The sequence below is a fragment of the Oncorhynchus nerka genome, linkage group LG12 (assembly GCF_034236695.1).
Source record: "Oncorhynchus nerka isolate Pitt River linkage group LG12, Oner_Uvic_2.0, whole genome shotgun sequence".
NCBI lineage: Eukaryota > Metazoa > Chordata > Actinopteri > Salmoniformes > Salmonidae > Oncorhynchus > Oncorhynchus nerka.
Window position 1 is genome coordinate 3,019,210 of NC_088407.1, and position 72,089 is coordinate 3,091,298.

At 41.4% G+C, this 72,089-nt stretch overlaps 1 protein-coding gene across 4 annotated transcripts; it reads right to left on the bottom strand.

Annotated features, from left to right (window-relative positions):
* Nucleotides 1-17,844: 17,844 nt before the first annotated feature.
* LOC135574209 (high affinity immunoglobulin gamma Fc receptor I-like) lies at nucleotides 17,845-57,709 on the bottom strand. Of its 4 annotated transcripts, XM_065025138.1 has the most exons (7): nucleotides 57,626-57,709; nucleotides 50,912-50,956; nucleotides 30,830-31,090; nucleotides 30,079-30,321; nucleotides 28,719-28,907; nucleotides 25,546-25,587; nucleotides 17,845-18,462 (listed from the first exon to the last, which is right to left on the bottom strand). In XM_065025138.1, exons 1-6 carry the CDS (start codon nucleotides 57,648-57,650, stop codon nucleotides 25,583-25,585), a joined length of 768 nt encoding a protein of 255 aa, XP_064881210.1. In that variant the 5' UTR covers nucleotides 57,651-57,709; the 3' UTR covers nucleotides 17,845-18,462; nucleotides 25,546-25,582. The 4 variants fall into 4 exon arrangements, with proteins under 4 accessions (XP_064881210.1, XP_064881209.1, XP_064881208.1 ...); XM_065025137.1 differs by lacking the exon at nucleotides 25,546-25,587; XM_065025136.1 differs by lacking the exons at nucleotides 17,845-18,462; nucleotides 25,546-25,587 and adding an exon at nucleotides 26,168-26,743 and having other exon boundaries at nucleotides 28,719-28,901.
* Between the last annotated feature and the right edge of the window lie 14,380 nt (nucleotides 57,710-72,089).

Genomic DNA, 72,089 nt, shown 5'->3' on the forward strand with positions numbered 1-72,089 from the left:
AAGGGTGCTTAGCCCCCTCAAGCCAGTGTCTCCACACCTTTCCGAGCCTTAACCATGGCCAACAACTCCCTATCCCCCACATCATAACTCCACTCCGCTGGCCCGAGCTTCTTCGGAAAAAAAGCACAGGGGCAGAACTTCGGTGGTGTTCCCCGAGCGCTGGGAGAGCACAGCTCCAGCCTCGGATGTGTCCACCTCAACTATGAACGCCAAAGAAGGGTCCGGATGCGCCAACACGTCGGTGAACAGCGCCTTCAAACGATGGAAAGCTCCGTCCGCCTCTGCGGGAGTCGGCCAATTACGCACAGCCTTGGCACGGTCACCTTCCATTACCAACCCAGAGCTGGAAATGCGATAAACCAGGAAGGAAACGGCTCGTTTGGAAAATTCACATTTCTCTGCCTTCATGTACAGGTCATGCTCCAGCAGTCGCCCAAGAACCGTGTGCACCAGAGACACTCGGCGCGTGTAGATCTCGTCAATATACACCACTACACCGTAAAGGTCTCTGAGAATCTCATCAACGATGGATTAAAAGATGGCTGGAGCATTCTTTAACCCGTACGGCATGACGAGGTACTCGTAATGGCCAGATGTGGTACTAAACGCGGTTTTCCACTCATCTCCCTCAAGAATACGCACCAGATTGATTATACGCGCTCCTGATTGATTATAGGCGATTAATTATACGCGGTCCAGTTTCGTGAAAAATCACTCCCCGTGAAATGATTCCACCGCCGTAGTGATGAGAGGTAGTGGATAACTAAACCCCACTGTGATGGAATTTAGACCTCGATAATCAATACACAGACGCAAACCACCCTCCTTTTCTTCACGAAAAGAAACTCGAGGAGACGGGTGACATGAAGGGCCGAATGTACCCCTGTCCCAGAGCTTCCGTGACATATGTCTCCATAGCCACTGTCTCCTCCTGGGACAACGGATACTCGTGACTCCTGGGGAGTGGAGCGTTTACCTGGATGTTTATCACGCTGTCGATGGGGTGGTAATAGGGTCGCCTTCTTCTTACTGAAGGCTATAGCCAAATCGGCATACTCAGCAGGAATGCGCTCGGTGGAAACCTGGTCTGAACTCTCCACCGTTGTCGCACTGATGGAAACTCCTAAACACCTGCCTGAACACTCATCAGACCACCCCTGGAGAGCTCCCTGTCTCCACAAAATTTTAGGATTGTGAATAGCCAGTCAGGGAATCCCCAGTACCACCGGAAACGCAGGTGAATCGATAAGGAACAGACTAATCCGCTCCTTATAATTTCCCTGCGTAATCATCTCCAGAGGAATCGTCATCTCTGACCCTAAGGGTCGACTATCTAAGGAGTGCACGGGGAAGGGGGGGGGGGTGTACCTTAACTAACGGAATCCTCAACTTCTGGGCGAGTCCGCGATCTATAGAATTCCCTGCTGCGCCCGAATCGACTAGCGCCTTATGCTGGAGAGAGGGGAAAAACTTAAGGAAACAGATGAACAAAAACATGTGTCCAACAGGAAGCTCTGGGAGAGTGTGGTGCTGACTCGCCTGGGGTGACCGAGGAGTGTTCCGCCTGCCCTCTCGACTTCCAGATGGACTCCTCCAGCACCGACCAGAAGTGTGCCCTCTCCGGCCACAATGGGTACAGGAGGAGCCTCCTCCTCCGGTCTCCCTAGACACAGCTCCTCCTAGCTCCATCGGGATGGGAGCGGGGCGAGGGGACAGGAGGTGGAACTGACAGGACCCTTTCAGATCAGAACGTCCGCGAGCAGCCAGCAGATGGTCTAGCCGGATAGACATGTCGATCAGCTCATCCAAGCTGAGCGTAGTGTCCCGATACGCCAGCTCCCTGCGGACGTCCTCTCTTAGGCTACACCTGTAATGGGCCCTGTCGTTCCATCCAGCTCCAGTGGCCAAAGTCCAGAATTCCAACGCAAAGTCCTGAGCGCTCCTCGTCCCCTGCCGGAGATGGAACAACCTCTCACCCGCCGCTCGGCCCTCCGGAGGATGAACACAGCCCAGAAACGGCGGGTGAACTCCAGGTAGTGGCCCCTCACTGAGTCGGGCCCGTTCCAGACGGCATTGGTCCACTCCAGGGCCCTACCCTTTCAGGCAGGAGACGAGGACACTCACGCTCTCCTCGTCCGGGAGAGCAGGCCGAACGGTGGCCAGGTAGAGATCTAGTTGTAGCAAAAATCCTGGCACCCCATCGCCGCTCCATCGTACTCCCTTGGAGGTGTGATGCACAGAGCACCGGATCCCGCTGGAGAAGGTGGTAGAGTTGCTGGTGGGAGGCCACTCCTCTCCCAACGGTCCATCCTCTCTATCATTTGATCCATTGCTGATCCGATGCGATGGAGGATGGACGTATGATGAAGGACTCTCTCCTCCATCGTGGGGAGAGGGGTGGTCACTGCTCCTGCTGACTCCATCTGGTGGTGCGGGCTTCTGTAACGGCGGGTGAGTGATGGGTGAGGAGTCAAACGCAGAGAGCAAAGTAAACGGGAAAAAGCACTTTAACCTGTTGCTTCTACTCGGGACGCTTGCGTCCCAACTAGAGCTCTGGAAATGCAAATGCGCTACGCTAAATGCTAATAGTATTAGTTAAAACTCAAAAGTTCATTAAAATACACATCCAGGGTATCGAATTAAAGCTACACTCGTTGTGAATCCAGGCAACAAGTCAGATTTTTAAAATGCTTTTCGGCGAAAGCATGAGAAGCTATTATCTGATAGCATGCAACACCCCAAAAGACCCACAGGGGACGTAAACAAAATAATTAGCATTTCGGCGTTACACAAACCGCACAATAAAATAGAAAACATTCATTACCTTTCACCATCTTCTTTGTTGGCACTCCTAGATGTCCCATAAACACTATTTGGGTCTTTATTTCGATTAAATCGGTCCATATAAAGCCTAGATATCGTTATATGTAGACTGTGTGATAAACGAAAAAAACATCGTTTCAAAACGTAACGTCATTTTTTAAAATTCAAAAAGTCGACGATAAACTTTCACAAAACACTTCGAAATACGTTTGTAATGCAACTTTAGGTATTAGTAAACGTTAATAAGCGATAAAATTCATCAGGAGGCGATGTAAAGATCATTAGCTGTCCGTCTGGAAAAATGTCAGGCTAGAAACTCAACGAAAATATCCGGTCCTAGACCGGATTAGATACGGTGTCCTGTATGTGTTTGACCAAGAAAAAACTCGAAGGGAAATGACAAGACTCTAGACACCCTGTGGAAGCTGTAGGTACTGCAACCTCAGTCAATTAATTGTGGTTCACCTTTATCAATGGGATCAAGTAGCGCATGGATATATTTTCCCATTTTCAGTGATCAGTTTTTCCTGTGCTTTTCGATGTAAATGCCGTTCTGGTAAAGCCACAGCAGTGATTTAACCAGTTTTTTAAACGTCTGAGTGTTTTCTATCCACACAGACTAAGCAAATGCATATACTATATTCCTGGCATGAGTAGCAGGGCGCTGAAATGTTGCGCGATTTTTAACAGAATGTTCAAAAAAGTAGAGGGTCGACTGAAGAGGTTAACAGTTGATGTTGGGGCAGTCGAGTTACTATCTCCCAACTTAACCTCTAAAAATACACAGATATCTCTTATAATCGATAACAGTCCATTATTAATGATTACCTCATCAGTCTCATTCTGAATGTCGCATTAAATAAAATCAAATCAAATTGTATTTGTCACATACACATGGTTAGCAGATGTTAATGCGAGAATAGCGAAATGTGTGTGCTTCTAGTTCCGTCAATGCAGTAATAACCAACGAGTAATCTAACCTAACAATTCCACAACAACTACTTATGCACAGTGTAAAGGAATGAAAGAATATGTACACAAAAATATATGAATGAGTGATGGTACAGAATGGCATAGGCAAGATGCTGTAGATGTATCGAGTACAGTATATACATATGAGATGAGTAATTAAAAAAATATGTATATTTCACCTTTATTTAACCAGGTAGGCTAGTTGAGAACAAGTTCTCATTTGCAACTGCGACCTGGCCAAGATAAAGCATAGCAGTGTGAACAGACAACACAGAGTTACACATGGAGTAAACAATTAACAAGTCAATAATATAGTAGAAAAAAGGGAGTCTATATACAATGTGTGCAAAAGGCATGAGGAGGTAGGCGAATAATAATTACAATTTTGCAGATTAACACTGGAGTGATAAATGATCAGATGGTCATGTACAGGTAGAGATATTGGTGTGCAAAAGAGCATAAAATAAAATAAATAAAAACAGTATGGGGATGAGGTAGGTAAAAATGGGTGGGCTATTTACCGATAGACTATGTACAGCGGCAGCGGTCGGTTAGCTGCTCAGATAGCAGATGTTTGAAGTTGGTGAGGGAGATAAAAGTCTCCAACTTCAGCGATTTTTGCAATTCGTTCCAGTCACAGGCAGCAGAGAACTGGAACGAAAGGCGGCCAAATGAGGTGTTGGCTTTAGGGATGATCAGTGAGATACACCTGCTGGAGCGCGTGTTACGGGTGGGTGTTGCCATCGTGACCAGTGAACTGAGATAAGGCGGAGCTTTACCTAGCATGGACTTGTAGATGACCTGGAGCCAGTGGGTCTGGCGACGAATATGTAGCGAGGGCCAGCCGACTAGAGCATACAGGTCGCAGTGGTGGGTGGAATAATGTGCTTTAGTGACAAAACGGATGGCACTGTGATAAACTGCATCCAGTTTGCTGAGTAGAGTGTTGGAAGCAATTTTGTAGATGACATCGCCGAAGTCGAGGATCGGTAGGATAGTCAGTTTTACTAGGGTAAGTTTGGCGGCGTGAGTGAAGGAGGCTTTGTTGCGGAATAGAAAGCAGACTCTTGATTTGATTTTCGATTGTAGATGTTTGATATGAGTCTGGAAGGAGAGTTTACAGTCTAGCCAGATACCTAGGTACTTATAGATGTCCACATATTCAAGGTCGGAACCATCCAGGGTGGTGATGCTGGTCAGGCGTGCGGGTGCAGGCAGCGAACGGTTGAAAAGCATGCATTTGGTTTTACTAGCGTTGAAGAGCAGTTGGAGGCCACGGAAGGAGTGTTGTATGGCATTGAAGCTCGTTTGGAGGTTAGATAGCACAGTGTCCAAGGACGGGCCGGAAGTATATAGAATTGTGTCGTCTGCGTAGAGGTGGATCAGGGAATCGCCCGCAGCAAGAGCAACATCATTGATATATACAGAGAAAAGAGTCGGCCCGAGAATTGAACCCTGTGGCACCCCCATAGAGACTGCCAGAGGACTGGACAGCATACCCTCCGATTTGACACACTGAACTCTGTCTGCAAAGTAATTGGTGAACCAGGCAAGGCAGTCATCCGAAAAACCGAGGCTACTGAGTCTGCCGATAAGAATATGGTCGAAAGCCTTGGCAAGGTCAATGAAGACGGCTGCACAGTACAGTCTTTTATCGATGGCGGATATGATATCGTTTTAGTACCTTGAGCGTGGCTGAGGTGCACCCGTGACCGGCTCGGAAACCAGATTGCACAGCGGAGAAGGTACGGTGGGATTCGAGATGGTCAGTGACCTGTTTGTTGACTTGGCTTTCAAAGACCTTAGATAGGCAGGGCAGGATGGATATAGGTCTGTAACAGTTTGGGTCCAGGGTGTCTCCCCTTTGAAGAGGGGGATGACTGCGGCAGCTTTCCAATCCTTGGGGATCTCAGACGATATGAAAGAGAGGTTGAACAGGCTGGTAATAGGGGTTGCGACAATGGCGGCGGATAGTTTCAGAAATAGAGGGTCCAGATTGTCAAGCCCAGCTGATTTGTACGGGTCCAGGTTTTGCAGCTCTTTCAGAACATCTGCTATCTGGATTTGGGTAAAGGAGAACCTGGAGAGACTTGGGCGAGTAGCTGCGGAGCTGTTGGCTGAGGTTGGAGTAGCCAGGCGGAAGGCATGGCCAGCCGTTGAGAAATGCTTGTTGAAGTTTTCGATAATCATGGATTTATCGGTGATGACCATGTTACCTAGCCTCAGTGCAGTGGGCAGCTGGGAGGAGGTGCTCTTGTTCACCATGGACTTCACAGTGTCCCAGAACTTTTTGGAGTTGGAGCTACAGGATGCAAACTTCTGCCTGAAGAAGCTGGCCTTAGCTTTCCTGACTGACTGCGTGTATTGGTTCCTGACTTCCCTGAACAGTTGCATATCGCAGGGACTATTCGAATTTATTGCAGTCCGCCACAGGATGTTTTTGTGCTGGTCGAGGGCAGTCAGGTCTGGAGTGAACCAAGAGCTATATCTGTTCTTAGTTCTGCATTTTTTGAACGGAGCATGTAGAACGGAGCATGTAGACATTATATGAAGTGGCATTGTTTAAAGTGGCTAGTGATACATTTTTTACATTATTACAGTTGCTGTAGTTGAGTCAGTATGTTGGCAGCAGCCGCTCAACGTTACTGGTGGCTGTTTAACAGTCTGATGGCCTTGAGATAGAAGCTGTTTTTCAGTCTCTCGGTCCCTGATTTGATGCCCCTGTACTGACCTCGCCTTCTGGATGATAGCGGGGTGAACAGGCAGTGGCTCGGGTGGTTGTTGTCCTTGATGATCTTTATGGCCTTCCTGTGACATCGGGTGCTGTAGGTGTCATGGAGGGCACCTCTGGAAAGCCTTACGGTTGTGGGCGGAGCAGTTGACGTACCAGCCCGACAGGATGCTCTCGATTGTGCATCTGTAAATGTTTGTGATTGCTTTTTGGTGACAAGCCAAATTTCTTCAACCTCCTGAGGTTGAAGAGGCGCTGCTGCGCCTTCTTCACCATGCTGTCTGTGTGGGTGGACCAATTCAATTCAGTGATGTGTACACCGAGGAACTTAACTTACTACCCTCTCCACTACTGTCCCATCGATGTGGATAGTGGGGTGCTCCCTCTGCTGTTTCCTGAAGTCTACAATCATCTCGTCTATTTTGTTGACATTGAGTGTGAGGTTATTTTCCTGACACCAAACTCCCAGGACCCTCACCTCCTCCCTGTTGGCCGTCTCATCATTGTTGGTAATCAAGCCTACCACTGTAGTGTCGTCTGCAAACTTGATGAGTTGGAGGCGTGCGTGGCCGCGCAGTCGTGGGTGAACAGGGAGTACAGGAGAGGGCTCAGAACGCACCCTTGTGGGGCCCCAGTGTTGAGGATCAGCGGGGTGGAGATGTTGTTACCTACCCTCACCACCTGGGGGCGACCCGTCAGGAAGTCCAGTACCCAGTTGCACAGGGCGTGGTCGAGACCCAGGGTCTCAAGCTTGATGATGAGTTTGGAGGGTACTATGGTGTTAAATGCTGAGCTGTAGTCGATGAACAGCATTCTCACATAGGTATTCCTCTTGTCCAGATGGGTTAGGGCAGTGTGCAGTGTGGTTGCGATTGCGTCGTCTGTGGACCTTTTGGGGCGGTAAGCAAATTGGAGTGGATCTAGGGTGTCAGTTAGGGTGGAGGTAATATGGTCCTTGACTAGTCTCTCAAAACACTTCACTTCATGATGACATACCTTAAGGGAACATTTTGACATTTGCTGTATGGTTAGTGAGAAAGTCCATATTGCAAATGTACGGTCCCTTACTAGACGTCCGAAAACGTTTGTAAAATTTGCGGTCGGCGTCGGGCCGTGCGGTAGGGCCGGACCTACCGGGAAGTCATCAAACGAACTTTCTCGGACATTCGGTTTCCGTTTCATAAAATAATCAAATTTTGGTCATTTTTCCGCTGTCCCGGAAAATCCCACAAGAGGGCATAAGCAATCATATTGCAATTGTACAAAACATCACGAATCACGACGGGGCCTTATCTCCAAACGGAAAATGTTTGAAGCCGAAACTTGGTGAGCGTAGGTTTGGCATAATGGGCAGTTGGCCCCGAACAAGATGGCGTCTAGGCCTCAACGGTTTTTGAGTTATGGCCATTTCTCTGGGATTAAAGGTCCAAAATGAAAATAGAGAAATTATTTTTCCACTTCACGTCAAAGTCAAGGAGCCTCCGGTGTCAATAAAAAAAGAACCAGCCATTTATCTATCGTCATTTAAGAGAAATCGTACAATGACAAATTGGTGATGTTCAAAGATAGTTTTTTTTTTCAATAGTTACAGATCCAGTTGCAGGGTGTTCATACGAATCTTTTAAAGTGTGCTGCGGAGCTCTGCGAGATTTCTGTGATTTTCTACGATTTTCTGAAATAACACACACTCACTAAACCCTCCGTAAATAACTCAGACTTAAAACTCAGGATTCTGTAAAGGCATACCCCAATCAGGATATGAGTTTACTTATAGCTTCCTGTGCCAACCGGAAGTGTCTTTAATTGGGTCACACTATCTGTAGGGTGAAGGGTTAAAAATCACATCTCTCCAAAATGTCAATTAGGACAATTCAACCACAGGAATGTTCCTAAGGTCCTCCCGATCTTTGCAAGCCTAACCTTGACCGTGTGGCATTAACCCTTAACCGTAAAACAGGGTTTTTTGATCTCACAGATTACAATGACTTCTCTCCCCATAGGAATACATTACCTGCAGCCCTAATTTCAACCTCAGGCCTATGTGGGTTATGAATGCCTTATGAACCTGTCTTCGATAACAGTCCATCAGGCCACTATGAGGTCTACCTGTGTCGATTCTAAGCTTCCTGGACCAACCGGAAGTGGTTAAAATCACCCTAAAAGTGTATACCCATACCCTGCCTGCAGTTTGATAGACATAGTGCATTCAACCCTGTGTAAATCAGTCAGTTCTTAACGTAAAGACTTAACTCAGGATTCTGTAAAAGCATACCCCAATGAGAATGTGTGTTGGCCAACCGGAAGTGCCATAATTGGTGTCTCAGGGGCTGTTTCGAAGGGTTAAAAAAGTCAAATCTTTCTAAAACTTCATATGTGTGATTAGGCAACCCCCATGAACTGTAAATCAGTCATTTTTCCCATAAAATTTCAAAGGAAAACTAAATCACACACACACACAGCTTGGAAGGAGGGACCCATTGGGGTGCGTAGAGACATATACTGCCTGCATTAGTTAACCTGGTTGGAACTTTTAAAGAACCGTCAGACCTAGAGTTCCGAAACTTTAGAAACCTGTTCTAGACCTCAGGTCGATAGTGCGTGGTGAGTTAGGTGGCTCTAGAAGTTTCTCGGACCGAGAAACAGCCTCGTACATTTGCATTGACTTAAATTTTTCAATTTTTGCATCACGAAAATGACGACATTTAGAATTGTCCTAGAGTCGCAAGACTAGGTGCATTACGACCGCCTTGGCCCATATAGACGGACCCCAACGTTTCTGTCCGATAGCTCATTCAAGGACCCTGTAGCAAGTCATGGAAAAAAGTGGATTTTCAGCACCAATTAGGGTCTTGCTCAGGCACCAAATGACCTATCGAGCCGAAACTAGGGATTCGGGGTCGCCTCAGCTAGTCCTACACATGACATCTGAACTGGACCCACAGCTGGAACGTAACTACGTGTTTTACGTTTTTTTAATGGTTTGAACTGAAGGCGTTGTGAAAAAGTGGGTTTGGTGTCAGTTTGTATCAGTTTGGTGTCAGAATGATATCTAATTGACTGATGGACGGTGACTTGCTGGTGACTCTTGTCCATTTGCAATATGTTTAAACAGTGAGGTACCATCACCAAAGTGACATTCTGAAATCAACCCTAACGAGCGATTGAGATGAACCAGAATCACTGCCCAGCCATCCGGAGTTCATCTGGCCAGTCAATTTCACATTCCTGCAGGATTTTTATAGCATGACAAATTCGTGATGGTACATGCCCATTGAACCATATTGCAAATGCACAGTGACTTTGCAAAAGTGAGAAAACATAAACAAATGGACATAATGAAATCAACACAACGAGCGATGGAGAAGACCCACTATCAATGCCAGGCCATCCTGTGTTCATCAGGCCAGTCAATGTTGCATTTCTGCAGGATTTTTGAGCATGCCAAATTCGTGATGGTAAATGCCCATTGAAACATATTGCAAATGCACGTGATTATGATATGATTCAACAGTGAAAAATCATCACCAAATGGACATGATGAAGTCAACACAACGAGCATTGGAAAGGAGCAACTATCACTGCCAGGCCATCCTGTGTTCATCAGGCCAGTCAATTTCGCATTCCTGCAGGATTTTTATAGCATGACAAATTCACGTGCATCACAATGTCCTTTGCAGTTGTAGAGCTTCTCTGGTCTTGGAGTGTTAGAATAGATATTTCAGACGTACCAACAGTTGTATCAGAGGGGACTGTCTTTCTTTCCCTCTAGTGTCTTTAGTCGAAGTTCTAGGATTATTTTTTCATGCTGCAAATGTTCTGGTCTGGTCTTTCATAGGATCAAACCATTTCATAACATTCAGCTCAAGCTGTCTGTCACGCTGGTCTGTAGAGCCTAAACCTTTCATGACGTCCGGCTTCACCGTCCGCACGGCCTCACGCTCTCTGGTTTAATTTATAATTATTGGCGACTCCTTTTAAGCACTCTGGTCAGAAATTCAGTTCCATCACATCGACACAATGTCTGTGCTCATGTGGGCATGGTTACTGACTGGATAAAAGTTTATATGACAAACAATTATCTAAATTAGAAGGCTATAATCACATTGCTGTCTTCACAAACCTACTTAATACTTAATCATATATTTTATACAACATTTAGATTATACAACATTTAGATGCAAACCGCACATGTGTACATGTAGAATGTGTACACCCTGAGAGAAACAGTTATTTAGTTACCATCCTTAATGACATCACAAAATAAAAAACACTTTGACATGATTCACTTTAGATCTCCACCAACCATTCCAAACATTTGGATTTGAAAGAATAATGTTCCAATGTCTTTTGATGTTAGAATTTTAGGCAAGAGTCTCTCTCTAACAGATATTTACTTTCTGTACTGCAGAGAGGAAAAGTTAGAAATAATTTACGACCGGCTGTTAAGTCATGAAACTTGCCCAACTCCTCTTCCTTTCTTCCGTGGGGATCTCACTATCTTCAAACCTTTGCCAATGGGTCATTTGATCCTCACGAAGGAGAGAGAGTCATGACAGATGTGTCTATTACTTGAACTCTGTGAAGCATTTCTTTGGGCTGCAATTTTTGAGGCTGGTAACTCTAATGAACGTATCCTCGGCAGCAGAGGTAACTCTGGGACTTCCTTTCCTGTGGTGATCTTCATGAGAGCCAGTTTCATCATATATATATAATATCTTCCAGATTACGAAGTTATAATTTTCCTCAGATATTTTAATATATGATCAATTAGTCTTTTAAATAAATAATTATTCTTTACCTCACGTTAGTCTCTTCCCAAATGTCGTAAATTGTTGGTTATCTGCACGAACCCAGCCTTTACTATGAATTATCCACACATCAATTGTCTTAATCATTTATTTACTAACTAACTAAATAATCACAGAAATGCAACGGACAAACATTAGATATGGTTACAAGGAAATGATAGGGAGGTTCCCTAGTGGGCTATATATAATAATATATATTTACACTCAGTGTGTCATCAGAGATCTCTGTTGGAATCGTCAGTCTTTGTTGGAAAGTTCATCCGCTCATCTCTCCATCTGCTTCCAAGAAGTCTTTTGTGGTTAGAATGGATACTTCAGAGTCCCATTCATAAATGTTCTTATAGAATATATGTTTTGTCAGTTGTCAGTCCTCGCATCGGAGGTCGACATAGTTACGGTGTAATGGTATAGAATTCCTAGCTGCAGACTAGTAATTAGTATCGAAGATTTGCTCTTATTCTGTTGGTATCGATAGTGTCAGAGTTTAACTTCTTGGCGCACCCATCCCGTTGATCATCCCGTTCATCAACATCCGCTGAATAGCAGAGCACCAAATTCAAATTAAATTACTAAAAATATTTTTTTCATGAAATCACAAGGGCAATATAGCAAAACACAGCTTGTTGTTAATCCACCTGGGGTGTCAGATTTAAAAAGCTTTACAGCGAAAGCAAACCAAGCATTTATGTGAGGACATCTCTCTCAGCAGACATTACAAACAGCTAGCAGCAAAGTAGATTGGTCATGAAAGTCAGAAAAGCAATAAAATGAATCGCTTACCTTCGATGATCTTTGGATGTTTGCACTCACGAGACTCCCAGTTACACAATAAATGTTCCTTTTGTTCGATAAAGATTATTTTTATATTCAAAAACCTCCATTTGTTTGGCGTGTTATATTTCGTAATCCACAGGCTCGTGCAGGTCACGACAGGCAGACGAAAAATTAGAAATAGTATCCGCAAAGTTCGTAGGAACATGTACATGTTTTTAGAATCAATTCTCAGGTTGGTTTTACAATAAATAATCAATAAAATTTCAACGGGACCGTAGCTTTTTCAATAGGAGAGAGAGAACATGCTGTTGGCGCATGCAAAACTCTGCTGGCACCCAGCCATCCACTGACGCTATGTGATCGTTCTCGCTCATTTTTCAGAATAAAATGCTGAAACGATGTCTAAAAACTGTTCACACCATGTGTTGATATCCCTTTAAATGGAGGGAAGACATGCAATGGAACAGGGAGAACTCAAAATAAGAGGCACTTCCTGGTTGGATTTTCCTCAGGTTTTCGCCTGCAATATCAGTTCTGTTATACTGACAGACAATATTTTGACAGTTTTGGAAACTTTAGAGTGTTTTCTATCCTAATCTGACAAGTATATGCATATTCTAGCTTCTGGGCCTGAAAAATAGGCAGTTTAATTTGGGTACGTTTTTCAGAATCAGAATACTGCCCCTACACTCAACAGGTTAAACTTTGAAGGGAATACTATTCTCTCACATTAATGGTTCAATATCACATTACAATTACACATTACAATTACATAATTTCACAAATTGTTTAATCTTCACTCATTCATTTTATACAATAATTAGATGCAAACCTCATAAAGGAGGCTCCTGTATAAACAGAGTTATGGTAATGTGGCTGTATTGTCTTTCCATGAGGTCACAAACATGAAACAACATGAACCGGTCATAGCTGACTTCTCCACCGACTGTTTACACATTTACACAACACATGGACATTGTTCAGTTCAAGTTCTGTGATGTTGAAGAAGTTCCTTTGTTCTACTGTGAAACTCTCTCTCTATATATATATATATACTGCTTGGACAGGAGGAGAGAGTCTCCTCCAGGAATGTACGACCTGAGATAACATAACCTGGGTGTAGGAGGGAGAGAGAGGTGATGAGAGGGGGAGGGGGGTACTCACTATACTCAAAGAGCATGTTATTTTTTGCATGTTATTTTTGCATTCATATGTGTCACATATGAGTCCCAAGAACATTTGATCATATAACATTAATGTGACTAGCTAGACAGGTGTGAACAGAATGGCAGAAAATACACACATTTTATCAGCGTGAAAGATAAGACTTGTCACCATGTTGCTGCATGATACTTCAATATTAGTTCAATATTAGATATACATTTGGTAAGTATTCAGACCCCTAGACTTTTTCCAACAATACCGCATACTGACAAAGCAAAAACAGGTTTCTAGAAATGTTTGCAAAAACAAAAAACAAATACTGAAATACATTTACATAAGTATTCAGACCCTTTCCTCAGTACTTTGTTGAAGCACCTTTGGCAGCGATTACAGCCTCGAGTCTTCTTGGGTATGACGCTACAAGCTTGGCACACCTGTATTTGGGGAGTTTCTCCATTCTTCTTGCAGATCTTCTCAAGCTCTGTCAGGTTACATGGGGAGCGTCGCTGCACAGCTATTTTCAGGTCTCTCCAGAGATGTTCGATTGGGTTCAAGTCTGGGCTCTGGCTGGGCCACTCAAGGACATTCAGAGACTTGTCCCGAAGCCACTCCTACATTGTCTTGCCTGTGTGCTTAGAGTCGTTGTCCTGTTGGATGGTTAACCTTCGCCCAAGTTTGAGGGCCTGAGCACTCTGGAGCAGGTTTTCATCAAGGATCGCTCTGTTCATCTTCCCTTGATCCTGACTAGTCTCAAAGTCCCTGTCGCTGAAATCATCCCCACAACATGATGCCGCCACCACCATGCTTCACTGTGGGGATGCTGCCACCACCATGCTTCACTGTAGGGATGGTGCCAGGTTTTTTTCAGACATGGACGGTTGGCCTTTAGGCAAAAGAGTTCAATCTTGGTTTCATCAGACCAGAGAATCTTGTTTCTCATGGTCTGAGAAATAAATACAATATAATTATAGGACAAAACACACACCACTACATAAAGAGAGACCTAAGACAACAACATAGCAAGGCATCAACACATGACAACACAGCATGCTAGCAACACAACATGGTAGCAGCTCAAAACATGGTACAAACAATATTTGGGTCAGACAACAGCACAAAGGGCAAGAAGGTAGAGACAACAATACATAACACAAAGCAGCCACAACTGTCAGTAAGAGAGTCCATGATTGAGTCTTTAAATGAAGAGATAAAACTGTCCAGTTTGAGTGTTTGTTGCAGCTCGTTCCAGTCGCTAGCTGCAGTGAAATGAAATGAAAAGACGAGCGACCCAGGGGTGTGTATGCTTTAAGGACCTTAAACAGAATGTGACTGGCAGAACGGGTGTTGTATGTGGAGGATGAGGGCTGCAGTAGATATCTCAGATAGGGGGGAGTGAGGCCTAAGAGGGTTTTATAAATAAGCATCAACCACGGGTCAACAGAGATGAGCAGTTTACAGAGGAGTATGGAGTGCATAGATGTGTCCTATAATGAGCATTGGTGGCAAGTCTGATGGCCGAATGGTAAAGAACATCGAGCCGCTCGAGAGACGATCTATAAATTATATCTCCGTAATCTAGCATGTGTAGGATGTGTCAGGATTTGGCCAGGGTTGTTCCGGTTTTGGCCACTAGATGCCCCCATTGTGCTTTTTGACCCTTTTGTTTTCCCCTTGTTTCCAGTTATTATTTGCACCTGTGCCTCGTTTCCCTTGAATGTATTTAAACCCTTAGTTTTCCTAGGTTCTTTGTTCTGTGTTTGAATGTTAGAAAGAGGTAGTTGTTTGGCCTAAATTATAGGTAAATGACATCGCCGAAATCAAGGATTGGTAGGATGGTCAGTTTTACAAGGGTATGTTTGGCAGCATGAGTGAAGGATGCTTTGTTGCGAAATAAGAAGCCAATTCTAGATTTAACTTTGGATTGGAGATGTTTGATATGGGTCTGGAAGGAGAGTTTACAGTCTAACCAGACACCTAGGTATTTGTAGTTGTCCATATATTCTAAGTCAGAGCCGACCAGAGTAGTGATGTTGGACAGGCGGGTAGGTGCAGGCAGCGATCGGTTGAAGAGCATCCATTTAGTTTTACTTGTATTTAAGAGCAATTGGAGACCACGGAAGGAGAGTTGTATGGCATTGAAGCTTGCCTGGAGGGTTAACTTCTTGCGTCGAGCCATCCCGAATCCGGGATCGTGACTACAGCCTCAAGCTCATTAGCATAACACAACGTTAACTATTCATGAAAATCGCAAATGAAATGAAATAAATATGCTAGCTCTCAAGCTTAGCCTTTTGTTAACAACACTGTCATCTCAGATTTTCAAAAATATGCTTCTCAACCATAGCAAAACTAGCATTTGTGTAACAGTATTGATAGCTAGCATTAGCATTTAGCGTTAGCATTCAGCAAGCAAGGTAAACGTTTAGAATCAATCCTCAAGGTGTTTTTCACATATCTCTTCATGATATATCGTTCCTGGAAGTCTCCTCTCTGTCTCAATCACATGGATGAATGAGAGCAGCTTGGAGATTACGCAGCAATTTCAACAAAGGACACCGGGCGGACACCTGGTAAATGTAGTCTCTTATGGCCAATCTTCCAATGACATGCCTACAAATACGTCACAATGCTGCAGACAACTAGGAGAAACGATAGAAAGGGCAGGCTCATTCCTGGCGCTTTCACAGCCATATAAGGAGACAATGAAAAACAGAGGCTCAAAATCCTGCTCATTTCCTGTTTGAAGTTTCATCTTGGTTTCGCCTGTAGCATCAGTTCTGGGGCACTCACAGATAATATCTTTGCAGTTTTGGAAACGTCAGTGTTTTCTTTCCAAAGCTGTCAATTATATGCATAGTCGAGCATCTTTTTGTGACAAAATATTGCGCTTAAAACGGGCACGTTTTTTTATCCAATAATGAAATAGCTTCCCCATAGGTTGAAGAGGTTAAAGGCAATGCTACCAAATACTATTTGAGTGTATGTAAACTTCTGACCCACTGGGAATGTGATGAATGAAATAAAACTAAAATAAATCTCTATTATTCTGGCATTTCACATTCTTAAAATAAAGTGGTGATCTCAACCGAATCTAAAATATGGAATGTTTACTAGGATTAAATGTCAGGAATTGTGAAAAACTGAGTTTAAATGTACTTGGCTAAGGTGTATGTAAACTTCCGACTTAAACTGTATGTAAATATTTATTTAAAACATTTTTTCAATACATTTGCAAACATTTCTAAAAACCTTTTCCGTTTTGTCATTATGGGGTATTGTGTGTAGGTTGACGAGGAAAAACAGTATTTAATCCATTTTAGTAACGTAACAAAAATGTGGAAAAAGTGAAGGGAATGAATGTACTGTATACTCAAGGCCCTGGGGGCTGTAGGGGGATCCTGGAATGGAGCATTTAGAAGATACTCAAGGCCCTGGGGGCTGTAGGGGGAACCTGGAATGGAATATTTAGAAGATACTCAATGCCCTGGGGGCTGTAGGGGGAACCTGGAATGGAGCATTTAGAAGATACATAAAGGGAAGTGAGTGAAATTAAAAACAGAGTGGTTTTGATGTCATTCAGAACAGATTCATTAAACCTGTTGTGACTCGTTTTAAACAGGATATTTTGTCAGGACAAGATGCTAGAATATGCATATAATTGACAGCTTAGGATAGAAAACTCTAAAGTTTCCAAAACTGTAAAAATATTGTCTGTGAGTATAACAGAACTGATGTTGCAGGTGAAAGCCAGAGAAAAATCCAATCCGGAAGTGCCTTCTGTTTTGAAAGCGCTGCGTTCCAATGAGTCCCTATTGCAGTGAATGGGCTATCAACCAGATTACTCTTTCTCCGTATTCCCCAAGGTGTCTACAGCATTGTGTAGTTTTACACATTTATGTTGAAGAATACCCGTAGGCAGCTACATTGCGCAAGTGGTCACCTGATGTCTCCCAGAATGATTCTCCCGTAAAATACAGAGGTAGCCATTACTCCAATTGGTCCTACTGAAAAACCAATTGTCCCGGTGGATATATTATCGAATAGATAGAGAAACACCTTGAGGATTGATTATATACAATGTTTGCCATGTTTGTCAATATTATGGAGCTAATTTGGAATATTTTTCGCAGTTTTCATGACTGCAATTTCCGGGCTATTTCTCAGCCAAACGTGAAGAACAAACGGAGCTAAAAAAGGAACATTTGCTATCTACCTGAGAGTCTCGTGAGTGAAAACATCAGAAGCTCAAAGGTAAACGATTTAATTTGCTTTTCTGATTTCCGTGACCAAGTTACCTGCTGCTAGCTGGACAAAATGCTATGCTAGGCTATCGATAAACGTACACAAATGCTTGTCTAGCTTTGGCTGTAAAGCATATTTTGAAAATCTGAGATGACAGTGTGATTAACAAAAGGCTAAGCTGTGTCAATATATTTAATTTGTGGTTTTCATGACTAGGAATATTTTCTAGGGATATTTATGTCCGTTGCTTTATGCTAATTAGTGTCAGGCGATGATTACACACCCGCATGCGGGATGGGGAGTCAGAGGTTTTAATAACAGGCTACATGATTGAGGAAAATCACTTATTTATTTCTATTTGCTACAAAGACAAAAGCAATAATCTTACCAGGATGACTCATAGAAAAATAATGGTTTTGCACAAAACAACCACAATGAAACAAAAGCCCTACATTAGTTATGTTTAAACAAAATAACATGAGACCAAAATGGGAAGTAAATAATTGTAATAACTGAATTCTCCTCTCCTGTATGTTTTCTATCTCTGTAACATGTAACGGTATAACATTATACTGAACCTGTAACAATAATGCCTGAACCACAACACCTATCAGTTGATCTGTATAGACATGAGAAGTGAAGGCATTTACAATGTATCAACCATAATGCTATACAGTATATGACCAGTATATGACTGATGTTAAAGGACAGCTGCTGAATGAATAATACAACACACATATTAAAACACATTCCAATCAGAATAATACATGTATCAGTTAATAGATCACATTTGATCAAATGCCACTATTGTTCCAGCAGGTGGAGCTACAATGTAACAACATACAACATTGTGACTCACAGTTCTATATTAGAATTCCATGAGTTCCATTCTGATGGTTGTTATGGTGATCAGGTGATCTCAGCCTCACTCTTCTTCAACACGGTCACCTGTTCAACACAGAAGTAGTTCAGTGTGGCCATGTATTTCCTTATCCAGTACAGAACCACTTAGAAATGTAAATCATATCAGATGATTTACTAGTCAATACTGTGCTACTTAGAATCCTTTCAAATTACTTCCAATAGGGCTCCTGCTTATGTCCAGTTCTACCTTATCAATACCAGGGCTATTTACTCCTTATCAATACCAAGGCAAATGACTAATTATCAATAACAGGGCTATTTACTAATTATGTCCAGCTCTCCCAGGGTAGCCTACTGGTTAGAGCGTTGGACTAGTAACCGAAAGGTTGCAAGTTTGATTCCCCGAGCTGACAATGTACAAATTTGTCATTCTGCCCCTGAACAAGGCAGGTAACCCACTGTTCCTAGACGTCATTGGAAATAAGAATTTGTTCTTAACTGACTTGCCTAGTTAAATAAAGGTTAAATAAAAAAATAGGGCTATTTACTCCTAATGTCCATCTCTCCCATATCAATACCAGGGCTATTTACTCCTTATCAATACCAGGGCCATTTACTCCTTATGTAAAGCACTCCCATATCAATACCAGGGCTATTTACTCCTCTAAAGCACCCCCATATCAATACCTGGGCTATGTACTCCTTATGTAAAGCACTCATATCAATAACAGGGCTATTTACTGCTTATCAATAACAAGGCTATTTACTGCTTATCAATACCAGGGCAATTTACTGCTTATCAATAACAGGGCTATTTCCTCCTCACCAATACCTGGGCTATTAACTCATTATCAATACCAGGGCTTTTTACTCCTTAGCAACACCTGAGATATTTACTCCATATGTCCAGCTCTCCCTTATCAATACCAGGGCTATTTACTCGTTATCAAAACCTGGGCTAATTACTCCTCATCAATACCAGGGCTATTTACTCCTCATCAATACCAGGGCTAATTACTCCTCATCAATAACAGGGCTAATTACTCCTCATCAATAACAGGGCTAATTACTCCTCATCAATAACAGGGCTAATTACTCCTCATCAATAACAGGGTTATTTAGTCATATATCCAGCTCTCCAATGTCAATAGCTGGGCTACTTACTTCTTAACAGTAAGTGGGCTATTTACTCCTCATCAATACCAGGGCTATTTACTAATTATCAATACTAGGTCTATTTACTCGTTATGAATACCAGGGCTTTTTACTCGTCATGTAAAGCACTCCCATTTCTTAACCAGGTCTATTTACTCCTTATGTCTTGCTCTCCCATATCAATACCTGGGCTATTTACTCCTTATGTAAAGCACCCCCAAATCAATACCATGGATATTTACTGCTTATCAATACCAGGGCTATTTTTGCCTTATGCCAAGCTCTCCCATATCAATACCTGGGCTATTTACTGCTTATCAATACTGTCACGAGTGGCGCTCGGCGGTCGTCATCACCGGCCTATTAGCTGCCACTGATTGTCTTTCCTCCCCCTCCTTGTATGTTTATTGGTAGCACCTGTTTAGGTATGATTAGTTTGTCTTTATTAGACAGCCGGCCCGCCTGGTTGTTGTGCGGGATTATTTCAGTGTAACCTTCGGCTCTGTTGTAGAGGTACGTGTTAGTGCCTGGTCGTGACTTTTCCGTTGTACATTTTCATTCCCTGTGTTTGGGGTCGTTACTATTGTGAGTACCCTGTGGTGCGTTGGTGCAATTAAAGACGCACAGCATTGCACTCTCTGTCTCCTGCGTCTGACTCCACACCCACGACACCCGCAGCATTACAGAATCCCGCACCTAAATCTAATTGAATGGAGTCAGCAGGAGCAGCAGCCAACCCTCTCCCATCGATGGAGGAACGGGTTCTCCACCACACCACCGTTCTCCATCGGATCGGATCCGCGATGGATCAAGTAATGGAGAGAATGGACCGATGGGAGAGGAGTGGTCTCCTCTCTCCACCTTCGGCACCCACGGCTCCGGACTCCCCATCACTCGACTCCAGCACCCTCCGTCTGACGCTACCGAGGGCTTATGATGGAGCGGCGTCGGGTTGCCAGGGGTTTCTGCTTCAGCTGGAGCTATACCTGGCCACCGTTAGACCCACTCCCTCAGGAGCGGAGAGGGTGAGTGTCCTCATCTCCTGCCTCACGGGTCGTGCTCTGGAGTGGGCGAACGCAGTCTGGAATGGCCCAGACTCAGCGCGGGAGCACTACCCAGAGTTTTTCCCTCCGCTTCCGTGCCGTGTTTGATCACCCTCTAGACGGCCGAGCGGTGGGAGAATGACTTTTTCATCTCAGGCAGGAGAGGAGGAGCGCCCAGGATTACGCGCTGGAGTTCCGGACCTTGGCAGCCGGATCTGGGTGGAACGACAGGGCCCTTATGGACCACTACAGGTGTAGTCTCCGAGAGGACGTCCGCCGGGAGTTAGCGTGTCGGGACACCACTCTGTCACTGGATCAGCTGATTGACATGTCCATTCGACTGGACAATCTGCTGGCTGCCCGCGGGCGTTCAGAGAGGGTCCTGTGCGTTCCACCACCCAGCCCCTCCGCTCCCATTCCGATGGAGTTGGGAGGGCTGCGCCGAGGGGTACCGGAGGAGGAGGCCTTCCCTGCACCAACTGTGGTCGGAGAGGACACACGTCTGATCGGTGCTGGGGGGGTCCGTCTGGGAGTAGAGATGGCAGGCGGAACGCTTCTCGATCATCCCAGGTGAGTCTGCATCAAACTCACCCAGAACCCCTGTTGGCCACATGTTTGTCTTAACCTTTTTTTCTTCACTTTTTTCCCTCTTCCCAGCATAGGGGCGCTAGTCGATTCAGGCGCAGCTGGGAACTTTATGGATCGCGGACTCGCCCTTAAATTAGGGGTTCCGCTGGTGCCGATAGATTCTCCTTTCCCCGTGCACTCCCTAGATAGCCGGCCATTAGGGTCAGGGATGGTCAGGGAGACCACGGTCCCACTGGACATGGTGACGCAGGGGAATCATAGGGAGCGTATCAGTTTTTTTATTATTGATTCGCCTGCGTTTCCAGTGGTGCTGGGGACTCCCTGGCTGGCCCGGCACAATCCTAAAATTTCGTGGAAACAGGGGTTCTCCAGGGGTGGTCAGAGGAGTGTTCTGGAAGGTGTTTGGGAGTTTCCATCGGTGCTACGTCGGTGGAGAGTCCAGACCAGGGTTCCACGGTGTGCATTCCCCCCGAGTATGCCGATTTGGCAATCGCTTTCAGTAAAGTGAAAGCGACTAAATTACCACCTTATCGACCGGGAAGGGATTGTACGATAGATCTCCAGGTAGACGCTGCGCTTCCCAAGAGTCACGTGTACCCGCTGTCCCAGGAGGAGACGTTGGCAATGGAGACATATGTCACGGAGTCGCTGGGACAGGGGTACATTCGGCCCTCCATTTCACCCGTCTCCTCGAGTTTCTTTTTGTGAGGAAAAGGAGGGAGGTTTGCGTCCGTGTATTGATTATAGAGGTCTAAACGCCATCACAGTGGGGTATAGTTACCCTCTACCTCTCATCGCTACGGCGGTGGAATCATTCCACGGAGCGCAGTTCTTCACAAAACTGGATCTCAGGAGCGCGTATAGTCTGGTGCGTATTCGGAAGGGAGACGAGTGGAAAACCGCATTTAGTACCACATCAGGCCACTATGAGTACCTCGTCATGCCGTATGGGTTAAAAAATGCTCCAGCCGTTTTTCAATCCTTTGTAGACGAGATTCTCAGGGACCTGTGCGGGCAGGGAGTGGTTGTTTATATCGATGACATTCTGATCTACTCGGCCACTTACACCGCGCATGTGTCTCTGGTGCGCAAGGTGCTTGGTAGACTGCTGGAGCATGACCTATACGTCAAGGCTGAGAAATGCGTGTTCTCTAAACGAGCCGTCTCTTTTCTGGGATATCGCATTTCCACCTCGGGGTAGTGATGGAGGGCGACCCCATTAGGGCCGTGCGTAATTGGCCGACTCCAACCACGGTAAAGGAGGTGCAGCGGTTTTTGGGTTTTGCCAACTACTACCGGAGGTTTATCCGGGGTTTTGGCCAGATAGCGGCTCCCATTACCTCACTGCTGAAGGGGGGCCCGGTGCGGTTGCAGTGGTCAGCAGAGGCGAACGGAGCGTTCAACAAGTTGAAGGCGCTGTTCACTGATGCGCCCGTGTTGGCGCATCCGGACCCCTCTCTAGCATTCATAGTGGAGGTGGACGCGTCCGAGGCTGGGGTGGGTGCCGTGCTATCGCAGCGCTCGGGTACGCCACCAAAACTCCGCCCCTGCGCTTTCTTCTCAAGGAAGCTCAGCCCAGCGGAGCGTAACTATGATGTGGGGGACCGGGAGTTGCTAGCGGTGGTTAGAGCTCTGAAGGTGTGGAGACACTGGCTTGAGGGGGCTAAGCACCCTTTTCTCATCTGGACCGACCACCAGAACCTGGAGTATATTCGGGCAGCTAGGAGACTTAACCCACGTCAGGCAAGGTGGGCCATATTCTTCACCCGGTTCCGGTTTACTTTGTCTTATAGACCGGGCTCCCAGAACGTAAAGGCTGACGCACTGTCCCGCCTTTACGACACGGAGGATGGGTCCACCGAACCTGCTCCCATCCTTCCCGCCTCAAAGCTGGTAGCACCAGTGGTATGGGAGGTGGACTCGGATATCGAGCGGGCGTTACGGGCTGAACCCGCTCCTCCTCAGTGTCCAGCGGGGCGAAGGTACGTGCCGCTTGGTGTTCGGGACAAGCTGATTCGGTGGGCTCATGTCCTACCCTCCTCGGGTCACCCTGGGGTGACGAGGACAGTGGGGAGCCTTCAGGGGAGGTATTGGTGGCCTACTTTGGCTAAGGACGTTAAGGGTTATGTCTCCTCCTGTTCAGTGTGCGCTCAGAGTAAGGCTCCTAGGCACCTTCCTAGAGGGAAGTTACAACCCCTCCCCGTTCCACAGCGGCCATGGTCACATCTGTCCATAGATTTCCTGACCGATCTTCCGCCGTCTCAGGGGAACACCACGGTTCTTGTGATTGTGGATTGGTTCTCTAAGTCCTGCCGTCTCCTCCCGTTGCCCGGTATCCCTACAGCCCTACAGACTGCGGAGGCGTTATTCACCCATGTCTTTCGGCACTACGGGGTGCCGGAGGACATCGTTTCTGATCGGGGCCCCCAATTCACGTCTCGGGTATGGAGAGCGTTCATGGAACGCTTGGGGGTCTCTGTCAGCCTGACCTCCGGTTATCACCCGAGAGTAATGGGCAGGTGGAGAGAGTGAACCAGGAGGTGGGTAGGTTTCTGCGGTCGTATTGCCAGGATCGGCCAGGGGAGTGGGCACGCTACATTCCCTGGGCTGAAATGGCTCAGAACTCACTACGCCACTCCTCTACTAACGTGTCCCCTTTTCAGTGTGTGTGGGGTACCAGCCGGTCCTGGCACCATGGCATCCGAGCCAGACCGAGGCTCCTGCGGTGGAGGAATGGGTACAGCGCTCCAAGGAGACCTGGAGGGCCGTCCAGGAATCTCTACAACAAGCGAGTGGACGGCAGAAGAGTAGTGCTGACCGCCACCGCAGTGAGGCCCCGTGTTTGTACCGGGGGACAGGGTCTGGCTCTCGACCCGAAACCTACCTCTCCGCTTGCCCTGCCGGAAGCTGGGTCCGCAGTGTGTAGGGCCCTTTAAAGTCCTGAGGAGGATAAACGAGGTGTGTTATCGATTACAACTCCCTTCCTATTATCGTATTAACCCCTCGTTTCATGTGTCTCTCCTCAGGCCGGTGGTAGCTGGTCCCCTGCAGGACAGTGAGGTGCTGGAGGTCCCTCCCCCCCTCTGGACATCGAGGGGTCCCCGGCGTACACGATCCGGGCCATTCTGGACTCAAGACGCCGGGTGAGGGGCAGCAGTACCTCGTGGACTGGGAGGGGTACGGCCCGGAGGAGAGGTGCTGGGTACCGGTGGGGGACATCTTGGATCCATCCATGTTGAGGGATTTCCATCGCCTCCATCCGGATCGCCCTGCACCTCGTCCTCCGGGGCGACCTCGAGGCCGGTGTCGGCGCTGCGGGAGCCGCGCGTCAGGGGGTACTGTCACGAGTGGCGCTCGGCCGTCGTCATCACCGGCCTATTAGCTGCCACTGATTGTCTTTCCTCCCCTCCTTGTATGTTTATTGGTAGCACCTGTTTAGGTATGATTAGTTTGTCTTTATTAGACAGCCGGCCCGCCTGGTTGTTGTGCGGGATTATTTCAGTGTAACCTTCGGCTCTGTTGTAGAGGTACGTGTTAGTGCCTGGTCGTGACTTTTCCGTTGTACATTTTCATTCCCTGTGTTTGGGGTCATTACTATTGTGAGTACCCTGTGGTGCGTTGGTGCAATTAAAGACGCACAGCATTGCACTCTCTGTCTCCTGCGTCTGACTCCACACCCACGACACCCGCAGCATTACAAATACCAGGGCTATTTAGTGCTTATCAAAACCAGGGCTATTTGCTTATCAAAACCAGGGCTATTTACTGCTTATCAAAACCAGGGCTATTTCCTCCTTGTGTAAATCACCCCCATATAACTACCTGGGCTATTTACTCCTGATGTCCAGCTCTCCCATATCAATACCAGGGCTATTTACTTGTTATCAATACCTGGGCTATTTACTCCGCATCAATATCAGGGCTATTAACTCCTTATGTCCAGCTTTCCCATATAAATACCTGGGCTATTTACTCCTCATCAATACCTGGCCTATTTACTCTTTATCAATCCCCATGATATTTATTCCTGATCACTACCCTATTTACTCCTAAATGCATTTATTCATATCAGTGACATATTGTGGTAGTCGACTCTAATCCATCCTACTTTCTACTTCTACTAAGAGGTAACATAATATAGTACACACTGTGTTCAGAATACCATATTGTGGTATTTGACTCTAAACCATCCTACTTTCTACTTCTACTAAGAGGTAACAAAATATAGTACACACTGTGTTCAGAATACCATATTGTGGTAGTTGACTCTAATCCATCATACTTACTACTTCTACTAAGAGGTAGTATAATATAGTACACACTGTGGACAGAATACCATATTGTGCCCCTGCAGCTGTTGTGTTGTAATGTAAAAACTCACCTAATTGGTCTTGGTGGGTCTTCCTGGGTATCCTGGTTTACCCTAAACAGACAGTTATCATTTACATTACATTACATTACATTTAAGTCATTTAGCAGACGCTCTTATCCAGAGCGACTTACAAATTGGTTATCAACACTTTACAACATGGTTCAGTCAGAGATACAGTTATCAACACTTTACAACATGGTTCAATCAGAGATACAGTTATCAACACTTAAAACATGGTTCAATCAGAGATACAGTTATCAACACTTTACAACATGGTTCAATCAGAGATACAGTTATCAACACTTTACATGGTCTCTGTCTCTTACATGGTTCATGGTTCGGGGCGGCAGGGTAGCCTAGTGGTTAGAGCGTTGGTTAGAGCGTTGGTCTAGTAACCGGAAGGTTGCAAGTTCAAACCCCCGAGCTGACAAGGTACAAATCTGTCGTTCTGCCCCTGAACAGGCAGTTAACCCACTGTTCCTAGGCCGTCATTGAAAATAAGAATTTGTTCTTAACTGACTTGCCTGGTTAAATAAAGGTTAAAAAAAAAAAAAAAAAAAAAAAAAAAAAAAACAACATGGTTCAGTCAGAGATACAGTTATCAATACTTTACAACATGGTCCAATCAGAGATACAGTTATCAACACTTTACAACATGGTTCAATCAGAGATACAGTTATCAATACTTTACAACATGGTTCAATCAGAGATACAGTTATCAACACTTTACAACATGGTTCAATCAGAGATACAGTTATCAACACTTTACAACATGGTTCAATCAGAGATACAGTTATCAACACTTTACAACATGGTTCAATCAGAGCTACAGTTATCCACACTTTAACTTCTCTAGGGTAGGGGGCAGCATTCGGAATTTTTTGATGAAAGGCATGCCCAAATTAAACTGCCTGCTTCTTGGGCCCAGAATATATGATATGCATATAACTGGTATATTTGGATAGAACCCACTATAACGTTTCCAAAACTGTTAAAATAGTGTCTGTGAGTATAACAGAACTGATTTGGCAGGTGAAAACCTGAGAAAAATCCATTCAGGAAGTAGTTTTTTTTATTTTGTTTTGTAGTCCTCTTTGTAGTCCTCTTCAATGCCATTACAGTATCCAGTGACTTAGGACTCAAATTGCAGTTCCTATGCCTTCCACTAGATGTCAACAGTCTTTAGAAATTGTTTCAGGCTTGTATTCTGAAAAAATGAGGAAGTAAGAGCATTCTGAATGAGTGGACCCTAAAGTGTCACAGAGCTTTTTCATGCGCGACCGAGAGTGCCTTTCTTATATTGATGACGTTATAGTCCGGTTGAAATATTATCGATTATTTAGGCTAAAAACAACCTGAGGATTTAATATGCACATCGTTTGACATGTTTCTATGAAATTTATGGATACAATTTGGATTTTTTTGTCTGCCTGTTTGTAATGTTTTGTCTGCTGGGCTATGTTCTCAAATAATCGTAAGGGATACTTTTGCCATAAAGCATTTTTTAAATCTGACACCGTGGTTGGATTCACAAGAAGTTCATCTTTAAACCGATGTAAAATATGTTTTGTTTTCTGATTTTTGTAGTGAGTATTTCTGTATTTGAATCTGGCTGTTGAAGAGGTGGGACGCTAACATACCCTAGAGAGGTTAGATATTAAACTATATTGATAATAAACTATATAGATATTAAACACACTTTTAAACCTCAGTAGCTCACTAACTTTTTTTTACCCTAGAGAGGTCAAACATGGTTCAGTCAGAACAGTTATCAACACTTTAAAAACCTCTTAAGGATCTGATTTTTACCTTCTGATTTTTACCTTCAATTTTCAGACACAGGTTCACACTCTAGAACCTAGTTACTATATTCGAATATAAAAATTGATTTTATGAAACAAAACTATGCTAAATTTGATCTCTGAGGATGACAAATCAGAGCCAGATTACTGAATGGAAGTACATTATTTACCTTCATATGCGAATGTATCAACGTGATACAAGTTTTTTGTTGTTGTGAACTCTCCTCAAACAATAGCATGGTCTTTTTTCACTGTAAATTGGACAGTGCATTTAGATTAACAAGAATTTAAGCTTTCTGCCATTTATTAAATTCCTGGAAATGTTTGCTACAAACCAGGCACAGAAAATATCATATCAACGTTGGACAATGACATTACATTTTCTCAAGAGCTGAGTGCTGTAACACAGCCTACGTTGTAATATGTTAAATGTATATTAAGGAACCATAATCTGCTGGATAATTGATAGGTACAGTAGTTAACTTGTTCAAATGTTTAAATCCTTATAAACCACTAATAATAATAGTTATAGCACTGTTCCTTATCAGTCCAGTATGTCCCTGATTAAATAAAGATTAAATAACATTAAAAAAAGTTCCCTGGTGACAATTTAGCTTTTGCAACGAGACCATAAAATATATTTTAGACAATGGTAGAAGAGGGTGTAGTTCTGCTAACCTTATCACAGGGACTTTGAAGCACTACAGCTGCATGCTGATCTTGGAATAAACTGACAATAGCAAAGATGCCATCTTTGACGACGCCACATAAATGGAATAGGTACTAGCTAGCTTGATAGTCAATGTTTGCTTTAGTTTGCGCGCTAGCTCTGCAAATTCAGCTAGTGTGTGAACCCTGCCAACATAAAAAAAAGAACATTGATATGGCGCGATAGACTGGATTAACCTCACGTCAGTTACGTGCATTGAGTGCCTTTTCAGACAGTAGATACGAACCCTCTATTACCTTTCAGGCAAAAGAACTGGCAGTGGATCAAACCATTGTGAGGCAGAGGGCGGGGGGGTCGCAATCTATTGAAACTTAAAAACGAGCTATTAAGTGTCTATAATCAGCACAAGTGCTTTCATTGTGTATTATTAATATTATTGCAATTACATAGTTATGTTTACAGTGATATATTGGGGGCGACAAATCATATTTTTCCCAGGATGGGGGGGCCGTGTCCCCCCGTTCCCCCTGGGATTTCCACCCATGCTTACAATGTCATGCTAATCACATTAGCGCACGTTAGCTCAACCGTCCCGGTGGAGGGACACAGATCCCGTAGAGGTTTTAAAACATGGTCCTTGTGATATAATTCTGATTTACAACAGGTATTCTGTTGGAATGAGGCGATCCTGTATAAACTCAGGTTCTCACCTTGAGTCCTGCTCCTGCAGCCTTTCACCAGCAGTATGATGGTCACCAGCAGGTAGGGAGACCCCACCAGTATACTACACAGCAGCCTGGGTAGAGACATGGACAACACTGGGACTGCTGGAGATGGAATGGGTGTAGACATGGACAACACTGGGACTGCTGGAGATGGAATGGGAGTTGGACCTGCATCTGGAGAAAGAATGAGACCTGTATTATGAGCACATTTATGGGTAGGGAGACTCCACCAGTAGGTAGAGAGATCCCACCAGTAGGTAGAGAGACCCCACCAGTAGGTAGAGAGACTCCACCAGTAGGTAGAGAGACTCCACCAGGAGACTAGACAGCAGCCTGGGTAGAGACATGGACAACACTGGAGAGGGTGCTGGTAGAGACATGAAAATACACACCCATACACACAGACATATATACAAACACACACACACACACAAATATACACACGTACACAGACACACAAGGATTGATAATTGTGTTCATACATGTAAAATGTGCAGTATATACTGGAGACTGAACAGATTTGGCATGGGTCCTCAGATCCTCAAAAGGTTCTACAGCTGCACCATCGAGAGCATCCTGACCGGTTGCATCACTGCCTGGTATGACAACTGCTCGTCCTCCGACCGCAAGGCACTACAGAGGGTACTGCGAACGGCCCAGTACATCACCGGGGCCAAGCTTCCTGCCATCCAGGACCACTATACCAGGCGGTGTCAGAGGATGGCCCTAAGTATTGTCAGACTCCAGCCACCCTAGTCATAGACTGTTCTCTCTGCTACCGCAAGGTAAGCGGAACCGGAGCGCCAAGTCTAGGTCCAAGAGGCTTCTAAACAGCTTCTACCCCCCCAAGCCATAAGATTCCTGAACACACACCATACTGTCTGTGTCATCTATGCATAGTCTCTTTAATAACTCTACCTACATATTTCCTCAACTAACCGGTGCCCCTTGACTCTGTACCGGCACCCCCCTGTATATATTGTTATTTTTTACTTCTGCTCCTTAATTACTTGTTACTTTTATCTCTTTCTTATTCGTATTTTGTTGAAACTGCACTGTTGGATAGGGACTCGTGTACGTAAGCATTTCAAGTTCTACACCTGTTGTATTCGGCACAAAAATCAGTAACCATCTAAGCAATAAGGAGGAGGAGGTGTGGTATATGGCCAATATACCACGGCTAAGGGCTTTTCTTGTGGTTTGTCAAATTCTCAGGGGGTGTGGTATATGGCCAATATACCATGGCTAAGGGCTTTTCTTATGGTTTGTCATATTCTCAGGGGGTGTGGTATATGGCCAATATACCACAGCTAAGGGCTGTTCTTATAGTTTGTCATATTCTCACCTGTCACAGTCATCCAGCTCTCTGGTGATTCTCCTTTAGAGCTGGAACACTTGTAGAGTCCTTCATCTGACTTGGATACTGCAGGGATGGTTATCTCTCCTGTAGTCTCAGCCCTGATGAGGGATCCATCTTTGTAGAAAACAGCTGTGAGGTCAGAGGGAGTTCCCTGATATCTGCAGCGCAGAGTCACAGAATATCCCTCAGTCACAGGAAGGGCAGGGCTCTCCAGGATCACAGCTCCAACTGTATATAATATATAAACATCATATATAGACAGGTCTCTCCAGGATCACAGCTCCAGCTGTATATAATATATAAACATCATATATAAACAGGTCTCTCCAGGATCACAGCTCCAGCTGTATATAATATATAAACATCATATATAAACAGGTCTCTCCAGGATCACAGCTCCAGCTGTATATAATATATAAACATCATATATAAACAGGTCTCTCCAGGATCACAGCTCCAGCTGTATATAATATATAAACATCATATATAAACAGGTCTCTCCAGGATCACAGCACCAGCTATATATAATATGTAAACATGTATAAACAGGTCTCTCCAGGATCACAGCTCCAGCTGTATATAATATATAAACATCATATATAAACAGGTATCTCCAGGATCACAGCACCAGCTATATATAATATATAAACATCATATATAAACATAACATCAGCTATCTGAAACCAGATGAGCCACTAAACACTATAATGTTAGTAGATGGTGTTTGTGTTCATACCATGTACTGTGATGTTGACAGCATTGCTGTGTTCTCCAGACCCAGACTCACACCAGTACACTCCACTGGATGATGGTATTAGTGACACGATGCATGAAGACCCTTGATGTTTTCCCCAGTCAGTACTACACTCTGAAAGGTTTCCTCTCTCTGCGTTCCTCATCACTCTCCATCCAGTCGAGTTCCCCTGAACCTCACAGCTCAGAGAGACAGACTCAAATTCAAAGAACTGAGATCTGTCAGGACTGACACTCAGAGAGGCTGGAAGATAGATATTAGAAAGAGAGATAGAGAGAATGTCACGAAGATAAGCTCCTGAATCTTTCAGCTTAAAAATAATAATAAATTGATTTAGAGTTAGATAAACGTTTTGTTTTTACATACAAGATACTACCCTCCGCAAAATAACATTCTGTGAGGACCAACGACAGGCAGGAGAAGCAGGTACGGGGAATCAGGCATTAGGGAACAGACTAGGAAACAAGACAGGCAGGAGAAGCAGGTACGGGGAACCAGACATTAGGGAACAGACTAGGAAACAAGACAGGAACAGCGTCCGAACACAGGTAACACGGACATGAGAAAAAGTAGGGAACAGACAGATATAGGGAAGGTAATTACTCAAGTAATTGAGTCCACGTGAGTCCAATGATCGCTGTGTGACGGGGGGGGGGGGGGGACTGATGATGGCTTAATGCTGGGGATCCTGGCTCCCGCCCAAGGAGTCTACCGCCCAAGGATTGTGACTACCAATGATGTTTAATAACCTCTAAGGATCTGCCCTTTTAAAATTTGCTCTTTGCCTAAAATGACCCACTTGTTAAGGTTTTCTTCCGTTGAAGGAGAGGACCAAAATGCAGCGGTTATTTCGATTCATCTTTAATAAAGATAACGAACAATACAAAACGTGAAAAAAACCAAACCAGCCCTGTCTTGTGCAAACAAACACAGAGACAAGAACAATCACTGACGAAACACTCAAAGAATATGGCTGCCTAAATATGGTTCCCAATCAGAGACAACGGTAAACACCTGCCTCTGATTGGGAACCACTCCAGGCAACCATAGACTTTTCTAGACAAACATACTACACCACAATCCCATAACCTACAAAAAAAAACCTAGACACAACACACCACATAAATACCCATGTCACACCCTGGCATGACCAAAATAATAAAGAAAACACAAAATACTAAGACCAGGGCGTGACACCACTGTTGTTTAACAAATGCAGAACCTTGAAAAAGCTGGTGCTGTTTTATCAGATTAATTCTACTGCTCTCTCTTCGTCCGCCCACGTGTTCTCGCACACCCCGAGAGCTTCTGGTCAGCGGGGTGGTGGCACCGGGATCCTCATCTCTCCCAAGTGGTCATTCTCTCTTTCTCCCCTTACCCATCTGTCTATCGCCTCCTTTGAATTCCATGCTGTCACAGTTACCAGCCCTTTCAAGCTTAACATCCTTATCATTTATCGCCCTCCAGGTTCCCTCGGAGAGTTCATCAATGAGCTTGATGCCTTGATAAGCTCCTTTCCTGAGGACGGCTCACCTCTCACAGTTCTGGGCGACTTTAACCTCCCCACGTCTACCTTTGACTCATTCCTCTCTGCCTCCTTCTTTCCACTCCTCTCCTCTTTTGACCTCACCCTCTCACCTTCCCCCCCTACTCACAAGGCAGGCAATACGCTTGACCTCATCTTTACTAGATGCTGTTCTTCCACTAACCTCATTGCAACTCCCTCCAAGTCTCCGACCACTACCTTGTATCCTTTTCCCTCTCGCTCTCATCCAACACCTCCCACACTGCCCCTACTCGGATGGTATCGCGCCGTCCCAACCTTCGCTCTCTCTCCCCCGCTACTCTCTCCTCTTCCATCCTATCATCTCTTCCCTCTGCTCAAACCTTCTCCAACCTATCTCCTGATTCTGCCTCCTCAACCCTCCTCTCCTCCCTTTCTGCATCCTTTGACTCTCTATGTCCCCTATCCTCCAGGCCGGCTCGGTCCTCCCCTCCCGCTCTGTGGCTCGACGACTCATTGCGAGCTCACAGAACAGGGCTCCGGGCAGCCGAGCGGAAATGGAGGAAAACTCGCCTCCCTGCGGACCTGGCATCCTTTCACTCCCTCCTCTCTACATTTTCCTCCTCTGTCTCTGCTGCTAAAGCCACTTTCTACCACTCTAAATTCCAGGCATCTGCCTAACCCTAGGAAGCTCTTTGCCACCTTCTCCTCCCTCCTGAATCCTCCTCCCCCTCCCCTCCCCTCCTCCCTCTCTGCAGATTACTTCGTCAACCATTTTGAAAAGAAGGTCGACGACATCCGATCCTCGTTTGCTAAGTCAAACGACACCGCTGGTTCTGCTCACACTGCCCTACCCTGTGCTCTGACCTCTTTCTCCCCTCTCTCTCCAGATGAAATCTCGCGTCTTGTGACGGCCGGCCGCCCAACAACCTGCCCGCTTGACCCTATCCCCTCCTCTCTCTTCTCCAGACCATTTCCGGAGACCTTCTCCCTTACCTCACCTCGCTCATCAACTCATCCCTGACCGCTGGCTACGTCCCTTCCGTCTTCAAGAGAGCGAGAGTTGCACCCCTTCTGAAAAAACCTACACTCGATCCCTCCGATGTCAACAACTACAGACCAGTATCCCTTCTTTCTTTTCTCTCCAAAACTCTTGAACGTGCCGTCCTTGGCCAGCTCTCCCGCTATCTCTCTCTGAATGACCTTCTTGTTCCAAATCAGTCAGGTTTCAAGACTAGTCATTCAACTGAGACTGCTCTTCTCTGTATCACGGAGGCGCTCCGCACCGCTAAAGCTAACTCTCTCTCCTCTGCTCTCATCCTTCTAGACCTATCGGCTGCCTTCGATACTGTGAACCATCAGATCCTCCTCTCCACCCTCTCCGAGTTGGGCATCTCCGGCGCGGCCCACGCTTGGATTGCGTCCTACCTGACAGGTCGCTCCTACCAGGTGGCGTGGCGAGAATCTGTCTCCTCACCACGCGCTCTCACCACTGGTGTCCCCCAGGGCTCTGTTCTAGGCCCTCTCCTATTCTCGCTATACACCAAGTCACTTGGCTCTGTCATAACCTCACATGGTCTCTCCTATCATTGCTATGCAGACGACACACAATTAATCTTCTCCTTTCCCCCTTCTGATGACCAGGTGGCGAATCGCATCTCTGCATGTCTGGCAGACATATCAGTGTGGATGACGGATCACCACCTCAAGCTGAACCTCGGCAAGACGGAGCTGCTCTTCCTCCTGGGGAAGGACTGCCCGTTCCATGATCTCGCCATCACGGTTGACAACTCCATTGTGTCCTCCTCCCAGAGCGCTAAGAACCTTGGCGTGATCCTGGACAACACCCTGTCGTTCTCAACTAACATCAAGGCGGTGGCCCGTTCCTGTAGGTTCATGCTCTACAACATCCGCAGAGTACGACCCTGCCTCACACAGGAAGCGGCGCAGGTCCTAATCCAGGCACTTGTCATCTCCCGTCTGGATTACTGCAACTCGCTGTTGGCTGGGCTCCCTGCCTGTGCCATTAACCTGTTAGTACTCTAGGTGCAGTATTTCATTTTTGGATAAAAAGACGTGCCCGTTTTAAGCGCAATATTTTGTCACGAAAAGATGCTCGAATATGCTTGGAATTGATAGTTTTGGAAAGAAGACAGTCTTACGTTTCCAGAAATGCAAAGATTTTCACTGTGACTCCCTTAGAACAAATGCTTCGGGCAAAACCAAGATGTATGACCGACCAGGAAATGCACAGGATTTCTGAGGCTACGATTTCCATGATCGCCTTATATGGCTGTGAATGCGACAGGAATGAACGGACTCTTTCTCTTGTTTCCCCAAGGTCTCTGCAGCATTGTGACGTATTTGTAGGCATATCATTGGAAGATTGACCATAAGAGACTACAATTGCCAAGTGTCCCTCTTGGTGTCTGCGTGGCATTTGGTGCGCTAAAATCAAGTCCCAGTATTTTTCCATTCAAATCTCAGAACAAAGCAGGGTACAAGGGCGGTGCTTTCAGTGGAGAGAAATATGACAAACCACCTTCAGGATTGATTCAAACAACGTTTTCCATGTTTCAGTCGATATTATGGAGTTAATTCGGAAAAAAGTTCGACATGAAGGTGACTGAATTTTCGGTTAGTTTCGGTAGCCAAATGCATAGTAACAAAAGGGAACGATGTGTCCTACACAAGAATCTTTCAGGAAAAACTGGACATCTGCTATGTAACTGAGAGTCTCCTCATTGAAACATCTGAAGTTCTTCAAAGGTAAATTATTTTATTTGATTCCTTGGCTGGTTTTTGTGAATATGTTGCGTGCTAAATGCTAACGCTAAATGCTAAGCTAGCTATCACCACTCTTACACAAATTATTGATTTTCTCTGGTTCTAAAGCATATTTTGAAAATCTGAGACGACAGGATTGTTAAGAAAATGATAAGCTTGAGAACAGGCATATTTATTTCATTTCATTTGCGATTTTTAGAAATCGCTAACGTTGCGTTATGGTAATGAGCTTGAGGCTGTAATTACGCTACCGCATACGGGTTTGGGCGGACTATGAGGTTAAACCCCTACAACTCATCCAGAACGCCGCAGCCCGTCTGGTGTTCAACCTTCCCAAGTTCTCTCACGTCACCCCGCTCCTCCGCTCTCTCCACTGGCTTCCAGTTGAAGCTCGCATCCGCTACAAGACCATGGTGCTTGCCTACGGAGCTGTGAGGGGAACGGCACCTCAGTACCTCCAGGCTCTGATCAGGCCCTACACCCAAACAAGGGCACTGCGTTCATCCACCTCTGGCCTGCTCGCCTCCCTACCACTGAGGAAGTACAGTTCCCGCTCAGCCCAGTCAAAACTGTTCGCTGCTCTGGCCCCCCAATGGTGGAACAAACTCCCTCACGACGCCAGGACAGCGGAGTCAATCACCACCTTCCGGAGACACCTGAAACCCCACCTCTTTAAGGAATACCTAGGATAGGATAAGTAATCCTTCTCACCCCCCCCCCCTTTAAGATTTAGATGCACTATTGTAAAGTGACTGTTCCACTGGATGTCATAAGGTGAATGCACCAATTTGTAAGTCGCTCTGGATAAGAGCGTCTGCTAAATGACTTAAATGTAATGTAAATGTAAATGTTAATAGTCAATACTTATTTCATTCTACTTGTATTACTGGACGCTGCTCCACATAATGGAAACAGATTATAATTTTATAATACATTAACTTCCTGCTCAAATTCCCTGGTGTTACCGAACTATAAAACCAAGCAACAATCATCAGAAACTGTCAAAGAATGTTTCTCATACCTCTACTTCAAATGTCCCTGCTTTCAACCACAGCTAATTTTTTTGTACTCAAGGCACTCTATTCAGCATTTAACTTTGTATTGAAACCTCAGCTTTTCAAATTACTAAAATATTGCATCATTAGAGTGCTATAAAAAGACACTAATAATATATTAATAATATATTACCATATACCATATAGGATATATATCATGCCCGCCCGTCCAGCATCACTACTCTGGACAGTTCTGACTTAGAATATGTGAACAACAACAAATACCTAGCTGTCTGGTTAGACTGTAAACTCTCCTTCCAGACTCATGTCAAACATCTCCAATCCAAAGTTAAATCTAGAATCAGCTTCCTATTTCGCAACAAAGCCTTCTTCACTCATGCTGCCCAACATACTTACATACATACTCATGGCCAAGCCCACTGGCTCCAGGTCATCTACAAGACCCTGCTAGGTAAAGTCCCCCTTATCTCAACTCGCTGGTCACGATAGCATCACCCAGATGTAGCATGCGCTCCAGCAGGTATATCTCTCTGGTCACCCCCAATTCTTCCTTTCGCCGCCTCTCCTTCCAGTTCTCTGCTGCCAATGACTGGAACGAACTACAAAAATCTCTGAAACTGGAAACACTTATCTCCCTCACTAGCTTTAAGCACCAGCTGTCAGAGCAGCTCACAGATTACTGCACCTGCACATAGCCCATCAATAATTTAGCCCAAACAACTACCTCTCCACCTACTGTATTTATTTAGCTCCTTTTCACCCCATTATTTATATCTCTACTTTGCACATTCTTCCACTGCAAATCTACCATTCCAGTGTTTTACTTGGTATATTGTATTTACTTTGCCACCATGGCCTTTTTTTGCCATTACCTCCCTTATCTCACCTCATTTGCTCACAGTGAATATAGACCTATTTTTCTACTGTATGTTTGTTTTACTCCATGTGTAACTCTGTGTTGTTGTATCTGTCGAACTGCTTTGCTTTATCTTGGCCAGGTCGCAATTGTAAATGAGAACTTGTTCTCAACTTGCCTACCTTGTTAAATAAAGGTGAAATAAAAATAAAATAGAATGAATACAGTAAAATAACGGATGAATACAGTAATATAACTGATGAATACAGTAATATAACTGATGAATACAGTAATATAACTGATGAATACAGTAATATAACTGATGAATACAGTAAAATAACTGATAAATACAGTAATATAACTTATGAATACAGTAATGTAACTGATACCACTGGGTGAAAATATAGCAGTAGTGATGAATACAGTAATATAACTGATGAAAACAACAATATAACTAATGAATACTGTAATAGAACTGATTATGCCACTGGGTAAAAATAGAACAGTTGTGATTAATACAGTAGTATAACTGATAAATACAGTAATATAACTTATGAATACAGTAATATAACTGATTGCACTGGGTGAAAATAGAGCAGACGTGATGAATACAGTAATATAACTCATGAATACAGTAATATAACTGCTACCACTGGGTGAAATAATAGCAGTAGTGATGAATACAGTAACATAACTGATGAATACAATAAAATGACTAATGAATACAGTAATATAACTGATACCGCTGGGTGAAAATAGAACAGTAGTGATGAATACAGTAATTTAACTGATGAATACAGTAATATAACTGATTATGCAACTGGGTGAAAATAGAACAGTAGTGATGAATACAGTAATATAACTGATAAATACAGTAATTTAACTTATGAATACAGTAACATAACTGAAACCACTGAGTGAAAATAGAGCAGAAGTGATGAATACAGTAATATAACTGATAAATACAGTAATATAACTGATGAATACAGTAATATAACTGATAAATACAGTAATATAACTTCTGAATACAGTCATATAACCGATACCACTGGGTGAAAATAGAGCAGTAGTGATGAATACAGTAATATAACTGATGAATACAGTAATATTACTGATGAATACAGTAATATAACTGATACCACTGGGTGAAAATAGAGGAGTAGTGATGAATACAGTAATATAACTGATGAATACAGTAATATAACTGATGAATACAGTAATATAACTGATGAATGAAGTAATATGACTGATGAATACAGTAATATAACTGATGAATACAGTAATATGACTGATGAATACAGTAATATGACTGATGAATACAGTAATATAACTGATGAATACAGTAATATAACTGATGAATACAGTAATATGACTGATGAATACAGTAATATAACTGATGAATACAGAAATATAACTGATACCACTGGGTGAAAATAGAACAGTAGGGATGAATACAGTAATATAACTGATGAAAACAGTAATATAATTGATGGATACAGTAAAATAACTGATGAATACAGTAATATAACTGATGGATACAGTAAAATAACTGATGAATACAGTAATATAACTGATACCACTGGGTGAAAATAGAGGAGTAGTGATGAATACAGTAATATAACTGATGAATACAGTAATATAACTGATGAACACAGTAATATAACTGATGGATACAGTAATATAACTGATGAAAACAGTAATATAACTGATGGATACAGTAATACAACTGATGAATACAGTAATATAACTGATGAATACAGTAATACAACTGATGAATACAGTAATATAACTGATGAAAACAGTAATATAACTGATGAATACAGTAATATAACTGATGAAAACAGTAATATAACTGATGAATACAGTAATATAACTGATGAAAACAGTAATATAACTGATGAATACAGTAATATAACTGATGAAAACAGTAATATAATTGATTCATACAGTAATTAACTGATTCATACAGTAATATAACTGATGAGTACAGTAATATAACTGATGAATACAGTAATTAAATTATGTAATATAACTGATGACAGTAATATAACTGATGACAGTAATATAACTGATGAATACAGTAATATAACTGATGAATACAGTAATTCAACTGATGTAATATAACTGATGAATACAGTAATAGAACTGATGATGCCACTGGGTGAAAATACAACAGTAGTGATGAATACAGTAATAGAACTGATGAATACAGTAATACAACTGATGAATACAGTAATATAACTGATACCACTGGGTGAAAATAGAGCAGTAGTGATGAATACAGTAATATAACTGATGAAAACAGTAATACAACTGATGAATACAGTAATATAACTGATGAATACAGTAATATAACAGATGAATACAGTAATATAACTGATGAATACATTAATATAACTGATGAATACAGTAATATAACTGATGATACCACTGGGTGAAAATAGAACAGTAGGGATGAATACAGTAATATAACTGATGAATACAGTAACATAACTGATGAATACAGTAATATAACTGATGAAGACAGTAATTAAACTGATGTAATATAACTGATGAATACAGTAACATAACTGACGAATACAGTATTATAACTGATGGATACAGTAATATAACTGATGGATACAGTATTATAACTGATGGATACAGTAATATAACTGATGGATACAGTAATATAACTGATGGATACAGTAATATAACTGATGAATACAGTAATATAACTGATGGATACAGTAATATAACTGATGATGCCAATGGGTGAAAATAGAGCAGTAGGGATGAATACAGTAATATAACTGATGAATACAGTAATATTACCGATGAATACAGTAATATAACTGATGATACCACTGGGTGAAAATAGAACAGAATTGATGAATACAGTAATATAACTCATGAATGATGTAATATAACTGAAGAATACAGTAATGTAACTGATGAATACAGTAATATAACTGATGAATACAGTAATATAACTGATGATACCACTGGGTGAAAATAGAACAGTAGTGATGAATACAGTAATATATCTCATTAATGATGTAATATAACTGAAGAATACAGTAATGTAACTGATGAATACAGTAATATAACTGATGAATACAGTAATATAACTGAAGAATACAGTAATATAACTGAAGAATACAGTAATATAACTGATGAATACAGTAATATAAATGATGAATACAGTAATTCAACTGATGTAATATAACTGATGAATACAGTAATATAACTGATGAATACAGAAATATAACTGATACCACTGGGTGAAAATAGAGCAGTAGGGATGAATACAGTAATATAACTGATGAATACAGTAATATATCTGATGAATACAGTAATATAACTGATGAATACAGTAATATAACTGATGAATACAGTAATATATCTGATGAATACAGTAATATAACTGATGAATACAGTAATTCAACTGATGTAATATAACTGATGAATACAGTAATAGAACTGATGATGCCACTGGGTGAAAATACAACAGTAGTGACTAATACAGTAATAGAACTGATGAATACAGTAATACAACTGATGAATACAGTAATATAACTGATACCACTGGGTGAAAATAGAGCAGTAGTGATGAATACAGTAATATAACTGATGAAAACAGTAATACAACTGATGAATACAGTAATATAACAGATGAATACAGTAATATAACAGATGAATACAGTAATATAACTGATGAATACATTAATATAACTGATGAATACAGTAATATAACTGATGATACCACTGGGTGAAAATAGAACAGTAGGGATGAATACAGTAATATATCTGATGAATACAGTAATATAACTGATGAATACAGTAATATAACTGATGAATACAGTAATATATCTGATGAATACAGTAATATAACTGATGAATACAGTAATTCAACTGATGTAATATAACTGATGAATACAGTAATAGAACTGATGATGCCACTGGGTGAAAATACAACAGTAGTGATGAATACAGTAATAGAACTGATGAATACAGTAATACAACTGATGAATACAGTAATATAACTGATACCACTGGGTGAAAATAGAGCAGTAGTGATGAATACAGTAATATAACTGATGAAAACAGTAATACAACTGATGAATACAGTAATATAACTGATGAATACAGTAATATAACAGATGAATACAGTAATATAACTGATGAATACAGTAATATAACTGATGAATACATTAATATAACTGATGAATACAGTAATATAACTGATGATACCACTGGGTGAAAATAGAACAGTAGGGATGAATACACTAATATAACTGATGAATACAGTAACATAACTGATGACTACAGTAATATAACTGATGAAGACAGTAATTAAACTGATGTAATATAACTGATGAATACAGTAATATAACTGATGAAAACAGTAATATAACTGATGAATACAGTAATATAACTGATGCTACCACTGGGTGAAAATAGAACAGTAGTGATGAATACAGTAATATAACTGATGAATACAGTAACATAACTGACGAATACAGTATTATAACTGATGGATACAGTAATATAACTGATGGATACAGTAATATAACTGATGGATACAGTAATATAACTGATGGATACAGTAATATAACTGATGATGCCAATGGGTGAAAATAGAGCAGTAATGAATACAGTAATATAACTGATGAATACAGTAATATTACCGATGAATACATTAATATAACTGATGATACCACTGGGTGAAAATAGAACAGAATTGATGAATACAGTAATATAACTGATGAATACAGTAACATAACTGACGAATACAGTATTATAACTGACGGATACAGTAATATAACTGATGGATACAGTAATATAACTGATGGATACAGTAATACAACTGATGAATACAGTAATATAACTGATACCACTGGGTGAAAATAGAGCAGTAGTGATGAATACAGTAATATAACTGATGAAAACAGTAATACAACTGATGAATACAGTAATATAACTGATGAATACAGTAATATAACAGATGAATACAGTAATATAACTGATGAATACATTAATATAACTGATGAATACAGTAATATAACTGATGATACCACTGGGTGAAAATAGAACAGTAGGGATGAATACAGTAATATATCTGATGAATACAGTAATATAACTGATGAATACAGTAATATAACTGATGAATACAGTAATATATCTGATGAATACAGTAATATAACTGATGAATACAGTAATTCAACTGATGTAATATAACTGATGAATACAGTAATAGAACTGATGATGCCACTGGGTGAAAATACAACAGTAGTGATGAATACAGTAATAGAACTGATGAATACAGTAATACAACTGATGAATACAGTAATATAACTGATACCACTGGGTGAAAATAGAGCAGTAGTGATGAATACAGTAATATAACTGATGATGCCACTGGGTGAAAATACAACAGTAGTGATGAATACAGTAATAGAACTGATGAATACAGTAATACAACTGATGAATACAGTAATATAACTGATGAATACAGTAATATAACTGATGAAAACAGTAATATAACTGATGAAAACAGTAATATAACTGATGAAAACAGTAATATAACTGATGATACCACTGGGTAAATATAGAAAAGTAGTGATGAAAACTGTAATATCTGATGAATACAGTAATATAATTGATGAAAACAGTAATATAACTGATGAATACAGTAATATAGCTGATGAATACAGTAATATAGCTGATGCTACCACTGTGTGAAAATAGAACAGTAGTGATGAATACAGTAACATAACTGATGAATACAGTAATATAATTGATTCATACAGTAATTAACTGATTCATACAGTAATATAACTGATGAGTACAGTAATATAACTGATGAATACAGTAATTAAATTATGTAATATAACTGATGACAGTAATATAACTGATGACAGTAATATAACTGATGAATACAGTAATATAACTGATTATGCCACTGGGTGAAAATAGAACAGTAGTGATGAATACAGTAATGTAACTGATGAATACAGTAATGTAACTGATGAATACAGTAATATAACTGATGAATACAGTAATATAACTGATGAATACAGTAATATAACTGATGGATACAGTAATTTAACTGATGGATACAGTAATATAACTGATGAACACAGTAATATAACTGATAAATACAGTAATACAACCGATGATACCACTGGGTGAAAATAGAACAGTAGTGATGAATACAGTCATTTAACTGATGAATACAGTAATATTACTGATGAATACAGTAAAATTACTGATGAATACAGTAATATAACTGATGAATACAGTAAAATAACTGATACCACTGGGTGAAAATAGAGCAGTAGGGATGAATTCAGTAATACAACTGATAAATGCAGTAATATAACTGATAAATGCAGTAATATAACTGATAAATACAGTAATACAACTGATGATACCACTGGGTGAAAATAGAACAGTAGTGATGAATACAGTCATTTAACTGATGAATACAGTAATATTACTGATGAATACAGTAATATAACTGATGAATACAGTAAAATAACTGATACCACTGGGTGAAAATAGAGCAGTAGGGATGAATTCAGTAATATAACTGATGAATACAGTAATATAACTGATGAAAACAGTAATTCAACTGAAGTAATATAACTGATGAATACAGTAATATAACTGATGAATACAGAAATATAACTGATACCACTGGGTGAAAATAGAGCAGTAGGGATGAATACAGTAATATAACTGATGAATACAGTATTATAACTGATGAATACAGTAAAATAACTGATGAATACAGTAATATAACTGATACCACTGGGTGACAATAGAGCAGTAGGGATGAATTCAGTAATATAACTGATGAAAACAGTAATATATCTGATGAATACAGTAATATAACTGATGGATACAGTAATATAACTGATGATACCACTGGGTGAAAATAGAACAGTAGTGATGAATACAGTAATATAACTCATGAATGATGTAATATAACTGAAGAATACAGTAATGTAACTGATGAATACAGTAATATAACTGATGAATACAGTAATATAACTGATGATACCACTGGGTGAAAATAGAACAGTAGTGATGAATACAGTAATATAACTCATGAATGATGTAATATAACTGAAGAATACAGTAATGTAACTGATGAATACAGTAATATAACTGATGAATACAGTAATATAACTGAAGAATACAGTAATATAACTGAAGAATACAGTAATATAACTGATGAATACAGTAATATAAATGATGAATACAGTAATTCAACTGATGTAATATAACTGATGAATACAGTAATATAACTGATGAATACAGAAATATAACTGATACCACTGGGTGAAAATAGAGCAGTAGGGATGAATACAGTAATATAACTGATGAATACAGTAATATATCTGATGAATACAGTAATATAACTGATGAATACAGTAATATAACTGATGAATACAGTAATATATCTGATGAATACAGTAATATAACTGATGAATACAGTAATTCAACTGATGTAATATAACTGATGAATACAGTAATAGAACTGATGATGCCACTGGGTGAAAATACAACAGTAGATAGAATAGAACTGATGAATACAGTAATACAACTGATGAATACAGTAATATAACTGATACCACTGGGTGAAAATAGAGCAGTAGTGATGAATACAGTAATATAACTGATGAAAACAGTAATACAACTGATGAATACAGTAATATAACTGATGAATACAGTAATATAACAGATGAATACAGTAATATAACTGATGAATACATTAATATAACTGATGAATACAGTAATATAACTGATGATACCACTGGGTGAAAATAGAACAGTAGGGATGAATACAGTAATATAACTGATGAATACAGTAACATAACTGATGAATACAGTAATATAACTGATGAAGACAGTAATTAAACTGATGTAATATAACTGATGAATACAGTAATATAACTGATGAAAACAGTAATATAACTGATGAATACAGTAATATAACTGATGCTACCACTGGGTGAAAATAGAACAGTAGTGATGAATACAGTAATATAACTGATGAATACAGTAACATAACTGACGAATACAGTATTATAACTGATGGATACAGTAATATAACTGATGGATACAGTATTATAACTGATGGATACAGTAATATAACTGATGGATACAGTAATATAACTGATGGATACAGTAATATAACTGATGAATACAGTAATATAACTGATGGATACAGTAATATAACTGATGATGCCAATGGGTGAAAATAGAGCAGTAGGGATGAATACAGTAATATAACTGATGAATACAGTAATATTACCGATGAATACAGTAATATAACTGATGATACCACTGGGTGAAAATAGAACAGAATTGATGAATACAGTAATATAACTCATGAATGATGTAATATAACTGAAGAATACAGTAATGTAACTGATGAATACAGTAATATAACTGATGAATACAGTAATATAACTGATGATACCACTGGGTGAAAATAGAACAGTAGTGATGAATACAGTAATATAACTCATTAATGATGTAATATAACTGATGAATACAGTAATGTAACTGATGAATACAGTAATATAACTGAAGAATACAGTAATATAACTGAAGAATACAGTAATATAACTGATGAATACAGTAATATAAATGATGAATACAGTAATTCAACTGATGTAATATAACTGATGAATACAGTAATATAACTGATGAATACAGAAATATAACTGATACCACTGGGTGAAAATAGAGCAGTAGGGATGAATACAGTAATATAACTGATGAATACAGTAATATATCTGATGAATACAGTAATATAACTGATGAATACAGTAATATAACTGATGAATACAGTAATATATCTGATGAATACAGTAATATAACTGATGAATACAGTAATTCAACTGATGTAATATAACTGATGAATACAGTAATAGAACTGATGATGCCACTGGGTGAAAATACAACAGTAGTGACTAATACAGTAATAGAACTGATGAATACAGTAATACAACTGATGAATACAGTAATATAACTGATACCACTGGGTGAACATAGAGCAGTAGTGATGAATACAGTAATATAACTGATGAAAACAGTAATACAACTGATGAATACAGTAATATAACTGATGAATACAGTAATATAACAGATGAATACAGTAATATAACTGATGAATACAGTAATATAACTGATGATACCACTGGGTGAAAATAGAACAGTAGGGATGAATACAGTAATATATCTGATGAATACAGTAATATAACTGATGAATACAGTAATATAACTGATGAATACAGTAATATATCTGATGAATACAGTAATATAACTGATGAATACAGTAATTCAACTGATGTAATATAACTGATGAATACAGTAATAGAACTGATGATGCCACTGGGTGAAAATACAACAGTAGTGATGAATACAGTAATAGAACTGATGAATACAGTAATACAACTGATGAATACAGTAATATAACTGATACCACTGGGTGAAAATAGAGCAGTAGTGATGAATACAGTAATATAACTGATGAAAACAGTAATACAACTGATGAATACAGTAATATAACTGATGAATACAGTAATATAACAGATGAATACAGTAATATAACTGATGAATACATTAATATAACTGATGAATACAGTAATATAACTGATGAATACATTAATATAACTGATGAATACAGTAATATAACTGATGATACCACTGGGTGAAAATAGAACAGTAGGGATGAATACAGTAATATAACTGATGAATACAGTAACATAACTGATGACTACAGTAATATAACTGATGAAGACAGTAATTAAACTGATGTAATATAACTGATGAATACAGTAATATAACTGATGAAAACAGTAATATAACTGATGAATACAGTAATATAACTGATGCTACCACTGGGTGAAAATAGAACAGTAGTGATGAATACAGTAATATAACTGATGAATACAGTAACATAACTGACGAATACAGTATTATAACTGATGGATACAGTAATATAACTGATGGATACAGTAATATAACTGATGGATACAGTAATATAACTGATGAATACAGTAATATAACTGATGGATACAGTAATATAACTGATGATGCCAATGGGTGAAAATAGAGCAGTAGGGATGAATACAGTAATATAACTGATGAATACAGTAATATTACCGATGAATACATTAATATAACTGATGATACCACTGGGTGAAAATAGAACAGAATTGATGAATACAGTAATATAACTGATGAATACAGTAACATAACTGACGAATACAGTATTATAACTGACGGATACAGTAATATAACTGATGGATACAGTAATATAACTGATGGATACAGTAATACAACTGATGAATACAGTAATATAACTGATACCACTGGGTGAAAATAGAGCAGTAGTGATGAATACAGTAATATAACTGATGAAAACAGTAATACAACTGATGAATACAGTAATATAACTGATGAATACAGTAATATAACAGATGAATACAGTAATATAACTGATGAATACATTAATATAACTGATGAATACAGTAATATAACTGATGATACCACTGGGTGAAAATAGAACAGTAGGGATGAATACAGTAATATATCTGATGAATACAGTAATATAACTGATGAATACAGTAATATAACTGATGAATACAGTAATATATCTGATGAATACAGTAATATAACTGATGAATACAGTAATTCAACTGATGTAATATAACTGATGAATACAGTAATAGAACTGATGATGCCACTGGGTGAAAATACAACAGTAGTGATGAATACAGTAATAGAACTGATGAATACAGTAATACAACTGATGAATACAGTAATATAACTGATACCACTGGGTGAAAATAGAGCAGTAGTGATGAATACAGTAATATAACTGATGAAAACAGTAATACAACTGATGAATACAGTAATATAACTGATGAATACAGTAATATAACAGATGAATACAGTAATATAACTGATGAATACATTAATATAACTGATGAATACAGTAATATAACTGATGAATACATTAATATAACTGATGAATACAGTAATATAACTGATGATACCACTGGGTGAAAATAGAACAGTAGGGATGAATACAGTAATATAACTGATGAATACAGTAACATAACTGATGACTACAGTAATATAACTGATGAAGACAGTAATTAAACTGATGTAATATAACTGATGAATACAGTAATATAACTGATGAAAACAGTAATATAACTGATGGATACAGTAATATAACTGATGAAAACAGTAATATAACTGATGAATACAGTAATATAACTGATGAATACAGTAATATAACAGATGAATACAGTAATATAACTGATGAAAACAGTAATATAACTGATGAAAACAGTAATATAACTGATGAAGACAGTAATTAAACTGATGTAATATAACTGATGAATACAGTAATATAACTGATGAAAACAGTAATATAACTGATGGATACAGTAATATAACTGATGAAAACAGTAATATAACTGATGGATACAGTAATATAACTGATGGATACAGTAATATAACTGATGAATACAGTAATATAACTGATGGATACAGTAATATAACTGATGCTACCACTGGGTGAAAATAGAACAGTAGTGATGAATACAGTAATATAACTGATGAATACAGTAACATAACTGACGAATACAGTATTATAACTGATGGATACAGTAATATAACTGATGGATACAGTAATATAACTGATGGATACAGTAATATAACTGATGAATACAGTAATATAACTGATGGATACAGTAATATAACTGATGATGCCAATGGGTGAAAATAGAGCAGTAGGGATGAATACAGTAATATAACTGATGAATACAGTAATATTACCGATGAATACAGTAATATAACTGATGATACCACTGGGTGAAAATAGAACAGAATTGATGAATACAGTAATATAACTGATGAATACAGTAACATAACTGACGAATACAGTATTATAACTGACGGATACAGTAATATAACTGATGGATACAGTAATATAACTGATGGATACAGTAATATAACTGATGAATACAGTAATATAACTGATACCATTGGGTAAAAATAGAGCAGTAGTGATGAATACAGTAACATAACTGATGAATACAGTGATATTCCCTTCATTAAAATGAGATCACAACAGATGTTATGTTCTCCATCCTAAATGGTCCCCTATTCCCAATGTAGTTCACTACTTTCGGCCTATGAACAGGGTGCAATTTAGGGGAGGGTTACAGAGCTAGAGACTGCAGGGTCACAGAAAGCCATCAGGTCTGGCTGTAGTGGGGTACAGAGCTAGAGACTGCAGGGTCACAGAAAGCCATCAGGTCTGCCAGTAGTGGGGTACAGAGCTAGAGACTGCAGGGTCACAGAATACCATCAGGTCTGCCAGTAGTGGGGTACAGAGCTAGAGACTGCAGGGTCACAGAATACCATCAGGTCTGCCAGTAGTGGGATACAGAGCTAGAGACTGCAGGGTCACAGAATACCATCAGGTCTACCAGTAGTGGGATACAGAGCTAGAGACTGCAGGGTCACAGAATACCATCAGGTCTGCCAGTAGTGGGATACAGAGCTAGAGACTGCAGGGTCACAGAATACCATCAGGTCTTCCAGTAGTGGGGTACAGAGCTAGAGACTGCAGGGTCACAGAATACCATCAGGTCTGCCAGTGGTGGGATACAGAGCTAGAGACTGCAGGGTCACAGAAAGCCATCAGGTCTGCCAGTAGTGGGGTACAGAGCTAGAGACTGCAGGGTCACAGAATACCATCAGGTCTGCCAGTAGTGGGGTACAGAGCTAGAGACTGCAGGGTCACAGAATACCATCAGGTCTGCCAGTAGTGGGATACAGAGCTAGAGACTGCAGGGTCACAGAATACCATCAGGTCTGCCAGTAGTGGGGTACAGAGCTAGAGACTGCAGGGTCACAGAGTACCATCAGGTCTGCCAGTAGTGGGGTACAGAGCTAGAGACTGCAGGGTCACAGAAAACCATCAGGTCTGCCAGTAGTGGGGTACAGAGCTAGAGACTGCAGGGTCACAGAATACCATCAGGTCTGCCAGTAGTGGGGTACAGAGCTAGAGACTGCAGGGTCACAGAATACCATCAGGTCTGTCAGTAGTGGGGTACAGAGCTAGAGACTGCAGGGTCACAGAGTACCATCAGGTCTGCCAGTAGTGGGGTACAGAGCTAGAGACTGCAGGGTCACAGAATACCATCAGGTCTGTCAGTAGTGGGTTACATAGCTAGAGACTGCAGGGTCACAGAATACCATCAGGTCTGCCAGTAGCGGGTTACATAGCTAGAGACTGCAGGGTCACAGAAAACCACGAGCAAAGGAAACAAAAACACTCATGCAGCCAAAACAGAGAGATAAATGGAGTTTGTTCAACAAAGCCAATGCAGAACACCATCAGGCCAAACCACGGAAACACACAACACAGACACATACAGTAATATAACTGATGATACCACTGGGTGGTAACAGATAAATGGGGTTTGTACAACAAATGCAGAACACCATCAGGCCAAACCACAAGCCACGGAAGCACACAACACCAAAACACAACACAGACACATATTTATTTTTACATTTGACATTTTAGTCATCCAGAGCGACTTACAATGAATTATCACAGTCAAATTAAGTACATTTTCCTCAATGTTGTAGCTTTAAATAATTAATTTAGAAATAAAGGGACATGTTACTATTATAGAACGTGATGAATATAGATAAATGTTACTATTATAGAACAGGTGATGAATATAGAGAAATGTTACTATTATAGAACAGGTGATGAATATAGAGAAATGTTACTATTATAGAACAGGTGATGAATATAGAGAAATGTTACTATTATAGAACAGGTGATGAATATAGAGAAATGTACTCACCTCCACCTTGTCCGAGGCTACAGTATACCAGTGTACTCAACAGCACTGAAACACACAGAGAGAACTATCACTATGGTACATGATGTAAACACTGAAACACACAGAGAGAACTATCACTATGGTACATGATGGAAACACTGAAATACACAGAGAGAACTATCACTGTGGTACATGATGTAAACACTGAAACACACAGAGAGAACTATCACTATGGTACATGATGTAAACACTGAAACACACAGAGAGAACTATCACTATGGTACATGATGTAAACACTGAAACACACAGAGAGAACTATCACTATGGTACATGATGTAAACACTGAAACACACAGAGAGAACTATCACTATGGTACATGATGGAAACACTGAAACACACAGAGAGAACTATCACTATGGTACATGATGGAAACACTGAAATACACAGAGAGAACTATCACTATGGTACATGATGTAAACACTGAAACACACAGAGATAACTATCACCATGGTACATGATGTAAACACTGAAACACACAGAGAGAACTATCACTATGGTACATGATGTAAACACTGAAACACACAGAGAGAACTATCACTATGGTACATGATGTGAACACTGAAACACACAGAGAGAACTATCACTATGGTGCATGATGTAAACACTGAAACACACAGAGAAACTATCACTATGGTACATGATGTAAACACTGAAACACACAGAGAGAACTATCACTATGGTACATGATGTGAACACTGAAACACACAGAGAGAACTATCACTATGGTACATGATGTAAACACTGAAACACACAGAGAGAACTATCACTATGGTACATGATGTAAACACTGAAACACACAGAGAGAACTATCACTATGGTACATGATGGAAACACTGAAACACACAGAGAGAACTATCACTATGGTACATGATGGAAACACTGAAACACACAGAGAGAACTATCACTATGGTACATGATGGAAACACTGAAATACACAGAGAGAACTATCACTATGGTACATGATGTAAACACTGAAACACACAGAGAGAACTATCACTATGGTACATGATGTAAACACTGAAACACACAGAGAGAACTATCACTATGGTACATGATGTAAACACTGAAACACACAGAGAGAACTATCACTATGGTGCATGATGTAAACACTGAAACACACAGAGAGAACTATCACTATGGTACATGATGTAAACACTGAAACACACAGAGAGAACTATCACTATGGTACATGATGTGAACACTGAAACACACAGAGAGAACTATCACTATGGTACATGATGTAAACACTGAAACACACAGAGAGAACTATCACTATGGTACATGATGTAAACACTGAAACACACAGAGAGAACTATCACTATGGTACATGATGGAAACACTGAAACACACAGAGAGAACTATCACTATGGTACATGATGGAAACACTGAAACACACAGAGAGAACTATCACTATGGTACATGATGGAAACACTGAAATACACAGAGAGAACTATCACTATGGTACATGATGTAAACACTGAAACACACAGAGAGAACTATCACTATGGTACATGATGTAAACACTGAAACACACAGAGAGAACTATCACTATGGTACATGATGTAAACACTGAAACACACAGAGAGAACTATCACTATGGTACATGATGTAAACACTGAAACACACAGAGAGAACTATCACTATGGTACATGATGTAAACACTGAAATACACAGAGAGAACTATCACTATGGTACATGATGTAAACACTAAAACACACAGAGAGAACTATCACTATGGTACATGATGTAAACACTGAAACACACAGAGAGAACTATCACTATGGTACATGATGTAAACACTGAAACACACAGAGAGAACTATCACTATGGTACATGATGTAAACACTGAAACACACAGAGAGAACTATCACTATGGTACATGATGTGAACACTGAAACACACAGAGAGAACTATCACTATGGTGCATGATGTAAACACTGAAACACACAGAGAGAACTATCACTATGGTACATGATGTAAACACTGAAACACACAGAGAGAACTATCACTATGGTACATGATGTGAACACTGAAACACACAGAGATAACTATCACTATGGTACATGATGTAAACACTGAAACACACAGAGAGAACTATCACTATGGTACATGATGTAAACACCGAAACACACAGAGAGAACTATCACTATGGTACATGATGTAAACACTGAAACACACAGAGAGAACTATCACTATGGTACATGATGTAAACACTGAAACACACAGAGAGAACTATCACTATGGTACATGATGTAAACACTGAAACACAGAGAGAACTATCACTATGGTACATGATGTAAACACTGAAACACACAGAGAGAACTATCACTATGGTACATGATGTAAACACTGAAACACACAGAGAGAACTATCACTATGGTACATGTTGTAAACACTGAAACACACAGAGAGAACTATCACTATGGTACATGATGGAAACACTGAGACCACCGCATCTGTCTATGTCGGCCTTCTGCATTTGCGGTGGAAAGTGTGTTTTGATCTACGGAAAGGGGAGACTACGACCCCACAAGTCTCAGAGACTCATCTGAAGTCAGTACAGCTGATGTGCCAACTTCTGTCCGAACCGTTTGGGCTACAAACTAACATGACCCCACTATGGAAAGGGGAGACTCTCAGCTACAAACTAATATGACCCCACTATGGAAAGAGGAGACTGTCAGCTACAAACTAATATGACCCCACTATGGAAAGAGGAGACTCTCAGCTACAAACTAACATGACCCCACTATGGAAAGGGGAGACTCAGCTACAAACTAATATGACCCCACTATGAAAAGGGGAGACTCAGCTACAAACTAATATGACCCCACTATGGAAAGGGGAGACTCTCAGCTACAAACTAATATGACCCCACTATGACCCCACTATGGAAAGGGGAGACTCAGCTACAAACTAATATGACCCCACTATGGAAAGGGGAGACTCAGTTACAAACTAATATGACCCCACTATGAAAAGGGGAGACTCAGCTACAAACTAATATGACCCCACTATGGAAAGAGGAGACTCTCAGCTACAAACTAATATGACCCTGCTATGGAAAGAGGAGACTCTCAGCTACAAACTAATATGACCCTGCTATGGAGAGGGGAGACTCAGAAACACGATGGTGCTCTCTACGAACCCCACAAGTGTGACGACACTGGCTGAAGGTAACCCAAACAAATGAATGGAAGTATGGAGGTAGTCTTGTGCCAACAAAAATAAGGGGTTAAATATGTGTCCAAAAAACTAAAATATATATTTCCTGAGCTTTCTTATATCTCCTTAATATAGGAAAGACTCTCCAAAACCCGATTCCTCATGATGTATTTTTTGACTGTCTTTTTTGCCATTTCTGTGTTATTAAATGTAGTCGTATTACAGGCCAAATTAAATATTTTATCAATTATTTTTTAAGATGAAAATATAAGAATATATTTTTAAAAGACAAAATGAAAAATGAAATAGCTTAATCTAAAACAATTAGATATATGAATATACATACAGTGGGGCAAAAAAGTATTTAGTCAGCCACCAATTGTGCAAGTTCTCCCACTTAAAAAGATTAGAGAGGCCTGTAATTTTCATCATAGGTACATCATAGGCACACTTCAACTATGACAGACAAAAAAAATCCAGAATCAATAACACAAGTTCATCTCAATACTTTGTTATATACCCTTTGTTGGCAATGACAGAGGTCAAACGTTTTCTGTAAGTCTTCACAAGGTTTTCACACACTGTTGCTGGTTTTTTGGCCCATTCTGCCATGCAGATCTCCTCTAGAGCAGTGATGTTTTGGGGCTGTTGCTGGGCAACACGGACTTTCAACTCCCTCCAAAGATTTTCTATGGGGTTGAGATCTGGAGACTGGCTAGGCCACTCCAGGACCTTGAAATGCTTCTTACGAAGCCACTCCTTCGTCCCCCGGACGGTGTGTTTGGGATCATTGTCATGCTGAAAGACCCAGCCACGTTGCATCTTCAATGCCCTTGCTGATGGAAGGAGGTTTTCACTCAAAATCTCACGATACATGGCCTCATTCATTCTTTCCTTTACACGGATCAGTCGTCCTGGTCCCTTTGCAGAAAACCAGCCACAAAGCATGATGTTTCCACCCCCATGCTTCACAGCAGGTATGTTGGTCTTTGGATGCAACTCGGCATTCTTTGTCCTCCAAACACGACGAGTTGAGTTTTTACCAAAAAGTTATATTTTGGTTTCATCTGACCATATGACATTCTCCCAATCTTCTTCTGGATCATCCAAATGCTCTCTAGCAAACTTCAGACGGGCCTGGAAATGTACTGGCTTAAGCACACCTCGTGTCCTCCGAAACACAACACATAAGCAGGGGGACACGTCTGCCACTGCAGGATTTGAGTCCCTGGCGGCGTAGTGTGTTACTGATGGTAGGCTTTGTTACTTTGGTCCCAGCTCTCTGCAGGTCATTTATTAGGTCCCCCCGTGTGGTTCTGGGATTTTTGCTCACCGTTCTTGTGATCATTTTGACCGCATGGGGTGAGATCTTGCGTGGATCCCCAGATCGAGGGAGATTATCAGTGGTCTTGTAGGTCTTCCATTTCCAAAATAATTGCTCCCACAGTTGATTTCTTCAAACCAAGCTGCTTACCTATTGCAGATTCAGTCTTCCCAGCCTGGTGCAGGTCTACAATTTTGTTTCTGGTGTCCTTTGACAGCTCTTTGGTCTTGGCCATAGTGGAGTTTGGAGTGTGACTGTTTGAGGTTGTGGACAGGTGTCTTTTATACTTATAACAAGTTCAAACAGGTGCCATTAATACAGGTAACGAGTGGAGGACAAAGAAGAGGTTACAGGTCTGTGAGAGCCAGAAATCTTGCTTGTTTGTAGGTGAACAAATACTTATTTTCCACCATAATTTGCAAATAAATTCATTAAAAATCCTACAATGTGATTTTCTGGATTTTTTATTTCTCATTTTGTCTGTTATAGTTGAAGTGTAGGCCTCTCTCATCTTTTTAAGTGGGAGAACTTGCACAATTGGTGGCTGACTAAATACTTTTTTGCCCCACTGTATATATATATATATTTGCTTAGTAGAAACCCCTCCCCCCTTTTTTAGAGGAGATATTAAACTATATAAATATAAAGACTATATAAACTATATAGATATTAAACTATATAGATATTAAACTATATAGATATTAAACCATATAGATATTAAACTATATAGATATTAAACCATATAGATATTAAACTATATAGATATTAAACTATATAGATATTAAACTATATAGATATTAAACCATATAGATATTAAACTATATAGATATTAAACTATATAGATATTAAACCATATAGATATTAAACCATATAGATATTAAACTATATAGATATTAAACTATATAGATATTAAACCATATAGATATTAAACTATATAGATATTAAACTATATAGATATTAAACTATATAGATATTAAACCGTATAGATATTAAACTATATAGATATTAAACCATATAGATATTAAACCATATAGATATTAAACCGTATAGATATTAAACTATATAGATATTAAACCATATTGATATGAAACTATATAGATATTGACCTATATAGATATAGATATTAAACTATATAGATATTAAAGTATATATATAAAACCATATAGATATTAAACTATATAGATAAAGGTATATATATATATTTCTATATATTAAACCGTATAGATATTAAACCATACAGATATTAAACCATATACAGTGGGGAGAACAAGTATTTGGTCACTGCTGATTTTGCAGGTTTTCCCTCTTACAAAGCATGTAGAGGTCTGTAATTTTTATCATAGGTGCACTTCAACTTCAACAAAAATCCAGAAAATCACATTGTATGATTTTTAAGTAATTAATTTTAATTTTATTGCATGACATAAGTATTTGATCACCTAGCAACCAGTAAGAATTACGGCTCTCACAGACCTGTTAGTTTTTCTTTAAGAAGCCCTCCTGTTCTCCACTCATTACCTGTATTAACTGCACCTGTTTGAACTCGTTACCTGTATAAAAGACACCTGTCCACACACTCAATCAAACAGACTCCAACCTATAGATATTAAACCATATAGATATTAAACCATATAGATATTTAACCATTCTGTCAAGGTCGTCGTAAGGAGGAGACCAATGCGCAGCAGACAAATGAACAAACTAACAAAAACAACAAAACAAACTGTGAAGCTATATAAACGAGTGCTGACAGGCAACTACACATAGACAATAACCCACAAATACCCTATGGAAAAATGGCTACCTAAATATGGTCCCCAATCAGAGACAACGATAAACAGCTGCCTCTGATTGGGAACAAATTCAGGCCACCAAAGACATACAATTACCTAGACTAACAAAAACCCCTAGACTAACAAAACCCCTAGACAATACAAAAACTAACATACCCCAACCTCATCACACCTAACCAAAATATCGATACATTTTAAACTGTATCGATATTAAACTATATAGATATTAATGTGTATATATATATGTATATATATATACATATACATAAAACCATATTGATATTTAACCATATAGATATTAAACTATACAGATTTTAAACCACACAGATATTAAACTATATCTAGATATTGAACCATATATTTATTAAAGCATATAGATAATATTAAACTCACAGAGTAGACGACAGGTGCGTTCCATCTCAGCGTGTCAATCAGTAACTCTCTCTAAAGTCTAGTGACTTGTAGCCTGTCCCCACACCCACCTCTCCTCTACACCCATCTATACTTCCTCTGTGCTGAGAAGGTGTGAAACATGCGTGTGACAGTAGGCAGGGGGGCTGGAGAGAAGAGATGCAGAAATAGAAAGTTGAGGTTCAGAGATATATATATATATATAGAGAGAGAGAGAGAGCTCTGTATAATCATTAACAGCAGACTCGTAGATCTCCTCAGTGAAAACAATGTACTGAGCAACTGTCAAATTGGCTTCTTAACAAATTACTATATAACAGACCACATTTTCACCCTGCACACGCTAATTGACAAACAAACAATCCAAAACCAAGGCAAAGCCTTCTCATGTTTTGTTGGTTTCAAAAAAGCTTTTGACTCAATTTAGTAGAGAAAGTAGAGAAAGTGGTGTAGAGCGCACATACAACATTGTAAATGTACAGAAACAACAAGTGTGCGGTTAAAATTGGCAGTAAACACATTTCTTTCCACAGGGCCGTGGGGTGAGACGGGGATGCAGCTTAAGCTGTACTTAAGCCCGACCCTCTATCAGCACCCGGCCTCACCCTACTAGAATCTGAAGTCAAATGTCTACTGTTTGTTGATGATCTGGTGCTGCTGTCCCTAACCAAGGAGGGCCTACAGCAGCATCTAGATCTTCTGCACAGATTCTGTCAGACCTGGGCCTTGACAGTAAATCTCAGTAAGACAAAAATAATGCTGTTCCAAAATACAAATTAAATCTAGACACCGTTGCCCTAGGAGCACACAAAAAAAAACGATACCTACCTCGGCCTAAACATCAACGCCACAGGTAACTTCCACAAAGCTGTGACCTAGCTGAAAGACAAGGCAAGAAGGGCCTTCTATGACATCAAAAGGAACATAACATTCTACATACCAATTAGAATCTTGCTAGAAGTATTTGAATCAGTTATAGAACCCTCTACGGTTGTGAGGTTTGGGGTCCGCTCACCAACCAAGAATTCACTAAATGGGACAAACACCAAATTAAGACTGCATGGAGAATTCTGCAAAAATATCCTCTGTGTACAACATAAAACACCAAATAATGCATGCAGAGCAGAATTAGGCCGACACCCTAATTTCATTAAAGATGTATAAAGATAACCACGCTGCATTTTGGTCTGCCTCTCTTTCACCAGAAGAAAACCGTTACAAACCTCCTGCCCAATGTATGACCATATTAGAGATACATATTTCCCTGACATTACACAGACCCACCAATACTTTGAAAACAACTGTTGATAAACCCCATATCTACTGAGTGTGTCATCACAGCATAATGATTTGTGACCTGTTGCCACAAGAAAAGGGCAATCAGTGAAGAACAAACACCATTGTAAATACAACCCATGTTAATGTTTATTTCGCTTCCCTTTTTCACTTATCTATTTACACATCGTTCCAACACTGTACAGTGGAAGTCAGAAGTTTACAGACACTCAGGTTGGAGTCATTAAAACTAGTTTACATACACTTAGGTTGGAGTCATTAAAACACATTTTTTAACCACTCCACAAATTTCTTGTTAACAAACTATAGTTTTGGCAAGTCGGTTAAGACATCTACTTTGAGCATGACACAAGTATTGTTTCCAACAATAGTTTACAGACAGATTGTTTAACTTATAATTCACTGTATCACAAGTCCAGTGGGTCAGAAGTTTACATACACTAAGTTGACTGTGCCTTTAAACAGCTTGTAAAATTCCATAAAATGATGTCATGGTTTTAGAAGCTTCTGAAGGCTAATTGACACAATTTGAGTCAACTGGGGGTGTACCTGTGGATGTATTTCAAGGCCTACCTTCGAACTCAGTGCCTCTTTGCTTGACATCAGGGGAAAATCAAAAGAAGTCTTGTTCATCCTTGGGAGGAATTTCCAAACACCTGAACACCACGTTCGTCTGTACAAACAATAGTATGCAAGTATAAACACCAATGGACGACGCAGCCGTCATACCAGGAAGGAGACGAGGTTACACTATAGATGGGCTGTATGGTCCACTGTGTTACACTATAGATGGGCTGTATGGTCCACTATGTTACACTATAGATGGGCTGTATGGTCCACTATGGTCCACTATAGATGGGCTGTATGGTCCACTATGTTACACTATAGATGGGCTGTATGGTCCACTATAGATGGGCTGTATGGTCCACTGTGTTACACTATAGATGGGCTGTATGGTCCACTATGTTACACTATAGATGGGCTGTATGGTCCACTATAGATGGGCTGTATGGTCCACTATGTTACACTATAGATGGGCTGTATGGTCCACTATGTTACACTATAGATGGGCTGTATGGTCCACTGTGTTACACTATAGATGGGCTGTATGGTCCACTATGTTACACTATAGATGGGCTGTATGGTCCACTATGTTACACTATAGATGGGCTGTATGGTCCACTGTGTTACACTATAGATGGGCTGTATGGTCCACTATGTTACACTATAGATGGGCTGTATGGTCCACTGTGTTACACTAGATGGGCTGTATGGTCCACTGTGTTACACTATAGATGGGCTGTATGGTCCACTGTGTTACACTATAGATGGGCTGTATGGTCCACTATAGATGGGCTGTATGGTCCACTAGATGGGCTGTATGGTCCACTATAGATGGGCTGATGGGCTGTATGGTCCACTATGTTACACTATAGATGGGCTGTATGGTCCACTATAGATGGGCTGTATGGTCCACTATGGTAGATGGGCTGTATGGTCCACTGTGTTACACTATAGATGGGCTGTATGGTCCACTGTGTTACACTATAGATGGGCTGTATGGTCCACTATGTTACACTATAGATGGGCTGTATGGTCCACTATGTTACACTATAGATGGGCTGTATGGTCCACTGTGTTACACTATAGATGGGCTGTATGGTCCACTATGTTACACTATAGATGGGCTGTATGGTCCACTATAGATGGGCTGTATGGTCCACTATAGATGGGCTGTATGGTCCACTATGTTACACTATAGATGGGCTGTATGGTCCACTATGTTACACTATAGATGGGCTGTATGGTCCACTGTGTTACACTATAGATGGGCTGTATGGTCCACTGTGGTCCACTATAGATGGGCTGTATGGTCCACTATAGATGGGCTGTATGGTCCACTATGTTACACTATAGATGGGCTGTATGGTCCACTATGTTACACTATAGATGGGCTGTATGGTCCACTATGTTACACTATAGATGGGCTGTATGGTCCACTATGTTACACTATAGATGGGCTGTATGGTCCACTGTGTTACACTATAGATGGGCTGTATGGTCCACTGTGTTACACTATAGATGGGCTGTATGGTCCACTATGTTACACTATAGATGGCCTGTATGGTCCACTATAGATGGGCTGTATGGTCCACTATGGTACACTATAGATGGACTGTATGGTCCACTGTGTTACACTATAGAGGGGCTGTATGGTCCACTATGTTACACTATAGATGGGCTGTATGGTCCACTATGGTCCACTATAGATGGGCTGTATGGTCCACTATAGATGGGCTGTATGGTCCACTATAGATGGGCTGTATGGTCCACTATAGATGGGCTGTATGGTCCACTATAGATGGGCTGTATGGTCCACTATGTTACACTATAGATGGGCTGTATGGTCCACTATGTTACACTATAGATGGGCTGTATGGTCCACTATAGATGGGCTGTATGGTCCACTGTGTTACACTATAGATGGGCTGTATGGTTCACTATAGATGGGCTGTATGGTCCACTATGTTACACTATAGATGGGCTGTATGGTTCACTATAGATGGGCTGTATGGTCCACTATAGATGGGCTGTATGGTCCACTGTGTTACACTATAGAGGGGCTGTATGGTCCACTGTGTTACACTATAGATGGGCTGTATGGTCCACTGTGTTACACTATAGATGTTACCACTATAGATGGGCTGTATGGTCCACTATAGATGTGCTGTATGGTCCACTATAGATGGGCTGTATGGTCCACTATGTTACACTATAGATGGGCTGTATGGTCCACTATAGATGGGCTGTATGGTCCACTATGTTACACTATAGATGGGCTGTATGGTCCACTGTGTTACACTATAGATGGGCTGTATGGTCCACTATGTTACACTATAGATGGGCTGTATGGTCCACTATAGATGGGCTGTATGGTCCACTATGTTACACTATAGATGGGCTGTATGGTCCACTGTGTTACACTATAGATGGGCTGTATGGTCCACTGTGTTACACTATAGATGGGCTGTATGGTCCACTATGTTACACTATAGATGGGCTGTATGGTCCACTATAGATGGGCTGTATGGTCCACTATGGTACACTATAGATGGGCTGTATGGTCCACTGTGTTACACTATAGAGGGGCTGTATGGTCCACTATGTTACACTATAGATGGGCTGTATGGTCCACTATGGTCCACTATAGATGGGCTGTATGGTCCACTATGTTACACTATAGATGGGCTGTATGGTCCACTATGTTACACTATAGATGGGCTGTACTATGGTCCACTGTGTTACACTATAGATGGGCTGTATGGTCCACTATGTTACACTATAGATGGGCTGTATGGTCCACTATGTTACACTATAGATGGGCTGTATGGTCCACTATGTTACACTATAGATGGGCTGTATGGTCCACTGGTCCACTATAGATGGGCTGTATGGTCCACTATGTTACACTATAGATGGGCTGTATGGTCCACTATGTTACACTATAGATGGGCTGTATGGTCCACTGTGTTACACTATAGATGGGCTGTATGGTCCACTGTGTTACACTATAGATGGGCTGTATGGTCCACTGTGTTACACTATAGATGGGCTGTATGGTCCACTATAGATGGGCTGTATGGTCCACTATAGATGGGCTGTATGGTCCACTATAGATGGGCTGTATGGTCCACTATGTTACACTATAGATGGGCTGTATGGTCCACTATAGATGGGCTGTATGGTCCACTATAGATGGGCTGTATGGTCCACTATGTTACACTATAGATGGGCTGTATGGTCCACTATGTTACACTATAGATGGGCTGTATGGTCCACTATAGATGGGCTGTATGGTCCACTATAGATGGGCTGTATGGTCCACTATGTTACACTATAGATGGGCTGTATGGTCCACTGTGTTACACTATAGATGGGCTGTATGGTCCACTGTGTTACACTATAGATGGGCTGTATGGTCCACTATGTTACACTATAGATGGGCTGTATGGTCCACTATGTTACACTATAGATGGGCTGTATGGTCCACTGTGTTACACTATAGATGGGCTGTATGGTCCACTATGTTACACTATAGATGGGCTGTATGGTCCACTATAGATGGGCTGTATGGTCCACTATAGATGGGCTGTATGGTCCACTATGTTACACTATATATGGGCTGTATGGTCCACTATGTTACACTATAGATGGGCTGTATGGTCCACTGTGTTACACTATAGATGGGCTGTATGGTCCACTGTGGTCCACTATAGATGGGCTGTATGGTCCACTATAGATGGGCTGTATGGTCCACTATGTTACACTATAGATGGGCTGTATGGTCCACTATGTTACACTATAGATGGGCTGTATGGTCCACTATGTTACACTATAGATGGGCTGTATGGTCCACTATGTTACACTATAGATGGGCTGTATGGTCCACTGTGTTACACTATAGATGGGCTGTATGGTCCACTGTGTTACACTATAGATGGGCTGTATGGTCCACTATGTTACACTATAGATGGCCTGTATGGTCCACTATAGATGGGCTGTATGGTCCACTATGGTACACTATAGATGGACTGTATGGTCCACTGTGTTACACTATAGAGGGGCTGTATGGTCCACTATGTTACCACTATGGTCCACTATGGTCCACTATAGATGGGCTGTATGGTCCACTATAGATGGGCTGTATGGTCCACTATAGATGGGCTGTATGGTCCACTATAGATGGGCTGTATGGTCCACTATAGATGGGCTGTATGGTCCACTATGTTACACTATAGATGGGCTGTATGGTCCACTATGTTACACTATAGATGGGCTGTATGGTCCACTATAGATGGGCTGTATGGTCCACTGTGTTACACTATAGATGGGTTCACTATGATGGGCTGTATGGTCCACTGGTTACACTATAGATGGGCTGTATGGTCCACTATGTTACACTATAGATGGGCTGTATGGTTCACTATAGATGGGCTGTATGGTCCACTATAGATGGGCTGTATGGTCCACTGTGTTACACTATAGAGGGGCTGTATGGTCCACTGTGTTACACTATAGATGGGCTGTATGGTCCACTATGTTACACTATAGATGGGCTGTATGGTCCACTGATGTCCACTATAGATGGGCTGTATGGTCCACTATAGATGGGCTGTATGGTCCACTACTATAGATGGGCTGTATGGTCCACTGTGGTACACTATAGATGGGCTGTATGGTCCACTATGATGGGCTTACACTTAGATGGGCTGTATGGTCCACTATGTTACACTATAGATGGGCTGTATGGTCCACTGTGTTACACTATAGATGGGCTGTATGGTCCACTGTGTTACACTATAGATGGGCTGTATGGTCCACTATGTTACACTATAGATGGGCCACTATAGATGGGCTGTATGGTCCACTATGGACACTATAGATGGGCTGTATGGTCCACTGTGTTACCACTGTGGTCCACTATGTTACACTATAGATGGGCTGTATGGTCCACTATGGACTATAGATGGGCTGTATGGTCCACTATGTTACACTATAGATGGGCTGTATGGTCCACTATGTTACACTATAGATGGGCTGTATGGTCCACTGTGTTACACTAGATGGGCTGTATGGTCCACTATGTTACACTATAGATGGGCTGTATGGTCCACTGTGTTACACTATAGATGGGCTGTATGGTCCACTATAGATGTTGGTCCACTATAGATGGCTGTATGGTCCACTATAGATGGGCTGTATGGTCCACTATGTTACACTATAGATGGGCTGTATGGTCCACTATAGATGGGCACCACTATGTTACACTATAGATGGGCTGTATGGTCCACTGTGTTACACTAGATGGGCTGTATGGTCCACTGTGTTACACTATAGATGGGCTGTATGGTCCACTATGTTACACTATAGATGGGCTGTATGGTCCACTATAGATGGGCTGTATGGTCCACTATGGTACACTATAGATGGGCTGTATGGTCCACTGTGTTACACTATAGAGGGGCTGTATGGTCCACTATGTTACACTATAGATGGGCTGTATGGTCCACTATGGTCCACTATAGATGGGCTGTATGGTCCACTATGTTACACTATAGATGGGCTGTATGGTCCACTATGTTACACTATAGATGGGCTGTATGGTCCACTATGTTACACTATAGATGGGCTGTATGGTCCACTATGGTCCACTATAGATGGGCTGTATGGTCCACTATGTTACACTATAGATGGGCTGTATGGTCCACTGTGTTACACTATAGATGGGCTGTATGGTCCACTATGTTACACTATAGATGGGCTGTATGGTCCACTATGTTACACTATAGATGGGCTGTATGGTCCACTATAGATGGGCTGTATGGTCCACTATGTTACACTATAGATGGGCTGTATGGTCCACTGTGTTACACTATAGATGGGCTGTATGGTCCACTATGTTACACTATAGATGGGCTGTATGGTCCACTGTGTTACACTATAGATGGGCTGTATGGTCCACTATAGATGGGCTGTATGGTCCACTATAGATGGGCTGTATGGTCCACTATAGATGGGCTGTATGGTCCACTATGTTACACTATAGATGGGCTGTATGGTCCACTATAGATGGGCTGTATGGTCCACTATGGTACACTATAGATGGGCTGTATGGTCCACTATGTTACACTATAGATGGGCTGTATGGTCCACTATGTTACACTATAGATGGGCTGTATGGTCCACTATAGATGGGCTGTATGGTCCACTATAGATGGGCTGTATGGTCCACTATGGTACACTATAGATGGGCTGTATGGTCCACTGTGTTACACTATAGATGGGCTGTATGGTCCACTATGTTACACTATAGATGGGCTGTATGGTCCACTATGTTACACTATAGATGGGCTGTATGGTCCACTGTGTTACACTATAGATGGGCTGTATGGTCCACTATGTTACACTATAGATGGGCTGTATGGTCCACTATAGATGGGCTGTATGGTCCACTATAGATGGGCTGTATGGTCCACTATGTTACACTATAGATGGGCTGTATGGTCCACTATGTTACACTATAGATGGGCTGTATGGTCCACTGTGTTACACTATAGATGGGCTGTATGGTCCACTATGTTACACTATAGATGGGCTGTATGGTCCACTATAGATGGGCTGTATGGTCCACTATGTTACACTATAGATGGGCTGTATGGTCCACTATGTTACACTATAGATGGGCTGTATGGTCCACTATGTTACACTATAGATGGGCTGTATGGTCCACTATGTTACACTATAGATGGGCTGTATGGTCCACTGTGTTACACTATAGATGGGCTGTATGGTCCACTGTGTTACACTATAGATGGGCTGTATGGTCCACTATGTTACACTATAGATGGGCTGTATGGTCCACTATAGATGGGCTGTATGGTCCACTGTGTTACACTATAGATGGGCTGTATGGTCCACTGTGTTACACTATAGATGGGCTGTATGGTCCACTATGTTACACTATAGATGGCCTGTATGGTCCACTATAGATGGGCTGTATGGTCCACTATGGTACACTATAGATGGGCTGTATGGTCCACTGTGTTACACTATAGAGGGGCTGTATGGTCCACTATGTTACACTATAGATGGGCTGTATGGTCCACTATGGTCCACTATAGATGGGCTGTATGGTCCACTATGGTCCACTATAGATGGGCTGTATGGTCCACTATGTTACACTATAGATGGGCTGTATGGTCCACTATAGATGGGCTGTATGGTCCACTGTGTTACACTATAGATGGGCTGTATGGTCCACTATGTTACACTATAGCTGGGCTGTATGGTCCACTATGGTCCACTATAGATGGGCTGTATGGTCCACTATGTTACACTATAGATGGGCTGTATGGTCCACTGTGTTACACTATAGATGGGCTGTATGGTCCACTATGTTACACTATAGATGGGCTGTATGGTCCACTATGTTACACTATAGATGGGCTGTATGGTCCACTGTGTTACACTATAGATGGGCTGTATGGTCCACTGTGTTACACTATAGATGGGCTGTATGGTCCACTGTGTTACACTATAGATGGGCTGTATGGTCCACTATGTTGGTAGATGTGCATGGTCCACACTATAGATGGGCTGTATGGTCCACTATGTTACACTAGATGGGCTGTATGGTCCACTATAGATGGGCTGTATGGTCCACTATGGTAGATGGGCTGTATGGTCCACTATGTTACACTATAGATGGGCTGTATGGTCCACTATGTTACACTATAGATGGGCTGTATGGTCCACTAGATGGGCTGTACACTATAGATGGGCTGTATGGTCCACTATGTTACACTATAGATGGGCTGTATGGTCCACTGTGTTACACTATAGATGGGCTGTATGGTCCACTGTGTTACACTATAGATGGGCTGTATGGTCCACTATGTTACACTATAGATGGGCTGTATGGTCCACTATGTTACACTATAGATGGGCTGTATGGTCCACTGTGTTACACTATAGATGGGCTGTATGGTCCACTATGTTACACTATAGATGGGCTGTATGGTCCACTATAGATGGGCTGTATGGTCCACTATAGATGGGCTGTATGGTCCACTATGTTACACTATAGATGGGCTGTATGGTCCACTATGTTACACTATAGATGGGCTGTATGGTCCACTGTGTTACACTATAGATGGGCTGTATGGTCCACTGTGTCCACTATAGATGGGCTGTATGGTCCACTATAGATGGGCTGTATGGTCCACTATGTTAGATGGGCTGTATGGTCCACTATGTTACACTATAGATGGGCTGTATGGTCCACTATGTTACACTATAGATGGGCTGTATGGTCCACTATGTTACACTATAGATGGGCTGTATGGTCCACTGTGTTACACTATAGATGGGCTGTATGGTCCACTGTGTTACACTATAGATGGGCTGTATGGTCCACTATGTTACACTATAGATGGGCTGTATGGTCCACTATAGATGGGCTGTATGGTCCACTATGGACACTATAGATGGACTGTATGGTCCACTGTGTTACACTATAGAGGGGCTGTATGGTCCACTATGTTACACTATAGATGGGCTGTATGGTCCACTATGGTCCACTATAGATGGGCTGTATGGTCCACTATAGATGGGCTGTATGGTCCACTATAGATGGGCTGTATGGTCCACTATAGATGGGCTACCACTATAGATGGGCTGTATGGTCCACTATGTTACACTATAGATGGGCTGTATGGTCCACTATGTTACACTATAGATGGGCTGTATGGTCCACTATAGATGGGCTGTCCACTATAGATGGGCTGTATGGTCCACTATAGATGGGCTGTATGGTCCACTATGTTACACTATAGATGGGCTGTATGGTCCACTATGTTATGGTCACTATAGATGGGCTGTATGGTCCACTGTGTTACTATAGATGGGCTGTATGGTCCACTGTGTTACACTATAGATGGGCTGTATGGTCCACTGTGTTACACTATAGATGGGCTGTATGGTCCACTCCACTATAGATGGGCTGTATGGTCCACTATAGTTGTATGGTCCACTATAGATGGGCTGTATGGTCCACTATGTTACACTATAGATGGGCTGTATGGTCCATGATGGGCTGTATGGTCCACTATGTTACACTATAGATGGGCTGTATGGTCCACTGTGTTACACTATAGATGGGCTGTATGGTCCACTATGTTACACTATAGATGGGCTGTATGGTCCACTATGATGGGCTGTATGGTCCACTATGTTACACTATAGATGGGCTGTATGGTCCACTGTGTTACACTATAGATGGGCTGTATGGTCCACTGTGTTACACTATAGATGGGCTGTATGGTCCACTATGTTACACTATAGTGGCCTACCACTATAGATGGGCTGTATGGTCCACTATGTTACACTATAGATGGGCTGTATGGTCCACTGTGTTACACTATAGATGGGCTGTATGGTCCACTATGTTACACTATAGATGGGCTGTATGGTCGACTATAGATGGGCTGTATGGTCCACTATGTTACACTATAGATGGGCTGTATGGTCCACTGTGTTACACTATAGAGGGGCTGTATGGTCCACTATGTTACACTATAGATGGGCTGTATGGTCCACTATGTTACACTATAGATGGGCTGTATGGTCCACTGTGTTACACTATAGATGGGCTGTATGGTCCACTATGTTACACTATAGATGGGCTGTATGGTCCACTATAGATGGGCTGTATGGTCCACTATGTTACACTATAGATGGGCTGTATGGTCCACTATAGATGGGCTGTATGGTCCACTATGTTACACTATAGATGGGCTGTATGGTCCACTGTGTTACACTATAGATGGGCTGTATGGTCCACTGTGTTACACTATAGATGGGCTGTATGGTCCACTATGTTACACTATAGATGGGCTGTATGGTCCACTATAGATGGGCTGTATGGTCCACTATGTTACACTATAGATGGGCTGTATGGTCCACTGTGTTACACTATAGATGGGCTGTATGGTCCACTATGTTACACTATAGATGGGCTGTATGGTCCACTATGGTACACTATAGATGGGCTGTATGGTCCACTATGTTACACTATAGATGGGCTGTATGGTCCACTATGTTACACTATAGATGGGCTGTATGGTCCACTGTGTTACACTATAGATGGGCTGTATGGTCCACTATGTTACACTATAGATGGGCTGTATGGTCCACTATGTTACACTATAGATGGGCTGTATGGTCCACTGGTTACACTATAGATGGGCTGTATGGTCCACTGTGTTACACTATAGATGGGCTGTATGGTCCACTATGTTACACTATAGATGGGCTGTACACTATAGATGGGCTGTATGGTCCACTGTGTTACACTATAGATGGGCTGTATGGTCCACTATGTTACACTATAGATGGGCTGTATGGTCCACTGTGTTACACTATAGATGGGCTGTATGGTCCACTATAGATGGGCTGTATGGTCCACTATGTTACACTATAGATGGGCTGTATGGTCCACTATGTTACACTATAGATGGGCTGTATGGTCCACTATAGATGGGCTGTATGGTCCACTATGTTACACTATAGATGGGCTGTATGGTCCACTATAGATGGGCTGTATGGTCCACTATGTTACACTATAGATGGGCTGTATGGTCCACTATGTTACACTATAGATGGGCTGTATGGTCCACTATATAGATGGGCTTACACTATAGATGGGCTGTATGGTCCACTATAGATGGGCTGTATGGTCCACTATGTTACACTATAGATGGGCTGTATGGTCCACTGTGTTACACTATAGATGGGCTGTATGGTCCACTATGTTACACTATAGATGGGCTGTATGGTCCACTATACACTATAGATGGGCTGTATGGTCCACTATGTTACACTATAGATGGGCTGTATGGTCCACTATGTTACACTATAGATGGGCTGTATGGTCCACTATAGATTACCACTATAGATGGGCTGTATGGTCCACTATGTTACACTATAGATGGGCTGTATGGTCCACTATGTTACACTATAGATGGGCTGTATGGTCCACTGTGTTACACTATAGATGGGCTGTATGGTCCACTATGTTACACTATAGATGGGCTGTATGGTCCACTATAGATGGGCTGTATGGTCCACTATGTTACACTATAGATGGGCTGTATGGTCCACTGTGTTACACTATAGATGGGCTGTATGGTCCACTATGTTACACTATAGATGGGCTGTATGGTCCACTATGTTACACTATAGATGGGCTGTATGGTCCACTGTGTTACACTATAGATGGGCTGTATGGTCCACTGTGTTACACTATAGATGGGCTGTATGGTCCACTATGTTACACTATAGATGGGCTGTATGGTCCACTATAGATGGGCTGTTGGTCACTATGGTACACTAGAGATGGGCTGTATGGTCCACTGTGTTACACTATAGATGGGCTGTATGGTCCACTATGTTACACTATAGATGGGCTGTATGGTCCACTATGTTACACTATAGATGGGCTGTATGGTCCACTATGTTACACTATAGATGGGCTGTATGGTCCACTATGGTCCACTATATAGATGGGCTGTATGGTCCACTATGTTACACTATAGATGGGCTGTATGGTCCACTATGTTACACTATAGATGGGCTGTATGGTCCACTATGTTAGATGGGCTGTGGTCCACTGGTTACACTATAGATGGGCTGTATGGTCCACTATAGATGGGCTGTATGGTCCACTATGTTACACTATAGAGGGGCTGTATGGTCCACTATGTTACACTATAGATGGGCTGTATGGTCCACTATGTTACACTATAGATGGGCTGTATGGTCCACTGTGTTACACTATAGATGGGCTGTATGGTCCACTATGTTACACTATAGATGGGCTGTATGGTCCACTGTGTTACACTATAGATGGGCTGTATGGTCCACTATGTTACACTATAGATGGGCTGTGTATGGTCCACTATAGATGGGCTGTATGGTCCACTATGTTAGATGGGCTGTATGGTCCACTATGTTACACTATAGATGGGCTGTATGGTCCACTGTGTTACACTATAGATGGGCTGTATGGTCCACTATGTTACACTATAGATGGGCTGTATGGTCGACTATAGATGGGCTGTATGGTCCACTATGTTACACTATAGATGGGCTGTATGGTCCACTGTGTTACACTATAGAGGGGCTGTATGGTCCACTATGTTACACTATAGATGGGCTGTATGGTCCACTGTGTTACACTATAGATGGGCTGTATGGTCCACTATGTTACACTATAGATGGGCTGTATGGTCCACTATGGTCCACTATAGATGGGCTGTATGGTCCACTACACTAGATGGGCTGTATGGTCCACTATGTTACACTATAGATGGGCTGTATGGTCCACTATGTTACACTATAGATGGGCTGTATGGTCCACTATGTTACACTATAGATGGGCTGTATGGTCCACTATGTTACACTATAGATGGGCTGTATGGTCCACTATGTTACACTATAGATGGGCTGTATGGTCCACTATGTTACACTAGATGGGCTGTATGGTCCACTATAGATGGGCTGTATGGTCCACTATGTTACACTATAGATG

Bases quoted from the DNA above. Each gene is read 5' to 3' on its own strand.
- LOC135574209 (XM_065025135.1), bottom strand. From the start codon at position 57,650: ATGGAACGCACCTGTCGTCTACTCT. The intron at 31,091-50,911 runs GTGAGTACATTT...TCTATCTTCCAG, and splicing joins TAGCCTCGGACAAGGTGGAG to CCTCTCTGAGTGTCAGTCCT. The intron at 26,744-28,718 runs GTGAGAACCTGA...TCATTTTTTCAG, and splicing joins CTGCAGGAGCAGGACTCAAG to AATACAAGCCTGAAACAATT.